The 69,905-nt window shown below is 48.9% G+C and overlaps 18 non-coding genes across 18 annotated transcripts; 11 read left to right on the plus strand and 7 right to left on the minus strand.

Annotated features, from left to right (window-relative positions):
* Positions 1-18,788: 18,788 nt before the first annotated feature.
* On the minus strand, positions 18,789-18,862 carry trnat-agu (transfer RNA threonine (anticodon AGU)). Its single transcript has one exon. It is a non-coding gene; the product is annotated as a tRNA-Thr (tRNA).
* Positions 18,863-20,131: 1,269 nt separating this feature from the next.
* On the plus strand, positions 20,132-20,204 carry trnav-cac (transfer RNA valine (anticodon CAC)). The gene has a single exon. It is a non-coding gene; the product is annotated as a tRNA-Val (tRNA).
* Positions 20,205-24,571: 4,367 nt separating this feature from the next.
* trnak-uuu (transfer RNA lysine (anticodon UUU)) lies at positions 24,572-24,644 on the plus strand. The gene has a single exon. It is a non-coding gene; the product is annotated as a tRNA-Lys (tRNA).
* Positions 24,645-25,563: 919 nt separating this feature from the next.
* On the plus strand, positions 25,564-25,636 carry trnav-cac (transfer RNA valine (anticodon CAC)). Its single transcript has one exon. It is a non-coding gene; the product is annotated as a tRNA-Val (tRNA).
* A 945-nt stretch (positions 25,637-26,581) lies between these two features.
* On the minus strand, positions 26,582-26,655 carry trnat-agu (transfer RNA threonine (anticodon AGU)). Its single transcript has one exon. It is a non-coding gene; the product is annotated as a tRNA-Thr (tRNA).
* A 1,287-nt stretch (positions 26,656-27,942) lies between these two features.
* trnav-cac (transfer RNA valine (anticodon CAC)) lies at positions 27,943-28,015 on the plus strand. Its single transcript has one exon. It is a non-coding gene; the product is annotated as a tRNA-Val (tRNA).
* A 936-nt stretch (positions 28,016-28,951) lies between these two features.
* trnat-agu (transfer RNA threonine (anticodon AGU)) lies at positions 28,952-29,025 on the minus strand. The gene has a single exon. It is a non-coding gene; the product is annotated as a tRNA-Thr (tRNA).
* A 1,286-nt stretch (positions 29,026-30,311) lies between these two features.
* On the plus strand, positions 30,312-30,384 carry trnav-cac (transfer RNA valine (anticodon CAC)). Its single transcript has one exon. It is a non-coding gene; the product is annotated as a tRNA-Val (tRNA).
* A 6,962-nt stretch (positions 30,385-37,346) lies between these two features.
* trnav-cac (transfer RNA valine (anticodon CAC)) lies at positions 37,347-37,419 on the plus strand. Its single transcript has one exon. It is a non-coding gene; the product is annotated as a tRNA-Val (tRNA).
* Positions 37,420-38,364: 945 nt separating this feature from the next.
* trnat-agu (transfer RNA threonine (anticodon AGU)) lies at positions 38,365-38,438 on the minus strand. Its single transcript has one exon. It is a non-coding gene; the product is annotated as a tRNA-Thr (tRNA).
* Positions 38,439-39,724: 1,286 nt separating this feature from the next.
* trnav-cac (transfer RNA valine (anticodon CAC)) lies at positions 39,725-39,797 on the plus strand. Its single transcript has one exon. It is a non-coding gene; the product is annotated as a tRNA-Val (tRNA).
* Positions 39,798-40,742: 945 nt separating this feature from the next.
* trnat-agu (transfer RNA threonine (anticodon AGU)) lies at positions 40,743-40,816 on the minus strand. The gene has a single exon. It is a non-coding gene; the product is annotated as a tRNA-Thr (tRNA).
* Positions 40,817-42,103: 1,287 nt separating this feature from the next.
* trnav-uac (transfer RNA valine (anticodon UAC)) lies at positions 42,104-42,176 on the plus strand. Its single transcript has one exon. It is a non-coding gene; the product is annotated as a tRNA-Val (tRNA).
* A 6,456-nt stretch (positions 42,177-48,632) lies between these two features.
* trnat-cgu (transfer RNA threonine (anticodon CGU)) lies at positions 48,633-48,706 on the minus strand. The gene has a single exon. It is a non-coding gene; the product is annotated as a tRNA-Thr (tRNA).
* A 1,192-nt stretch (positions 48,707-49,898) lies between these two features.
* On the plus strand, positions 49,899-49,971 carry trnav-uac (transfer RNA valine (anticodon UAC)). The gene has a single exon. It is a non-coding gene; the product is annotated as a tRNA-Val (tRNA).
* Positions 49,972-56,261: 6,290 nt separating this feature from the next.
* Positions 56,262-56,334, plus strand: trnav-cac (transfer RNA valine (anticodon CAC)). The gene has a single exon. It is a non-coding gene; the product is annotated as a tRNA-Val (tRNA).
* Positions 56,335-65,855: 9,521 nt separating this feature from the next.
* Positions 65,856-65,929, minus strand: trnat-agu (transfer RNA threonine (anticodon AGU)). The gene has a single exon. It is a non-coding gene; the product is annotated as a tRNA-Thr (tRNA).
* Positions 65,930-67,120: 1,191 nt separating this feature from the next.
* On the plus strand, positions 67,121-67,193 carry trnav-uac (transfer RNA valine (anticodon UAC)). The gene has a single exon. It is a non-coding gene; the product is annotated as a tRNA-Val (tRNA).
* The last annotated feature ends 2,712 nt before the right edge of the window (positions 67,194-69,905 follow it).

The raw sequence follows: 69,905 nt of genomic DNA on the forward strand, positions 1-69,905 counted from the left end.
GGGGTGTAGACCTTCACAAAGCGAAGCGTCACACCCCCCTCCTGAACCGTCAAGTGCAGCAATCGGCCTGGCACAGGCTCCTTAACCCCCAAGATCTCCAGCTGAACATGTGAGGCCAACAAGATGGCCACCCCCCCCCCCCCCGGGAACTAAGCGTTAGGTGGCTCAAATTGCCCACTCCTCCCCCCTCGCTACTCCAGGAGCGATGTGGCTATGTCTCCCAGACCAGTGTGAGTTTCTTGCGGGAGGCACACCGCATACTTCCCATCCTGGAGGGCTGAGAGGTTCTGGAACCTGTGTTGTGCCTCCCTGCCACCGTGGATGTTGCAAATCAGTCAGGGATTTTGTGTGTGAGTGAGGGGGGGATATCAGACAGGGGCTGTGTGAGAGAGAGGGGAATATCAGACAGGGTTTGTGTGAGAGAGAGGGGAATATCAGACAGGGTTTGTGTGAGAGAGAGGGGAATATCAGACAGGGTTTGTGTGTGAGAGGGGAATATCAGACAGGGTTTGATGTGTGAGAGAGGGGAATATCAGACAGGGTTTATGTGTGAGAGAGGGGAATATCAGACAGGGTTTATGTGTGAGAGAGGGGAATATCAGACAGGGTTTGTGTGTGAGAGAGGGGAATATCAGACAGGGTTTATGTGTGAGAGAGGGGAATATCAGACAGGGTTTATGTGTGAGAGAGGGGAATATCAGACAGGGTTTGATGTGTGAGAGAGGGGAATATCAGACAGGGTTTATGTGTGAGAGAGGGGAATATCAGACAGGGTTTATGTGTGAGAGAGGGGAATATCAGACAGGGTTTGTGTGTGAGAGGGGAATATCAGACAGGGTTTGTGTGTGAGAGAGGGGAATATCAGACAGGGTTTGTGTGTGAGAGAGGGGAATATCAGACAGGGTTTATGTGTGAGAGAGGGGAATATCAGACAGGGTTTGTGTGTGAGAGAGGGGAATATCAGACAGGGTTTGTGTGTGAGAGAGGGGAATATCAGACAGGGTTTGTGTGTGAGAGAGGGGAATATCAGACAGGGTTTATGTGTGAGAGAGGGGAATATCAGACAGGGTTTGTGTGTGAGAGAGGGGAATATCAGACAGGGTTTATGTGTGAGAGAGGGGAATATCAGACAGGGTTTGTGTGTGAGAGGGGAATATCAGACAGAGTTTGTGTGAGAGAGGGGAATATCAGACAGAGTTTGTGTGAGAGAGGGGGATATCAGACAGGGTTTGTGTGTGAGAGAGGGGAATATCAGACATGCTGAGGGTACAGGGGGTGAGGACACGGTGAGGAGATAATGCTGCCTGGTGGTCACTGCCAGTAACTACATCTTTAACTGCTCAAATTGGAAACTTCCATTCTCACTCATTATCAAGAGGCAATTCAGGGTAAGCAATGAAATGTCGGCATTTCAAGGGCATCATTAAGTCCCTAGTGTTTAGCACTGCTGCCTCACAGCGCCAGGGATCCGGGTTCAGTTCCGACCATGGGTCACTGTCTGTGCAGAGTTTGCACATTCTCCCTGTGTCTGTGTGGGTTTCCTCCGGGTGCTCCGGTTTCCTCCCACTGTCTAAAGATATTTGGGTTAGGTGGATTGGTCATGCTAAATTATCCCTTCGTGTCAGGGGGATTAGGAGGGTAACTATATGGAATTATGGGACCTGCGTGGGATTGTTGTTGGTGCAAACTCGATGGGCCAAATGGCCTCATTCTGTACTGTAGATTCTATGATTATGAATATATGAATATATATCTAAATAATGTCTGATTTTGTTGTTTATTTTGTTATCTATTGAAAGAGTTGACATTCACAGCATTGGTGATAGTGTTCACTTTAAATTCCCCACACTTTATCCTTGATTTTATTTTTTGCATGGTTCAAATCTCTTCCATTTCCTTCTTTCCCATTATTATCCAGCAGGCATTGTCTGTGTCTGTGCTTCAGTTTCATAATGACTGAATCTTGTAGAGTTTTTGTAATAATTGATCCTAAGTTTCTCTCAGCTCCAGTTTCTCCCGGTTGAATTATACTCAGTGCTGCTTTGCCATATTCCAACATTGCTGCAATGCTGCAGCCTCTCAATCTTTGCCGCTTTCTCCACATTGTCCTTTCAATTTCACACCTCACCTGCTGAACCAGAGGGACAGCGCATGCTCAGTGCGGGACACATGGCGGCACAATGCGCACTGAGTGCACCAGCACAGCCCCATGCGCAGTGCGGAGAGAGAGGGAGAGAGAGAGAGACCACATGTGCAGCGCAGAGAGAGGCCGCATGCGCAATACGGACATAGCAGAGAGGACGGAAACTCTGGAAGAGAGTAAACCCGCCTCTGCTCCAGGGCTCAGTTTCATGATGTGGAGATGCCGGCGTTGGACTGGGGTAAACACAGTAAGAAGTTTAACAACACCAGGTTAAAGTCCAACAGGTTTATTTGGTAGCAAAAGCCACACAAGCTTTCGGAGCTCTGAATTCCCACTCACCTGAAGAAGGGGCTTGGAGCTCCGAAAGCTTGTGTGGCTTTTGCTACCAAATAAACCTGTTGGACTCGAACCTGGTGTTGTTAAAACTCTTACGCTGCACTGTCAGACGGTCAGTACTGAGGGAGTGCTGCACTGTCAGAGGGTCAGTACTGAGGGAGTGCTGCACTGTCAGAGGGTCAGTGCTGAGGGAGTGCTGCACTGTCAGAGGGTCAGTGCTGAGGGAGTGCTGCACTGTCAGAGGGTCAGTACTGAGGGAGTGCTGCACTGTCAGAGGCTCAGTACTGAGGGAGTGCTGCTCTGTCAGAGGGTCAGTGCTGAGGGAGTGCTGCACTGTCAGAGGGTCAGTGCTGAGGGAGTGCTGCACTGTCAGAGGGTCAGTACTGAGGGAGTGCTGCACTGTCAGAGGCTCAGTACTGAGGGAGTGCTGCTCTGTCAGAGGGTCAGTGCTGAGGGAGTGCTGCACTGTCAGAGGGTCAGTGCTGAGGGAGTGCTGCACTGTCAGAGGGTCAGTGCTGAGGGAGTGCTGCACTGTCAGAGGGTCAGTGCAGAGAGAGTGCTGCACTGTCAGAGGTTCAGTGCTGAGGGAGCACTGCACAGTCAGAGGGTCAGTTCTGAGGGAGTGCTGCTCTGTCAGAGGGTCAGTACTGAGGGAGTGCTGCACTGTCAGAGGGTCAGTGCTGAGGGAGTGCTGCTCTGTCAGAGGGTCAGTACTGAGGGAGTGCTGCACTGTCAGAGGGTCAGTGCTGAGGGAGTGCTGCACTGTCAGAGTGTCAGTACTGAGGGAGTGCTGCACTGTCAGAGGGTCAGTGCAGAGAGAGTGCTGCTCTGTCAGAGTGTCAGTGCTGAGGGAGTGCTGCACTGTCAGAGGGTCAGTTCTGAGGGAGTGCTGCACTGTCAGAGTGTCAGTACTGAGGGAGTGCTGAACTGTTGATCGATGAGTCGAGCGCCATATCCTGTTCTTATGAGGGCATCTTTCAGCGTCTGGAGGTGTCTGTTGCGATCCTCCTCATCCGAGCAGATCCTGTGTATTCGGAGGGCTTGTCCGTAGGGGATGGCTTCTTTAACGTGTTTCGGGTGGAAGCTGGAGAAGTGGAGCATCGTGAGGTTATCCGTGGGCTTGCGGTACAGTGAGGTGCTGAGGTGACTGTCCTTAATGGAGATGTGTGTGTCCAAGAATGCAACCGATTCCGGAGAGTTGTCCATGGTGAGTCTGATGGTGGGATGGAACTTGTTGATGTCGTCATATAGTTGTTTCAGTGATTGTTCACCATGTGTCCAAAGGAAGATTGTCCAAAGGATAGCATTGTTCCACTGGAGCAAGCTGAGAGGGAGTGATTGGAGGCAGCAGTGCTGGTGAGAGATTAATTGAATTGTTTATTTATTTAATTAGTCAGCTAGTGTGTGTTTTTTTTTGGTCTTTACTTTTGCAGTAGTATTTTAAGTTTAAAGTGAAAACTGGAAGTGGGCTGCTAACGAGTCTGGGAAGGGTTTTTTAAGCGCGTGAAGTATAAAAGGTAGGCTGCAGTATACAGCGGGCAGCGTCGGGAGCGGGCAGAGGAGTGCATGGGAAGCAGAGTGTGAGCTATAAGGCTTTGGCTCACAGGGCTTAGGCAGAAAGGGCGAGCAGGGGTGAGTTTAATTCATTTTTGCTGTTTCTACCTGGTCCTGGCAAGGTATCTAGAGGGGATGGGTGTGCAGGCAGTGCAATGTTCCTCTTGCACTATGTTTGAGGTGAGGGACGACGACAGTGTCCCTGCTGATTACACCTGTGGGAAGTGCACCCATCTGCAGCTCCTCCAAAACCATGTTAGGGAACTGGAGCTGGAGTTGGATGAACTTAGGATCATTAGGGACGCAGAGGTGGCCATAGACAGAAGCTTTAGGAATACAGTTACCCCGAGGAATGAAAACAGATGGGTGACGGAGAGAGGGGCTGGGAGGAAGCAGTCCGTGCAGGGATCCCCGGTGGTCGTTCCCCTTAGCAACAAGTATTCCGCTTTGGATACAGTTGAGGGGGATGACATACCAGTGGTGAGCCGCAGTGAGAGGATCTCCAGCACTGTGTCCATCTCTGTGGCTCGGGAGGGTAAGGGGCAGAACGGGAGGGCAATAGTTAATGGGGACTCGTTAGTTAGAGGGATAGATAGGAGGTTCTGTGGCAGCAAAAGAGACTCACGGATGGTATGTTGCCTACCGATGCCAAGGTCCGTGACGTCTCAGACCGTGTTTTCCGGATTCTGAAGGGGGAGGGGAAACAGTCACAAGTCGTGGTACACATTGGTACCAATGACATAGGTAAGAGAAAGGACGGAGATTTAAAGCAGGAATTTCTGGAGCTGGGCTGGAAGCTGAGAGCCAAGACAAAACATGTGGTCATCTCTGGTACGTTGCCGGTGCCACGTGATAGCGAGTTGAGGAACAGGGAGAGAGTGCAGTTAAACATGTGGTTGCAGGGATGGTGTTGGAGGGAGGGTTTCAGATACGTGGATAATTGGAACACATTCTGGGGAAGGTGGGACCTGTACAAACAGGACGGGGTGCACCTGAACCAGAGGGGCACCAATATCCTGGGAGGGAAATTTGATACGGCTCTTCAGGGGGGTTTAAACTAATGTGTCAGGGGAGTGGGAAAAGGAGTTGTAGTCCAGAAGTCAGTGAGGGTGATGAAGTATTGGGGAAGGTATCAGGGTCAAGGGTGGGTACCGGTAGACAGGAAGGTGGGTTGAAGTGTGCAAGGAGCATCCGGAACAAGGTAGATGAACTTGGGGCATGGATTGGTACTTTGGACTACGATGTTGTGGCCATTACGGAGACGTGGGTAGAACAAGGACAGGAATGGTTGTTGGACGTTCCGGGGTATAGATGTTTCAGTAAGTGGAGGGAAGCTGGTAAAAGAGGTGGAGGAGTGGCATTGTTAATCAAGGATAGTTTAACGGCTGCGGAAAGGCACTTCGAGGGGGATCTGCACACTGAGGTAATATGGGCTGAGGTTAGAAATAGGAAAGGAGCGGTCACGCTGTTAGGAGTTTACTATAGGCCCCCAAATAGTAATAGAGATGTGGAGGAAGAAATTGCTAAGCAGATTATGGATATGTGTGGGGGTCACAGGGTAGTTGTCATGGGGGACTTTAACCTTCCAAATATTGATTGGAAACTTTATAGGTCAAATAGTTCGGATGAGGCAGTTTTTGTGCAGTGTGTGCAGGAGGGTTTCCTGACACAATATGTGGATTGGCCGACAAGAGGTGAGGCCACATTGGATTTGGTACTGGGAAATGAACCAGGCCAAGTGTTAGATTTGGTTGTGGGAGAGCACTTTGGAGATAGTGACCACAATTCGGTGTCTTTTGTTATTGCAATGGAGAGGGATAGGGCCATACGGCAGGGCAAGGTTTACAATTGGGGGAGAGGTAATTATGATGCGATTAGGCAAGAATTAGGGGGCATATGTTGGGAACAGAAACTGTCAGAGAAAGGAACTAATGAAAAGTGGAAATTTTTCAAGGAACAAATACTAGGTGTCCTTGATAGGTATGTCCCTGTCAGGCAGGAAGGAAATGGCCGAGTGAGGGAACCATGGTTCACGAAAGAGGTGGAATGTCTTGTGAACAGGAAGAGGGAAGCTTATGTAGGGATGAGGAAACAAGGTTCAGATGGCTCGATTGAGGGTTACAAGTTAGCAAGGAATGAGCTGAAAAAGGGGCTTAGGAGAACTAGGAGGGGACACGAGAAGTCCTTGGCGGGTTGGATCAAGGAAATCCCCAAGGCTTTTTACTCTTATGTGAGGAATAAAAGAATGACCAGGGTGAGGTTAGGGCTGGTCAAGGACAGTAGTGGGAACTTGTGTATGGAGTCAGTAGAGATAGGCAAGGTGATGAATGAATACTTTTCTTCAGTGTTCACCAAGGAGAGGGGCCATGTTTTTGAGGAAGAGATGGTGTTACAGGCTAATAGGCTGGAGGAAATAGATGTTCGGAGGGAGGCTGTACTGGCAGTTTTGAATAAACTGAAGGTCGATAAGTCCCCTGGGGCTGTTGAAATATATCCTAGGATTCTTTGGGAGGCAAGGGATGAGATTGTAGAGCCTTTGGCTTTGATCTTTGGGTCCTCGCTGTCCACGGGGATGGTGCCAGAGGACTGGAGAATGGCGAATGTTGTTCCTCTGTTTAAGAAAGGGAATAGAAATGACCCTGGTAATTATAGACCGGTTAGTCTTACTTCGGTGGTTGGTAAATTGATGGAAAAGGTCCTTGGAGATGGGATTTACGGCCATTTAGAAAGATGCGGATTAATCCGGGATAGTCAGCATGGATTTGTGAAGGGCAAGTCGTGCCTCACAAATTTGATAGAATTTTTTGAGGAAGTAACTAAGTGTGTTGATGAAGGTAGGGCAGTTGATGTCATATACATGGATTTTAGTAAGGCGTTTGATAAGGTCCCCCATGGTCGGCTTATGATGAAAGTGAGGAGGTGTGGGATAGAGGGAAAGTTGGCCGATTGGATTGGTAACTGGCTGTCTGATCGAATGATGTGGAGATGCCGGCGTTGGACTGGGGTAAACACAGTAAGAAGTTTAACAACACCAGGTTAAAGTCCAACAGGTTTATTTGGTAGCAAAAGCCACACAAGCTTTCGAGGCTCTGAGCCCCTTCTTCAGGTGAGTGGGAATTCTGTTCACAAACAGAACTTATAAGACACAGACTCAATTTACATGAATAATGGTTGGAATGCGAATACTTACAACTAATCCAGTCTTTAAGAAACAAAACAATGGGAGTGGAGAGAGCATCAAGACAGGCTAAAAAGATGTGTATTGTCTCCAGACAAGACAGCCAGTGAAACTCTGCAGGTCCACGCAACTGTGGGAGTTACAAATAGTGTGACATAAATTCTGATTCTAGGATCGCATGATAAAGACTCAGGAGGAAAAAAGCAGAAATATTTATGTGAAATAGTGTGACATAAACCCAATATCCCGGTTGAGGCCGTCCTTGTGTGTGCGGAACCTGGCTATCAGTTTCTGCTCCGCGACTCTGCGCTGTCGTGTGTCGCGAAGGCCGCCTTGGAGAACGCTTACCCGAATATCAGAGGCCGAATGCCCGTGACCGCTGAAGTGCTCCCCAACAGGAAGAGAACAGTCTTGCCTGGTGATTGTCGAGCGGTGTTCATTCATCCGTTGTCGCAGCGTCTGCATAGTTTCCCCAATGTACCATGCCTCGGGACATCCTTTCTTGCAGCGTATCAGGTAGACAACGCCTGCAGAGTTTCACTGGCTGTCTTGTCTGGAGACAATACACATCTTTTTAGCCTGTCTTGATGCTCTCTCCACTCCCATTGTTTTGTTTCTTAAAGACTGGATTAGTTGTAAGTATTCGCATTCCAACCATTATTCATGTAAATTGAGTCTGTGTCTTATAAGTTCTGTTTGTGAACAGAATTCCCACTCACCTGAAGAAGGGGCTCAGAGCCTCGAAAGCTTGTGTGGCTTTTGCTACCAAATAAACCTGTTGGACTTTAACCTGGTGTTGTTAAACTTCTTACTGTGTCTGATCGAAGACAGAGGGTGGTGGTGGATGGAAAATTTTCGGATTGGAGGCAGGTTGATAGCGGAGTGCCACAGGGATCAGTGCTTGGTCCTCTGCTCTTTGTGATTTTTATTCATGATTTAGAGGAGGGGGCTGAAGGCTGGATCAGTAAATTTGCTGATGACACCAAGATTGGTGGAGTAGTGGATGAGGTGGAGGGCTGTTGTAGGCTGCAAAAAGACATAGATAGGATGCAAAGCTGGGCTGAAAAATGGCAAATGGAGTTTAACCCTGATAAATGTGAGGTGATTCATTTTGGTAGGACTAATTTAAATGTGGATTACGGGGTCAAAGGTAGGGTTCTGAAGACTGTGGAGGAACAGAGAGATCTTGGGGTTCATATCCACAGATCTCTAAAGGTTGCCACTCAAGTGGATAGAGCTGTGAAGAAGGCCTATAGTGTGTTAGCTTTTATTAACAGGGGGTTGGAGTTTAAGAGCCGTGGGGTTATGCTGCAACTGTACAGGACCTTGGTGAGACCACATTTGGAATATTGTGTGCAGTTCTGGTCACCTCACTATAAGAAGGATGTGGAATCGCTGGAAAGAGTGCAGAGGAGATTTACCAGGATGCTGCCTGGTTTGGAGGGTAGGTCTTATGAGGAAAGGTTGAGGGAGCTCGGGCTGTTCTCTCTGGAGCGGAGGAGGCTGAGGGGAGACTTAATAGAGGTTTATAAAATGATGAAGGGGATAGATAGAGTGAACGTTCAAAGACTATTTCCTCGGGTGGATGGAGCTATTACAAGGGGGCATAACTGTAGGGTTCGTGGTGGGAGATACAGGAAGGATATCAGAGGTAGGTTCTTTACGCAGAGAGTGGTTGGGGTGTGGAATGGACTGCCTGCAGTGATAGTGGAGTCAGACACTTTAGGAACATTTAAGCGGTTATTGGATAGGCACATGGAGCACACCAGGATGATAGGGAGTGGGATAGCTTGATCTTGGTTTCAGATAAAGCTCGGCACAACATCGTGGGCTGAAGATCCTGTTCTGTGCTGTACTGTTCTATGTTCTATGAAGAAAATGTCATCGATGTATCGAGTGTATAGCATCGGTTGAAGGTCCCGTGCAGTGAAGACGTCTTGTTCGAACCTGTGCATGAAGATGTTGGCATATTGAGGTGCGAATTTGGTCCCCATGGCTGTTCCGTGGATGAAGAACTGGTTGTTGAAGGTGAAGATATTGTGGTCCAGGTCACCTCAGCACCTCACTGTACCGCAAGCCCACGGATAACCTCACGATGCTCCACTTCTCCGGCTTCCACCCGAAACACGTGAAAGAAGCCAGCACCTACGGACAAGCCCTCCGAATACACAGGATCTGCTCGGATGAGGAGGATCGCAACAGACACCTCCAGACGCTGAAAGATGCCCTCATAAGAACAGGATATAGCGCTCGACTCATTGATCAACAGTTCCAACGTGCCACAGCGAAAAACCGCACCGACCTCCTCAGAAGACAAACACGGGACACGACGGACAAAGTACCCTTCGTCGTCCAGTACTTCCCCGGAGCGGAGAAGCTACGGCATCTCTTCCGGAGCCTTCAACATGTCATTGATGAAGACGAACATCTAGCCAAGGCCATCCCCACACCCCCACTTCTTGCCTTCAAACAATCGCGCAACCTCAAACAGACCATTGTCCGCAGCAAACTACCCAGCCTTCAGGAGAACAGTGACCACGACACCACACAACCCTGCCACAGCAACCTCGGCAAGACGTGCCAGATCATTGACACGGATGTCATCATCTCACGTGAGAACACCATCCACCAGGTACACGGTACCTACTCTTGCAACTCGGCCAACGTTGTCTACCTGATACGCTGCAGGAAAGGATGTCCCGAGGCATGGTACATTGGGGAAACTATGCAGACGCTGCGACAACGGATGAATGAACACCGCTCGACAATCACCAGGCAAGACTGTTCTCTTCCTGTTGGGGAGCACTTCAGCAGTCACGGGCATTCGGCCTCTGATATTCGGGTAAGCGTTCTCCAAGGCGGCCTTCACGACACACGACGGCGCAGAGTCGCTGAGCAGAAACTGATAGCCAAGTTCCGCACACACGAGGACGGCCTCAACCGGGATATTGGGTTCATGTCACACTATTTGTAACCCCACAGCCTGCCTGGACCTGCAGAGTTTCACTGGCTGTCTTGTCTGGAGACAATACACATCTTTTTAGCCTGTCTTGATGCTCTCTCCACTCACATTGTTTGTATCTTAAAGACTTGATTAGTTGTAAGTGTTCGCATTCCAACCATTATTCATGAAAATTGAGTCTGTGTCTTTATATGCCCTGTTTGTGAACAGAATTCCCACTCACCTGAAGAAGGGGCTTGGAGCTCCGAAAGCTTGTGTAGCTTTTGCTACCAAATAAACCTGTTGGACTTTAACCTGGTGTTGTTAAACTTCTTACTGCGTATCATCAGCAGGGAACGGGCTGGGAGACGTCATCAGGAGGCGGGGTCAGATGTCGTCCGAGGCTCGGAGGTGCAATCGATAGCGTCAGATGTCGTCAGATGGACATCGGCTATGTGGGGAATCACACTGCACATCAGCTATGGGGGGAATCACACAGCACATCGGCTAAGGGGGGAATCACACTGCACATCGGCTAAGGGGGGAATCACACTGCACATCGGCTAAGGGGGGAATCACACTGCACATCGGCTATGGGGGGAATCACACAGCACATCGACTATGGGGGAATCACACGGCAGGGGGGAAAGGGCTGGCAGAGCAGGGTTTCCCTGTGGCCATTCCCCTCCACAACAGGTATTCCAATTTGGATACTGTAGTGGGGGATGCCTTTCCTTGGACAAGCTGCGGCAGCCGGATCTCTGGCACTGAGTCTGGTTCTGCAGCGCAGAAGGGAGGGTGGAAGAAGAGGAGAGCGGTAGTGATAGGGGACTCGACAGTCAGAGGTACAGACAGGAGGTTCTGTGGTCGGGACAGAGACTCCCGGATGGTTTGTTGCCTCCCGGGTGCCAGGGTCAGGGATGTCTCTGATCGCGTGCCCAGCATTCTGAAGTGGGAGGGTGATCAGCCAGATGTCGTGGGACACGTCGGTACCAATGACGTAGGAAGGAAGAGTGAGGAGGTCCTAAAGAGTGAGTACAAAGAGCTTGGTAGGAGGTTAAAAAGCAGGACCCCGAGGGTAGTAATCTCAGGATCGCTACCTGTGCCATGTGCCAGTGAGGGCAGGAGTAGGATGCTCGGGCGGATAAACACGTGGCTGAGGAACTGGTGCAGGGGACAGGGTTTCAGATTTCTAGATCATTGGGACCTCTTCTGGGGCAGGTGGAACCTGTACAAGAGAGACGGGTTACACCTGAACTACAAGGGGACCAATATACTTGCAGGGAGGTTTGCTGGTGTTATTGGGGAGGGTTTAAACTAGATTTGCAGGGGGATGGGAACCAGAGTGCCAGAGCAGATAGTGGAGCAGGGGTGAGAATAAATGATGTTAATAGTTCATGCAAAACCACAAATAGAAGGGTTGTGTGTGGTGGTGATAATCTTCTGAGGTGTGTCTATTTCAATGCCAGGAGTATTGAGGGGAAGGCAGACGAGCTGTGGCTGAAGCAACGTTTTATACAGCTCCAACATAACCTCTCTGCTCCGATATCCTACACCTCGGGTAATAAGGATCAGTATCCCATATACCTTCTGAACCATCTGATCTACCTGTCCTGCTGCTTTCAGGGGTCTGTGGACATGAACCCCAAGTCTCTCGGCTCCTCTGCACTTCTTTACATCCAACTGTTCAAATGACAAGTCGCTCTGAAACAGCGGCTTGTTCAAGGCAGGAATAAAGCTCACTCACCGGGGCTCGGATAGTTCAGTCGAGAGAATAACTGGTTTTTAATCTGAGGGTTGTGGGTTCAAGTCCCTCTTTGGGACAAGGTGCAGTCAATATCTTCACCCACTGTTCAAACTGTTAATGTTGACTTTTCTTCCACCCTGAACGCAATTGCTTGAGATGCTCTTCAAGACAGATCAACAGATAGACATCTTTGCCATGACTTTGTAGCTTTAGTAAGAAGTCTGACAACATCAGGTTAAAGTCCAACAGGTTTATTTGGTACCATGAGCTTTTGGAGCGCTGCTCCTTCAGCAGGGGAGTGGGGATGATCACCTGATAAAGGAGCAGCGCTCCGAAAGCTCGTGATACTAAATAAACCTGTTGGACTTTAACCCGGTGTTGTGAGACTTCTTACTGTGCCCACCTTAGTCCAACCTCCAGCATCTCCACTTCGTAGCTTCAATAATCTATATTTCCAAACATTATATTCTCTATTTCCAGACAGCCATCTGTGAAAAATAAATTCATCCTCACTTTGCTCTTCATTGGGCGATATGTTCCCATTGCTCAGGATCGGCTGAAATAGTTTCCCAAGTTGAACAGTTTTAACACTGTCGATATCTCCATCAGTCCACTCTTCACTTCAACACACTGAAGACAATAAAAGCAATCCCTCTCCTAATTAACCAATTAAAGCAGGAAGTTGCTGGTGAATCTGCCCTCCTTGTGCTCCCAGGTCAATATAATGGTGTTTGTTGCTGTGCTGAATGTCTGTCAGTGCATCAGAAACAGGAGCATGAGCAGCATCTACTGAGCTATTAGTAAATACATAGAACTAGAATAGAAAATGCTGCAAAATCTCAGCAGGTCTGACAGCATCTGTGTAGAAAGAATGGAGCCAATGTTTCGAGTCAGGATGACCCTTGGTAAGAAACTAGAATCCAGCCTCCAAACGTTATCTCTGTTCTCTCTCCACAGAGCTGCTGTGATTTTCCACATTTTTGCTTTTGTTTCAGGTTGCAGCATCCACGGTATTTTGCATTTATCATTATGTACAAATTATAATCCTGTTTTCATTGTTGAGTTGGTGCAGTGGCTCAGTTGGCTAAAGCGCCTGCTTCATAAACAGGAGATCCTGAGTTTGAATCTCAGTGATGTCATCGTGTTCAATTTTGAATCAAAATCACTCCTACTCTGAGAAGCTGCAACTTTCCCGTCTCACAGTTCGACAGCAGGAAAAGAAGCTCAGAGGCCCACTTTGTCTGCGCCGGCCAGCAAGCACCAATTAAAATGGACGAATGTTGCTGCTGGCGACTCTTGGAATTGTCAACCGCGTGTGAGGGTGGCACGGTGGGACTGGGTAGCACTGCTGCCTCACAGCACCAGGGACTAGGGTTTGATTCCCGGCTTGGGTCACTGTCTGTGTGGAGTTTGCATGTTCTCCCCATGTCTGCGTGGGTTTCCTCTGGCTGCTCTGGTTTCCTCTCACAGTCCAAAGATGTGCAGGTTAGGTGCATTGGCCATGCTAAATTCCCCCTCAGTGTACCCAAACAAGCACCGGAGTGTGGCGACTAAGGGATTCCGATACTATAGTTATGAAAGGCCACCAACGCCTCTACTTTCTCAGAAGACTAAGGAAATTTGGCATGTCAGCTACGACTCTCACCAACTTCTACAGATGCACCATAGAAAGCATTCTTTCTGGTTGTGTCACAGCTTGGTATGGCTCCTGCTCTGCCCAAGACCGCAAGGAACGACAAAACGTGAATGTAGCCCAATCCATCATTCAAACCAGCCTCCCATCCATTGACTCTGTCTACACTTCCCGCTGCCTCGGCAAAGCAGCCAGCATAATTAAGGACGCCACGCACCCCGGACATTCTCTCTTCCACCTTCTTCCGTCGGGAAAAAGCTCCAAAAGTCTGAGGTCACGTACCAACTGACTCAAGAACAGCTTCTTCCCTGCTGCTGTCAGACTTTTGAATGGACTTACCTTGCATTAAGTTGACCTTTCTCTACACCCTAGCTATGACTGTAACATTACATTTTGCACTCTCTCCTTTCCTTCTCTATGAACGGTATGATTTGTCTGTATCGCACGCAAGAAACAACACTTTTCACTGTCTCCCAATCCATGTGACAATAATAAATCAAATCAGATTTTCATGGTAATTTAATTGCAGTGTGAGTGTGAGCCGACTTGTGACTAAATAAATAAACCTTAAACTTTAGGAATTTGTTAAAGGACATCTGTTAATCTATTTTGAAGCACATCTCAAACAATTGTGTTCAGGGTGGAAGAAAAGCAACACCCAAACAGGGACTTGAACCCTGGACCCTCAGATTAAAAGTCTGATGCTCTCTCGACCGAGCTCACCAAGCTCCACACAGCTGCCTTTTTCCTGTGTTGAACGAGCCGCTCTCTCACTGTGCCTTAGAGCAGATAAGATGGAAGGGGAGTTGATTTTAATGGGGGTGGGGAAGTGTGATATTATCCACTTTGGGGTCAAGATGATTATTTGTTGTAACTTTCTAAATGTCCAAAAGTCAAATCGTGCTGAGCATTTCATCGATTTGGCAGAACAAGAACCTCATGAAATCCTCCATTTTAGATCCTTCCTCTCTCGTTCCTATAATGAGTCTAACAGTCAGTCAGCTGTTTGTGTTGAAGTCATGTTGGAGTTGTATCGAACTGTGGTGAGGCCACAGCTGGAGCACTGTGTGCAGTTCTGGTCACCACATTTTAGGAAGGATGTGATTGCGCTGGAGAGGGTGCAGAGGAGATTCCCCAGGATGCTGCCTGGGACGGAGCATTTAAGTTATGAAGAGAGGTTGCGGAAGCTTGGATTATTTTCGTTGGAGCAGAGAAGACTGAGGGGCGACCTGATTGAGATGTACAAGATTATGAGGGGCAGGGACAGAGTGGATAAGGAGCAGCTATTCCCCAGATTTGAAGGGTCAGTGTTCAATTCTTTGGTCTTCAGACATCTTATACAGCTCCATCATCGCCTCTCTGCTCTGATATTCTGTGCCTCGGCTTTGAAGACAAGTAACCTCCGTCCCAGGCAGCATCCTGGAGAATCTCCTCTGCACCCTCTCCAGTGCAATCACATCCTTCCTAAAATGTGGTGACCAGAACTGCACACAGTGCTCCAGCTGTGGTCTCACCACAGTTCGATACAACTCCAACATGACTTCAACACAAACAGCTGACTTACTGTTGGATTCATTATAGGAACGAGAGAGGAAGGATGTAAAGTGGAGCATTTCATGAGGTCCTTGTTCTGCCAAATCGATGAAATGCTCAGCACGATTTGACATTTAGACATTGAGAAAGTTTCAACAAATAATCATCTTGATCTCAAAGTGGATAATATCACACTTCCCCACCCCCATTAAAAAATGAACTCTCCTTCAAATTTTTCTGCTCGAACTCACTGTGAGAGAGCGGCTTGTTCAACGGGGGGAAAAGACAGCTGTGGTCAAGCCTGAATAGCTCAGTCAGTAAAACGTTGTATTTTTAATCAGAGGGTCCAGGGTTCAAGTCCCTGTTTGGGTGTTGCTTTTCTTCCACCCTGAACACAATTGTTTGAGATGTGCTTCAAAATAGATGAACAGATGTCCTTTAACAAATTCCTCACACGCGATTGACAATTCCAAGAGTCGCCGGCAGCAACATTCATCCATTTTAATAGGTGCTCGATGGCCGGCGCATCACAGAGACGTGGCTGCAAGGGGATCAGGGCTGGGATCGAAATATCCAAGGATATGTGTCCTATGGAAAGGACAGGCAGATGGGCAAAGGGGGCGGGGTTGCATTGTTAGTCAGGAATGAAGTTAAATCGATAGCAGGAAGTGATATAGGATCAGAAGGTACAGAATCTCTGTGGGTCGAGTGGGGGAATCACAAAGGTAAAAAGACCCTGATGGGAGTTATGTACAGGCCCCCTCGCAGTCGTCAGGATGTGGGACAGAAAATAAATCAGGAGATAGAAAAGGCAATGTTACAATAATCATGGGGGATTTCAATATGCAGGTGGAGTGGGAAAATCAGGTAGGTCATGGATCCCAAGAACAGGAATTTGTGCAATGTCTAAGCGATGGTTTTTTGGAGCAGCTTGTGACAGAGTCTCCTCAGGAACAGGCAATTCTGGATTTGGTGATGTGTAATGAGGCAGACTTGATCAGGGAACTGAAGGTGAAGGAACCCTGAGGGAGCAGTGACCACAATATGATAGAATTTACCCTGCAGTTTGAGAGGGAGAAGCTGGAATCAGATGTAACGGTATTACAATTAAATAAAGGTAACTACAAAGACATGAGGGAGGAGCTGGCCAGAGTTGATTGGAAAGGGAGCCTCGCAGGGAAGACAGTGGAACAGCAATGGCAGGAGATTTTGGGGGTTATTCGGGAGGCAGAACAGAAATTCATCCCAAGGAGGAGGAAACATGCTGAGGGGAGGACGAGACATCCATGGCTGACAAGGGAAGTCAAGGACAGCATAAAAGCAAAAGAAAAAGCAGACAAAGTGGCAAGGATTAGTGGGAAGCCAGAGGATTGGGAAGCCTTTAAAAGCGAGCAGAGGACAACTAAAAAAGCAATAAGGGGGGTGAAGATGAAATATGAGTGTAAGCGAGCTAGTAATATAAAAGAAGATAGGAAGAGTTTTTTTCAATATATAAAAGGTAAGAGAGAGGCACAAATAGCCATTGGACCACTGGAAAATGAGGCTGGAGAAGTAATAATAGGAAACTGGGCGACACGGAAGCACAGTGGTTAGCACTGCTGCTTCACAGCTCCAGGGTCCCGGGTTCGATTCCCGGCTCGGGTCACTGTCTGTGTGGAGTTGGCACATTCTCCTCGTGTCTGCGTGGGATTCCTCCGGGTGCTCCGGTTTCCTCCCACAGTCAAAAGATGTGCGGGTTAGGTTGATTGGCCAGGTTAAAAATTGCCCCTTAGAGTCCTGGGATGCGTAGGTGAGAGGGATTAGCGGGTAAATATGTGGAGTGGGGCCTGGGTGGGATTGTGGTCGGTGCAGACTCGATGGGCCGAATGGCCTCCTTCTGCACTGTAGGGTTTCTATGATTCTATGAAACAAAGCAATGGCAGAGGAACTGAATAGTTACTTTGCATCAGTCTTCACGGTGGAAGACACCAGTGGGATGTCAGAGCTCCAGGAGAGTCAGGGGGCACAGGTGAGTGTAGTGGCCATCACTAAGGAGAAGGTTCTGGGGAAACTGAAAGGTCTGAAGGTGGATAAATCACCTGGACCGGATGGACTACACCCCAGGGTTCTAAAAGAGATCGCTGAGGAAATTGTGGAGGCGTTGGTGGTGATCTTTCAGGAATCACTGGAGGCAGGGAGGGTCCCAGAGGACTGGAAAGTACCTTATGTAACATCGCTGTTTAAGAAGGGAGGGAGGCAGCAGACGGGAAATTATAGGCTGGTTAGCCTGACTTCAGTCATTGGCAAGATTTTAGAGTCCATTATTAAAGATGAGATTGCGGAGTACTTGGAAGTGCATGATAAAATAGGACTGAGTCAGCACCGCTTCGTCAAGGGGAGGTCATGTCTGACAAATCTGTTAGAGTTCTTTGAGGAGGTAACAAGGAAGTTAGATAAAGGAGAACCAGTGGATGTGATTTATTTAGATTTCCAGGCCTTTGACAAGGTGCCACATAGGAGACTGTTAAATAAGTTAAGAGCCCATGGTGTTCAGGGTAAGATCCTGGCATGGATAGAGGATTGGCTGACTGGCAGAAGGCAGAGAGTGGGGACAAAGGGGTCTCTCTCAGGATGGCAGCTGGTGACTAGTGGTGTGTCTCAGGGGTCAGTGCTGGGACCACAACTTTTCACAATATACATTAACGATTTGGAGGAAGGAACTGAAGTCACTGTTGCTAAGTTTGCAGATGATACAAAGATATGTAGAGGGACAGGTAGCATTGAGGAAGCAGGGGGGCTGCAGAAGGACTTGGACAGGTTAGCAGAGTGGGCAAAGAAGTGGCAGATGGAATACAATGTGGAAAAGTGTGAGGTTCTGCACTTTGGAAGGAGGAATGGAGGCAGAGACTATTTTCTAAATGGGGAAATGCTGAGGAAATCAGAAACACAGAGGAATTTGGGAGTCCTGGTTCAAAACTCTCTTAAGGTTAACGTGCAGGTTCACTCGGCAGTTAGGAAAGCAAATGCAATGTTAGCATTCATGTCAAGAGGGCTAGAATACAAGAGCAGGGATGTGCTTCTGAGGCTGTAGAAGGCTCTGGTCAGACCCCATTTGGAGTGTTGTGAGCAGTTTTGGGCCCCGTATCTAAGGAAGGATGTGCTGGCCTTGGAAAGGGTCCAGAGGAGGTTCACAAGAATCCCTGGAATGAAGAGCTTGTGAGGAACAGTTGAGGACTCTGGGTCTGTACTCGTTGGAGTTTGGAAGGATGAGGGGGGATCTTATTGAAACTTACAGGATACTGTGAGGCCTGGATAGAGTGGACGTGGAGAGAATGTTTCCATTTGTGGGAAAAACTAGAACCAGAGGGCACAACCTCAGGCTAAAGGGACGATCCTTTAAAACAGAGATGAGGAGGAATTTCTTCAGCCAGAGAGTGGTGAATCTGTGGAACTCTTTGCTGCAGAAGGCTGTGGAGGCCAGGTCATTGAGTGTCTAAGACAGAGATAGATAGGTTCTTGATTAATAAGGGGATCGGGGGTTATGGGGAAAAGGCAGGAGAATGGGGATGAGAAAAATATCAGCCATGATTGAATGGCGGAGCAGACTTGATGGGCCGAGTGGCCTAGTTCTGTTACTGTGTCTTATGGTCATTTAAAATGGGCCTCTGGGCTTCTTTTCCTGTGATCGAACTGTGTGACGGGAAAGTTACGGCTTCTCAGAGTTGCAAAATGCAACATGCACAAAGGCACCGCTGAGATTTGAACTCAGGATCTCCTGTTTACTAGACAGGCACTTAAACCAAATAAGCCACGGCACCTCCAAAAAAGGCGAACCAATGTTATAATTTATTACAAAATTAAAAGCAAAATGCTGCAACCTGAAACCATCTGGTCCTTCGAGCTGCTTCACTATTTACTAAGGCCATGGCTGATCATAAGAGCATAAGAAATAGGAGCAGGAGTCGGCCATCTAGCCCCTCGAGCCTGCCCCGCCATTCAATAAGATCATGGCTGATCTGAAGTGAATCAGTTCCACTTACCCGCCTGATCCCTATAACCCCTAATTCCCCTACCGATCAGGAATCCATCTATCCGTGACTTAAACATATTCAACGAGGTAGCCTCCACCACTTCAGTGGGCAGAGAATTCCAGAGATTCACCACCCTCTGAGAGAAGAAGTTCCTCCTCAACTCTGTCCTAAACTGACCCCCCTTTATTTTGAGGCTGTGCCCCCTAGTTCTGGTTTCCTTTCTAAGTGGAAAGAATCTCTCCACTCCTACCCTATCCAGCCCCTTCATTATCTTATATGCCTCTATAAGATCACCCCTCAGCCTTCTAAACTCCAACGAATACAAACCCAATCTGCTCAATCTCTCCTCATAGTCAACACCCCTCATCTCCGGTATCAACCTGGTGAACCTTCTCTGCACTCCCTCCAAGGCCAATATATCTTTTCGCAAATAAGGGGACCAAAACTGCACACAGTATTCCAGCTGTGGCCTCACCAATGCCTTGTACCGATGCAGCAAGACTTCTCTGCTTTTATATTCTATCCCCCTCGCGGTAAATGCCAACATCCCATTTGCCTTCTTGATCACCTGTTGTATTTGCAGATCCCTTTCTGTTGGCTTCCACATTCTCCATATTCCCCTCCCCCTCCCCGATAATCTTTAATTCTCTCACTCAACAAATATCTAACTCCCTCCGCCAGGAAAATATTCAGTGACCCCGTCCTCCAGCACCTTCTGAGGCAGAGTTTAAAAGTGGCACAAGCCTCTGAGAGAAAACAAATCTAATCATCTCTTGACCTAAAAGGGCGCCCCCTAATGTTCAAACAGCGCCCCCTTGTTTTGGCCTCACCCACAAGAGGAAACATCTTTTCCACCTCCACCTTCCCAAGACCGTTCAGCATCTTAGAAACTTTAATCCAGTCACCCCTTCACTTTCCGAAACTCCAGCTGAAAGAAGCCCAGTCTGTCCAATCCAACCTCATGAGAAAACCCGCTCATTCCAGGGAGCAATCCAGTAACCACCCACCGACCCCCACCCTGAACTGCCTCCAGCTCATTTACATTCACAGTCATGTGGTTCCATAGTGTAGTGGTTATCACGTCCGCCTCACACGCAGAAGGTCCTGGGTTCGAAGCCCAGTGGAGCCAGTGGTATTTTGTTCCTATTCCCAGAGAGCAGTGGAACTGCCTTGAACTCGCCGCTCTTTCACACTGACTTGTCCTTTGAATGGTCGGATGCCAACAAGTGCAGAGGACCCGAGAGACTTGGGGTTCATGTCCACAGATCCCTGAAGGCGCCAGGACAGGTAGATAAGGTGGTCAACTGGGCTAATGTGTTACTTGTCTTTATAGCCGAGGCACAGAATATCAGAGCAGAGAGGCTATGATGGAGCTGTATAAAATGTCTGAAGACCAAAGAATTGAACACTGACCCTTCAAATCTGGGGAACAGCTGCTCCTTATCCACTCTGTCCGTGCCCCTCATAAACTTGTCCACCTCAATCAGGTCGCCCCTCAGTCTTCTCTGCTCCACCGAAAATAATCCAAGCTTCCGCAACCTCTCTTCATAACTTAAATGCTCCGTCCCAGGCAGCATCCTGGGGAATCTCCTCTGCACCCTCTCCAGTGCAATCACATCCTTCCTAAAATGTGGTGACCAGAACTGCACACAGTGCTCCAGCTGTGGCCTCACCACAGTTCGATACAACTCCAACATGACTTCAACACAAACAGCTGACTGACTGTTAGACTCATTATAGGAACGAGAGAGGAAGGATCTAAAATGGAGGATTTCATGAGGTTCTTGTTCTGCCAAATCGATGAAATGCTCAGCACGATTTGGCATTTAGACATTTAGAAAGTTACACCAAATAATCATCTTGACCCCAAAGTGGATAATATCACACTTCCCCACCCCCATTAAACAATGAACTCTCCTTCAAACCTTTCTGCTCTAACTCACTGTGAGAGAGCGGCTTGTTCAACAGAGGGAAAAGACAGCTGTGGTAAAGCCTGAATAGCTCAGTCAGTAAAACATTGTACTTTTAATCTGAGGGTCCAGGGTTCCAGTCCCTGTTTGGGTGTTGCTTTTCTTCCACCCTGAACGCAATTGTTTGAGATGTGCTTCAAAATAGATGAACAGATGTCCTTTAACAAATTCCTCACACGCGATTGACAATTCCAAGAGTCGCCGGCAGCAACATTCATCCATTTTAATAGGTGCTCGATGGCCGGCGCATCACAGAGACGTGGCTGCAAGGGGATCAGGGCTGGGATCGAAATATCCAAGGATATGTGTCCTATGGAAAGGACAGGCAGATGGGCAAAGGGGGCGGGGTTGCGTTGTTAGTCAGGAATGAAGTTAAATCGATAGCAGGAAGTGATATAGGATCAGAAGGTACAGAATCTCTGTGGGTCGAGTGGAGGAATCACAAAGGTAAAAAGCCCCTGATGGGAGTTATGTACAGGCCCCCTCGCAGTCGTCAGGATGTGGGACAGAAAAATAAATCAGGAGATAGAAAAGGCAATGTTACAATAATCATGGGGGATTTCAATATGCAGGTGGAGTGGGAAAATCAGGTAGGTCGTGGATCCCAAGAACAGGAATTTGTGCAATGTCTAAGCGATGGTTTTTTGGAGCAGCTTGTGACAGAGTCTACTGGGGAACAGGCAACCGCATATTGTGTCAGGAAACCCTCCTGCACACACTGCACAAAAACTGCCCCATCCGAACTATTTGACCTACAAAGGTTCCAATCAATATTTGGAAAGTTAAAGTCCCCCATGACAACTACCCTGTGACCCCCACACATATCCATAATCTGCTTAGCAATTTCTTCCTCCACATCTCTATTACTATTTGGGGGCCTATAGTAAACTCCTAACAACGTGACCGCTCCTTTCCTATTTCTAACCTCAGCCCATATTACCGCAGTGTGCAGATCCCCCTCGAAGTGCCTTTCCGCAGCCGTTAAACTACCCTTGATCAACAATGCCACTCCTCCACCTCTTTTACCAGCTTCCCTACCACTTACTGAAACATCTATCCCCTGGAACGTCCAACAACCATTCCCGTCCTTGTTCTACCCACGTCTTCGTAATGGCCACAACATCGTAGTCCCAAGTACCAATCCATGCCCCAAGTTCATCTACCTTGTTCCGGATGCTCCTTGCATTGAAGTAGACACACTTCAACCCACCTTCCTGTCTACCGGTACCCACCCTTGACCCTGATACCTTCCCCAATACCTCACCACCCTCACTGACTTCTGGACTACAACTCCTTTTCCCACTCCCCTGACACATTAGTTTAAACACCCTTGAAGAGCCGGAACAAATTTCCCTCCTAGGATATTGGTGCCCCTCTGGTTCAGGTGCACCCCGTCCTGTGTGTACAGGTCCCACCTTCCCCAGAATGTGTTCCAATTATCCACGTATCTGAAACCCTCCCTCCTACACCATCCCTGCAACCACATGTTTAACTGCACTCTCTCCCTGTTCCTCAACTCGCTATCACGTGGCACCGGCAACGTACCAGAGATGACCACATGTTTTGTCTTGGCATATTAACATACAGTGAAAAGTATTGTTTCCTGCGCGCTATACAGACAAAGCATACTGATCATAGAGAAGGAAAGGAGAGGGTGCAGAATGTAGTGTTTCAGTCATAGCTAGGGTGTAGAGAAAGATCAATAGGTCCATTCAAAAGTCTGACAGCAGCAGAGAAGAAGCTGTTCTTGAGTCGGTTGGCACATGACCTCAGACTTTTATATGTTTTACCCAATGGAAGAAGGTGGAAGAGAGAATGTCCGGGGTGTATGGGGTCCTTAATTATGCTGGCTGCTTTACTAAGGCAGTGGGAAGTGTAGACAGAATCAATGGATGGGAGGCTGGTTTGCGTGATGGTTTGGGTTACATTCACAACCTTTTGTAGTTCCTTGCGGTTTTGGGCAGAGCAGGAGCCATACCAAGCTGTGATACAACCAGAAAGAATGCTTTGTATGGTGCCTCTGTAAAAGTTGGTGAGAGTCGTAGCTGACATGCCAAATTTCCTTAGTCTTCTGAGAAAGTAGAGGCGTTGGTGGGCTTTCTTAACTATAGTGACAGCATGGGGGGACCAGGACAGGTTGTTGGTGATCTGGACACCTAAAAACATGAAGCTCTCGACCCTTTCTACTTCATCCCTGTTGATATAGACAGGGGCATGTTCTCCACTACGCTTCCTGGAGTCGATGACAATCTCCTTCGTTTTGTTGACATTGAGGGAGAGATTATTGTTGCCACACCAGTTCACCAGATTCTCTATCTCATTCCTGTACTCTGTCTCATCATTGTCTGAGATCCGACCCATTACGGTGATGTCGTCAGCAAACTTGAAAATCGAGTTGGAGGGGAATTTGGCCAGACGGTCAGAGGCGTATAAGGAGTATAGTAGGGGGCTGAGAACACAGCCTTGTGGGGCACCGGTGTTTAGGACAATCGTGGAGGAGGTGATGTACTGACAGACACTCAGCACAGCGACAAACACAATGATATTGACCTGGGAGTGGAAAGAGGGCAGATTCACAACAAAATTCTGCCTTTTAATTGGTTAATGAGGAGAGTTATTGCTCCTATTGTCTTCAGTGTGTTGAAGTGAAGAGTGGACTGATGGAGATATCGACAGTGTTAAAACTGTTCAACTTGGGAATCTATTTCAGCCGATCCTGAGCAATGGGAACATATCGGACGACACGGTAGCACAATGGTTAGCACTGTTACTTCACAACTCCAGCGACCTGGGTTCGATTCCTCGCTTGGGTCACTGTCTGTGTGGAGTTTGCACATTCTCCCTGTGTCTGTGTGGGTTTCCTCCGGTTTCCTCCCACAGTCCAAAGATGTGCAGGTTAGGTTGATTGGCCATGCTAAAAATTGCCCTTCGTGTCCTGAGATGTGTGGATCAGTGGGTGGATATGGGGGTAGGGCCTGGGTGGGATTGTGGTCGGTGCAGACTCGATGGGCTGAATGGCCTCTTTCTGCACTGTAGGATTTCTATGATTGCCCAATGAAGAGGTAAGTGATGAAGTAACTTCTTTTTCACGGATGGTTCGCTGGAAAGAGAGAACACAATTTTCAAAAACAAAAGGATTGAAACTACGGCAAAATATTGGTGAAAGATGTCCATATGAACAAAAGTCATCGTTAACAGGTAGCACGGAGATTTGAACTCAGGAATACCAGCCGACTGGACAAGCGCATTAACCAACTGAACCACGGGGGACTGACTGTTAGACTCATTATAGGAACGAGAGAGGAAGGATCTAAAGTGGAGGATTTCATGAGGTCCTTGTTCTGCCAAATCGATTTGACTTTTGGATATTTAGAAATTTACAGCAAATAATCATCTTGACCTCAAAGTGGATAATATCACACTTCCCCTCCCCCATTAAAAAATGAACTCTCCTTCAATCTTATCTGCTCGAACTCACTGTGAGAGAGCGGCTAGTTCATCAGAGGGAAACAGGGGCTGGCTTCAAGCCTGGATACCTCAGTCAGTAGAGCATCAGGCTTTTAATCTGAGGGTCCAGGGTTCAAATCCCTGTTTGGGTTTTGCTTTTCTTCCACCCTGAACACAATTGTTTGAGATGTGTTTCAAAATAGATGAACAGATGTCCTTTAACAAATTCCTCACACGCGATTGACAATTCCAAGAGTCACTGGCAGCAACATTCATCCATTTTAATAGGTGCTCGATGGCCGGCGCAGACAAAATGTGCCTCTGAGCTTCTTTTCCTGCTGTCGAACTGTGTGACGGGAAAGTTGTGGCTTCTCAGAGATAAAAAACACAACATCCACAAAGGCACCACTGAGATTCCAGCTCAGGATCTCCTGTATTCCTAAACAGGCGCTTTAACCAACAAAACCACGGCACCAACAGAAACGTTAAACCAGTGTTATAATTTGTAAATAAAGATAAAAGCAAAATCCTGTGGATGCTGCAGCCTGAAACCATCTGGTCCTTCGAGCTGCTTCACTATTTACTAAGGCCATGGCTGATCCCTTTCTGTTGGCTTCCACATTCTCCATATTCCCCTCCCCCTCCCCGATAATCTTTAATTCTCTCACTCAACAAATATCGAACTCCCTCCGCCAGGAAAATATTCAGTGACCCCGTCCTCCAGCACCTTCTGAGGCAGAGTTTAAAAGTGGCACAAGCCTCTGAGAGAAAACAAATCTAATCATCTCTTGTCCTAAAAGGACGCCCCCTAATGTTCAAACAGCGCCCCCTTGTTTTGGCCTCACCCACAAGAGGAAACATCTTTTCCACCTCCACCTTCCCAAGACCGTTCAGCATCTTAGAAACTTTAATCCAGTCACCCCTTCAATTTCCTAAACTCCAGCTGAAAGAAGCCTAGTCTGTCCAATCCAACCTCATGAGAAAACCCGCTCATTCCAGGGAGCAATCCAGTAACCACCCACCGCCCCCGACCATGAACTGCCTCCAGCTCATTTACATTCACAGTCATGTGGTTCCATAGTGTAGTGGTTATCACGTCTGCCTCACACGCAGAAAGTCCTGGGTTCAAAGCCCAGTGGAGCCAGTGGTATTTTGTTCCTATTCCCAGAGAGCAGTGGAACTGCCTGGAACTCCCCGCTCTTTCACAGTGACTTGTCCTTTGAATGGTCGGATGCCAACAAGTGCAGAGGACCCGAGAGACTTGGGGTTCATGTCCACAGATCCCTGAAGGCAGCAGGACAGGTAGATCAGGTGGTCAACAAGGCATATGGAAACCTTGTCTTTATAGCCGAGGTATAGAATATCAGAGCAGAGAGGCTATGGTGGAGCTGTATAAAATATTAGAAGACCAAAGAATTGAACACTGACCCTTCAAATCTGGGGAACAGCTGCTCCTTTTTCACTCTGTCCGTGCCCCTCATAATCTTGCACAACTCAATCAGATCCCACTTCAGTCTTCTCTGTTCCAGGAAAAACAACTGAAGCTGATTCAACCTCTTTTCATAACTTAAATGCTCCGTCCCAGGCCTCACAGTATCCTGTAAGTTTCAATAAGATCCCCCCTCATCCTTCCAAACTCCAATGAGTACAGACCCAGAGTCCTCAACTGTTCCTCACAAGCTCTTCATTCCAGGGATCATTCTTGTGAACCTCCTCTGGACCCTTTCCAAGGCCAGCACATCCTTCCTTAGATACAGGGCCCAAAACTTCAGCCAGAGAGTGGTGAATCTGTGGAACCCATGGCCGCAGAAGGCTGTGGAGGCCAGGTCATTGAGTGTCTAAGACAGAGATAGATAGGTTCTTGATTAATAAGGGGATCAGGAGTTATGGGGAAAAGGCAGGAGAATGGGGATGAGAAAAATATCAGCCATGATTGAATGGCGGAGCAGACTTGATGGGCCGAGTGGCCTAATTCTGTTACTGTGTCTTATGGTCATTTAAAATGGGCCTCTGGGCTTCTTTTCCTGTGATCGAACTGTGTGACGGGAAAGTTACGGCTTCTCAGAGTTGCAAAATGCAACATGCACAAAGGCACCGCTGAGATTTGAACTCAGGATCTCCTGTTGACTAGACAGGCACTTTAACCAACTAAGCCACAGCACCTCCAAAAAAGTCGAACCAATGTTATAATTTATTACAATATTAAAAGCAAAATCCTGTGGATGCTGCAACCTGAAACCATCTGATCCTTCGAGCTGCTTCACTATTTACTAAGGCCATGGCTGATCATAAGAACATAAGAACATAAGAAATAGGAGCAGGAGTCGGCCATCTAGCCCCTCGAGCCTGCCCCGCCATTCAATAAGATCATGGCTGATCTGAAGTGAATCAGTTCCACTTACCCGCCTGATCCCTATAACCCCTAATTCCCCTACCGATAAGGAATCCATCTATCCGTGACTTAAACATATTCAACGAGGTAGCCTCCACCACTTCAGTGGGCAGAGAATTCCAGAGATTCACCACCCTCTGAGAGAAGAAGTTCCTCCTCAACTCTGTCCTAAACTGACCCCCCTTTATTTTGAGGCTGTGCCCCCTAGTTCTGGTTTCCTTTCTAAGTGGAAAGAATCTCTCCACTCCTACCCTATCCAGCCCCTTCATTATCTTATATGCCTCTATAAGATCACCCCTCAGCCTTCTAAACTCCAACGAATACAAACCCAATCTGCTCAATCTCTCCTCATAGTCAACACCCCTCATCTCCGGTATCAACCTGGTGAACCTTCTCTGCACTCCCTCCAAGGCCAATATATCTTTTCGCAAATAAGGGGACCAAAACTGCACACAGTATTCCAGCTGCGGCCTCACCAATGCCTTGTACAGATACAGCAAGACTTCTCTGCTTTTATATTCTATCTCCCTCGCGATAAATGCCAACATCCCATTTGCCTTCTTGATCACCTGTTGTATTTGCAGATCCCTTTCTGTTGGCTTCCACATTCTCCATATTCCCCTCCCCCTCCCCGATAATCTTTAATTCTCTCACTCAACAAATATCGAACTCCCTCCGCCAGGAAAATATTCAGTGACCCCGTCCTCCAGCACCTTCTGAGGCAGAGTTTAAAAGTGGCACAAGCCCCTGAGAGAAAACAAATCGAATCATCTCTTGTCCTAAAAGGGCGCCCCCTAATGTTCAAACAGCGCCCCCTTGTTTTGGCCTCACCCACAAGAGGAAACATCTTTTCCACCTCCACCTTCCCAAGACCGTTCAGCATCTTAGAAACTTTAATCCAGTCACCCCTTCACTTTCCTAAACTCCAGCTGAAAGAAGCCCAGTCTGTCCAATCCAACCTCATGAGAAAACCCGCTCATTCCAGGGAGCAATCCAGTAACCACCCAACGCCCCCCGACCATGAACTGCCTCCAGCTCAGCTACATCCACAGTCATGTGGTTCCATAGTGTAGTGGTTATCACGTCTGCCTCACACGCAGAAGGTCCTGGGTTCGAAGCCCAGTGGAATTTTGTTCCTATTCCCAGAGAGCAGTGGAACTGCCTTGAACTCGCCGCTCTTTCACAGTGACTTGTCCTTTGAATGGTCGGATGCCAACAAGTGCAGAGGAGCCGAGAGACTTGGGGTTCATGTCCACAGATCCCGGAAGGCAGCAGGACAGGTAGATCAGGTGGTCAACAAGGCATATGGAAACCTTGTCTTTATAGCCGAGGTATAAAATATCAGAGCAGAGAGGCTATGGTGGAGCTGTATAAAATATTAGAAGACCAAAGAATTGAACACTGACCCTTCAAATCTGGGGAACAGCTGCTCCTTTTTCACTCTGTCCGTGCCCCTCATAATATTGCACAACTCAATGAGATCCCACTTCAGTCTTCTCTGTTCCAGGAAAAACAACTGAAGCTGATCCAACCTCTTTTCATAACTTAAATGCTCCGTCCCAGGCCTCACAGTATCCTGTAAGTTTCAATAAGATCCCCCCTCATCCTTCCAAACTCCAACGAGTACAGACCCAGAGTCCTCAACTGTTCCTCACAAGCTCTTCATTCCAGGGATCATTCTTGTGAACCTCCTCTGGACCCTTTCCAAGGCCAGCACATCCTTCCTTAGATACAGGGCCCAAAACCTCAGCCAGTGAGTGGCGAATCTGTGGTACTCTTTGCTGCAGAAGGCTGTGGAGGCCAGGTCATTGAATGTCTAAGACAGAGATAGATAGGTTCTTGATTAATAAGGGGATCAGGAGTTATGGGGAAAAGGCAGGAGAATGGGGATGAGAAAAATATCAGCCATGATTGAATGGCGGAGCAGACTTGATGGGCCGAGTGGCCTAATTCTGTTACTGTGTCTTATGGTCATTTAAAATGGGCCTCTGGGCTTCTTTTCCTGTGATCGAACTGTGTGACGGGAAAGTTACGGCTTCTCAGAGTTGCAAAATGCAACATGCACAAAGGCACCGCTGAGATTTGAACTCAGGATCCCCTGTTTACTAGGCAGGCACTTTAACCAACTAAGCCACAGCACCTCCAAAAAAGTCGAACCAATGTTATAATTCATTACAAAATTAAAAGCAAAATCCTGTGGATGCTGCAACCTGAAACCATCTGATCCTTCGAGCTGCTTCACTATTTACTAAGGCCATGGCTGATCATAAGAACATAAGAACATAAGAAATAGGAGCAGGAGTCGGCCATCTAGCCCCTCGAGCCTGCCCCGCCATTCAATAAGATCATGGCTGATCTGAAGTGAATCAGTTCCACTTACCCGCCTGATCCCTATAACCCCTAATTCCCCTACCGATCAGGAATCCATCTATCCGTGACTTAAACATATTCAACGAGGTAGCCTCCACCACTTCAGTGGGCAGAGAATTCCAGAGATTCACCACCCTCTGAGAGAAGAAGTTCCTCCTCAACTCTGTCCTAAACTGACCCCCCTTTATTTTGAGGCTGTGCCCCCTAGTTCTGGTTTCCTTTCTAAGTGGAAAGAATCTCTCCACTCCTACCCTATCCAGCCCCTTCATTATCTTATATGCCTCTATAAGATCACCCCTCAGCCTTCTAAACTCCAACGAATACAAACCCAATCTGCTCAATCTCTCCTCATAGTCAACACCCCTCATCTCCGGTATCAACCTGGTGAACCTTCTCTGCACTCCCTCCAAGGCCAATATATCTTTTCGCAAATAAGGGGACCAAAACTGCACACAGTATTCCAGCTGTGGCCTCACCAATGCCTTGTACAGATGCAGCAAGACTTCTCTGCTTTTATATTCTATCCCCCTCGCGATAAATGCCAACATCCCATTTGCCTTCTTGATCACCTGTTGTATTTGCAGATCCCTTTCTGTTGGCTTCCACATTCTCCATATTCCCCTCCCTCTCCCCGATAATCTTTAATTCTCTCACTCAACAAATATCGAACTCCCTCCGCCAGGAAAATATTCAGTGACCCCGTCCTCCAGCACCTTCTGAGGCAGAGTTTAAAAGTGGCACAAGCCTCTGAGAGAAAACAAATCGAATCATCTCTTGTCCTAAAAGGGCGCCCCCTAATGTTCAAATAGCGCCCCCTTGTTTTGGCCTCACCCACAAGAGGAAACATCTTTTCCACCTCCACCTTCCCAAGACCGTTCAGCATCTTAGAAACTTTAATCCAGTCACCCCTTCACTTTCCTAAACTCCAGCTGAAAGAAGCCCAGTCTGTCCAATCCAACCTCATGAGAAAACCCGCTCATTCCAGGCAGCAATCCAGTCACCACCCACCGCCCCCGACCATGAACTGCCTCCAGCTCAGTTACATTCACAGTCATGTGGTTCCATAGTGTAGTGGTTATCACATCTGCCTCACACACAGAAGGTCCTGGGTTTGATCCCCAGTGGAGCCAGTGGTATTTTGTTCCTTTTTTCAGAGAGCAGTGGAACTGCCTTGAACTCGCCGCTCTTTCACAGTGACTTGTCCTTTGAATGGTTGGATGCCAACAAGTGCAGAGGACCCGAGAGACTTGGAGTTCATGTCCATATATCCCTGCAAGTGGAAAGACAGATAATAAGGTGGCTAACTAAGCTAATGGGACATTTGCCTTTACAGCCAAGGCACAGAATATCAGTCATGATGTGGAGATGTCGGCGTTGGACTGGGGTGAACACAATAAGAAGTCTCACAACACCAGGTTAAAGTTCAACAGGTTTATTTGTTAGCAAATACCATTAGCTTTCGGAGCGCTGCTCCTTCGTCAGATAGATTGGAAATCTGCTCTCAAACAGGGCACAGAGACACAAAATCAAGTTACAGAATACTGATTAGAATGCGAATCCCTAAAGCCAGCCAGCTCTTAAAGATACAGACAATGTGAGTGGAGGGAGCATTAAGCACAGGTTAAAGAGATGTGTATTGTCTCCAGACAGAACAGCTCGTGAGATTCTGCAAGTCCAGGGGGCAAGCTGTGGGGGTTACTGATCATGTGACATAAATCCAACATCCCGGTTTAGGCCGTCCTTATGTGTGCGGAACTTGGCTATCAGTTTCTGCTCAGCGACTCTGCGCTGTCGTGTGTCGTGAAGGCCGCCTTGGAGAACGCTTACCTGAAGATCCAAGGCTGAATGCCCGTGACTGCTGAAGTGCTCCCCCACAGGAAGAGAACAGTCTTGCCTGGTGATTGTCGAGCAGTGTTCATTCATCCGTTGTCGTAGCGTCTGCATGGTTTCCCCAATGTACCATGCCTCGGGACATCCTTTCCTGCAGCGTATCAGGTAGACAACGTTGGCCGAGTTGCAAGAGTATGTACGGTGTACCTGGTAGATGGTGTTCTCACGTGAGATGATGGCATCCGTGTCGATGATCCGGCACGTCTTGCAGAGGTTGCTGTGGCAGGGTTGTGTGGTGTCGTGGTCACTGTTCTCCTGAAGGCTGGGTAGTTTGCTGCAGACAATGGTCTGTTTGAGGTTGTGCGGTTGTTTGAAGGCAAGAAGTGGGGGTGTGGGGATGGCCTTGGCGAGATGTTCGTCTTCATCAATGACATGTTGAAGGCTCCGGAGGAGATGCCGTAGCTTCTCCGCTCCGGGGAAGTACTGGACGACGAAGGGTACTCTGTCCACCGTGTCCCGCGTTTGTCTTCTGAGGAGGTCGGTGCGGTTTTTCGCTTTGGTGCGTCGGAACCGTCGATCGATGAGTCGAGCGCCATATCCTGTTCTTATGAGGGCATCTTTCAGCGTCTGGAGGTGTCTGTTGCGATCCTCCTCATCCGAGCAGATCCTGTGTATTCGGAGGGCTTGTCCGTAGGGGATGGCTTCTTTAACGTGTTTAGGGTGGAAGCTGGAGAAGTGGAGCATCGTGAGGTTATCCGTGGGCTTGCGGTACAGTGAGGTGCTCAGGTGACCGTCCTTAATGGAGATGCGTGTGTCCAAGAATGCAACCGATTCTGGAGAGTAGTCCATGGTGAGTCTGATGGTGGGATGGAATGTGGATGTCATCATATAGTTGTTCGCGTGATTGCTCACCATGTGTCCAAAGGAAGAAAATGTCATCGATGTATCTAGTGTATAGCATCGGTTGAAGGTCCTGTGCGGTGAAGAAGTCTTGTTCGAACCTGTGCATGAAGATGTTGGCATATTGAGGTGCGAATTTGGTCCCCATGGCTGTTCCAGGTGTCTGAATGAAGAACTGGTTGTTGGAGGTGAAGACATTGTGGTCCAGGATGAAGCGGATGAGTTGTAAAATTACATCCGGAAACTGGCAGTTGGCGGCGTTGAGTACTGAGGCCGTTGCAGCATTGCCATCATCGTGCGGGATGCTGGTGTAGAGTGCCGAGACATCCATTGTGACGAGGAGTGGCTTTAAGACCTGGCTGGCTTTAGGGATTCGCATTCTAATCAGTATTCTGTAACTTGATTTTGTGTCTGTGCCCTGTTTGAGAGCATATTTCCACTCCATCTGACGAAGGAGCAGCGCTCCGCAAGCTTATGGTATTTGCTACCAAATAAACCTGTTGGACTTTAACCTGGTGTTGTGAGACTTCTTACAGAATATCAGAGCAGAGAGGCGATGATGGAGCTGTATAAAACGTCTGAAGACCAAAGAATTGAACACTGACCCTTCAAATCTGGGGAACAGCTGCTCCTTATCCACTCTGTCCGTGCCCCTCATAATCTTGTCCACCTCAATCAGGTCGCCCCTCAGTCTTCTCTGCTCCACCGAAAATAATCCAAGCTTCCACAACCTCTCTTCATAACTTAAATGCTCCGTCCCAGGCAGCATCCTGGGGAATCTCCTCTGCACCCTCTCCAGTGCAATCACATCCTTCCTAAAATGTGGTGACCAGAACTGCACACAGTGCTCCAGCTGTGGCCTCACCACAGTTCGATACAACTCCAACATGACTTCAACACAAACAGAAAATGCTGGAAAATCTCAGCAGGTCTGACAGCATCTCTGGGGAGAGAATCGAGCCAACGTTTGGAGTCTGGATGACCCTTGGTCAGAGCTGAGAGCACAGAGAATCAGCGGAGATTTATACTGTGAGGGTCGGGGGGATGGAATGGGACAACGGGAATTGAAATGAGGAGACAGAAGGCTGAGAAGGTGCTAGAAAGTGTCCATTAATGATCAGAATGTGTGAATGGCAGAACAGAGATGCAGATTGTTAAAGGACTGCCCGAGGAATGTGGCAGTTGCCCTGAAAGGGGGAGGGGGAGGGGGCAAGAAGGAGAGCTGGAATGGAAAGTGGGAAAATGGAGTTGGGAAAGAAGGATGATAAAATGGATGAATCGGATGAAACAAAATGACATAAAATCAATGGAAATGGGGTGAAGGTGGAGGAGAGAGTTCATGCTCTGAAGTTGTTGAACTCAATGTTGAGTCCAGAAGGCTGTAAAGTGTCCAATCGGAAGATGAGGGGCTGTTTCTCCAGTTTGCGTTCACTGGAACATTGCAAAAGGCCAAGGACGGACATGTGGACAGGAGAGCAGGGTGGTGTGTTGAAGCAGCAAGCGACAGGAAGGTTAGGGTCCTGTGTGCGGACGGAGCGAAGGTGCTCAGCAAAGCGATCACCCAGTCTCCGTTTGGTCTCTCCGATGTAGAGTCGAGCGCATTGGGAGCAGCGAATGCAACAGAGCAGATTGAAGGAGGAGCTCTTGCTGAATCTCAAAGTGGATAATATCACACTTCCCCCACCCCCAGTAAAAAATCACCTCCCCTTCAAGCTCATCTGCTCCCAGTCACAGTGAGAGAGCGGCTAGTTCAATGGAGGGAAAAGGGAAGCTGCGGCAATCCAGGGTAGTTGGAACAGCATCAGGCTTTTAATCTGAGGGTCCAGGGTTCAAGTCCCTGTTTGGGTGTTGCTTTCCTTCCACCCTGAACGCAATTGTTTGAGATGTGTTTCAAAATAGATGAACAGATGTCCTTTAACAAATTCCTCACACGCGATTGACAATTCCAAGAGTCGCCGGCAGCAACATTCATCCATTTTAATAGGTGCTCGATGGCCGGTACATCACAGAGACGTGGCTGCAAGGGGATCAGGGCTGGGATCGAAATATCCAAGGATATGTGTCCTATGGAAAGGACAGGCAGATGGGCAAAGGGGGCGGGGTTGCATTGTTCGTCAGGAATGAAGTTAAATCGATAGCAGGAAGTGATATAGGATCAGAAGGTACAGAATCTCTGTGGGTCGAGTGGGGGAATCACAAAGGTAAAAAGACCCTGATGGGAGTTATGTACAGGCCCCCTCGCAGTCGTCAGGATGTGGGACAGAAAATAAATCAGGAGATAGAAAAGGCAATGTTACAATAATCATGGGGGATTTCAATATGCAGGTGGAGTGGGAAAATCAGGTAGGTCGTGGATCCCAAGAACAGGAATTTGTGCAATGTCTAAGCGATGGTTTTTTGGAGCAGCTTGTGACAGAGTCTCCTCAGGAACAGGCAATTCTGGATTTGGTGATGTGTAATGAGGCAGACTTGATCAGGGAACTGAAGGTGAAGGAACCCTGAGGGAGCAGTGACCACAATATGATAGAATTTACCCTGCAGTTTGAGAGGGAGAAGCGGGAATCAGATGTAACGGTATTACAATTAAATAAAGGTAACTACAAAGACATGAGGGAGGAGCTGGCCAGAGTTGATTGGAAAGGGAGCCTCGCGGGGAAGACAGTGGAACAGCAATGGCAGGAGTTTTTGGGGGTAATTCGGGAGGCAGAACAGAAATTCATCCCAAGGAGGAGGAAACATGCTGAGGGGAGGACGAGACATCCATGGCTGACGAGGGAAGTCAAGGACAGCATAAAAGCAAAAGAAAAAGCAGACAAAGTGGCGAGGATTAGTGGGAAGCCGGAGGATTGGGAAGCCTTTAAAAACGAGCAGAGGACAACTAAAAAAAGCAATAACGGGGGAGAAGATGAAATATGAGTGTAAGCGAGCTAGTAATATAAAAGAAGATAGGAAGAGTTTTTTTCAATATATAAAAGGTAAGAGAGAGGCACAAATAGCCATTGGACCACTGGAAAATGAGGCTGGAGAAGTAATAATAGGAAACAAAGCAATGGCAGAGGAACTGAATAGTTACTTTGCATCAGTCTTCACGGTGGAAGACACCAGTGGGATGTCAGAGCTCCAGGAGAGTCAGGGGGCACAGGAGAGTGTAGTGGCCATCACTAAGGTGAAGGTTCTGGGGAAACTGAAAGGTCTGAAGGTGGATAAATCACCTGGACCGGATGGACTACACCCCAGGGGTCTAAAAGAGATCGCTGAGGAAATTGTGGAGGCATTGGTGGTGATCTTTCAGGAATCACTGGAGGCAGGGACGGTCCCAGAGGACTGGAAAGTAGCTGATGTAACACCGCTGTTTAAGAAGGGAGGGAGGCAGCAGACGGGAAATTATAGGCCGGTTAGCCTGACTTCAGTCATTGGCAAGATTTTAGAGTCCATTATTAAAGATGAGATTGCGGAGTACTTGGAAGTGCATGATAAAATAGGACTGAGTCAGCACGGCTTCGTCAAGGGGAGGTCATGTCTGACAAATCTGTTAGAGTTCTTTGAGGAGGTGGACGTGATTTATTTAGATTTCCAGAAGGCCTTTGACAAGGTGCCACATAGGAGACTGTTAAATAAGTTAAGAGCCCATGGTGTTCAGGGTAAGATCCTGGCATGGATAGAGGATTGGCTGACTGGCAGAAGGCAGAGAGTGGGGATAAAGGGGCCTCTCTCAGGATGGCAGCCGGTGACTAGTGGTGTGCCTCAGGGGTCAGTGCTGGGACCACAACTTTTCACAATATACATTAACGATTTGGAGGAAGGAACTGAAGGCACTGTTGCTAAGTTTGCAGATGATACAAAGATATGTAGAGGGACAGGTAGTATTGAGGAAGCAGGGGTGCTGCAGAAGGACTTGGACAGGTTAGCAGAGTGGGCAAAGAAGTGGCAGATGGAATACAATGTGGAAAAGTGTGAGGTTCTGCACTTTGGAAGGAGGAATGGAGGCAGAGACTATTTTCTAAATGGGGAAATGCTGAGGAAATAAGAAACACAGAGGGATTTGGGAGTCCTTGTTCAAGATTCTCTTCAGGTTAACGTGCAGGTTCACTCGGCAGTTCGGAAGGCAAATGCAATGTTAGCATTCATGTCAAGAGGGCTAGAATACAAGAGCAGGGATGTATTGCTGAGGCTGTAGAAGGCTCTGGTCAGACCCCATTTGGAGTGTTGTGAGCAGTTTTGGGCCCTGTATCTAAGGTAGGACCTGCTGGCCTTGGAAAGTGTCCAGAGGAGGTTCACAAGAATGATCCCTGGAATGAAGAGCTTGTCGTATGAGGAACAGTTGAGGACTCTGGGTCTGTACTCATTGAAGTTTAGGAGGATGAGGGGGGATCTTATTGAAACTTACAGGATACTGCGAGGTCTGGATAGAGTGGACGTGGAGAGGATGTTTCCACTCGTCAGAAAAACTAGAACCAGAGGCACAACCTCAGGCTAAAGGGACGATCCTTTAAAACAGAGATGAGGAGGAATTTCTTCAGCCAGAGAGTGGTGAATCTGTGGAACTCTTTGCTGCAGAAGGCTGTGGAGGCCAGGTCATTGAGTGTCTAAGACAGAGATAGATAGGTTCTTGATTAATAACGGGATCAGGGGTTATGGGGAAAAGGCAGGAGAATGGGGATGAGAAAAATATCAGCCATGATTGAATGGTGGAGCAAATCCTGAGATTTGAACTCAGGATCTCCTGTTTACTAGACAGGCGCTTTGACCAACTAAACCACGGCACCTACAGAAAAGTTGAGCCAATGTTATAATTTGTTATAAAATTAAAAGCAAAATCCTGTGGATGCTGCAACATGAAACCATCTGGTCCTTCGAACCTGCTTCACTATTTACTAAGGCCATGGCTGATCCCTTTCTGTTGGCTTCCACATTCTCCATATTCCCCTCCCCATCCCCGATAATCTTTAATTCTCTCACTCAACAAATATCTAATTCCCTCCGCCAGGAAAATATTCAGTGACCCCGTCCTCCAGCACCTTCTGAGGCAGAGTTTAAAAGTGGCACAAGCCTCTGAGAGAAAACAAATCTAATCATCTCTTGTCCTAAAAGGGCGCCCCCTAATGTTCAAACAGCGCCCCCTTGTTTTGGCCTCACCCACAAGAGGAAACATCTTTTCCACCTCCACCTTCCCAAGACCGTTCAGCATCTTAGAAACTTTAATCCAGTCACCCCTTCACTTTCCGAAACTCCAGCTGAAAGAAGCCCAGTCTGTCCAATCCAACCTCATGAGAAAACCTGCTAATTCCAGGGAGCAATCCAGAAACCACCCACCGCCCCCCACCCTGAACTGCCTCCAGCTCAGTTACATTCACAGTCATGTGGTTCCATAGTGTAGTGGTTATCACGTCTGCCTCACACGCAGAAGGTCCTGGGTTCAAAGCCCAGTGGAGCCAGTGGTATTTTGTTCCTATTCCCAGAGAGCAGTGGAACTGCCTTGAACTCGCCGCTCTTTCACAGTGACTTGTCCTTTGAATGGTCGGATGCCAACAAGTGCAGAGGAGCCGAGAGACTTGGGGTTCATGTCCACAGATCCCTGAAGGCAGCAGGACAGGTAGATCAGGTGGTCAACAAGGCATATGGAAACCTTGTCTTTATAGCCGAGGTATAGAATATCAGAGCAGAGAGGCTATGGTGGAGCTGTATAAAATATTAGAAGACCAAAGAATTGAACACTGACCCTTCAAATCTGGGGAACAGCTGCTCCTTTTTCACTCTGTCCGTGCCCCTCATAATCTTGCACAACTCAATGAGATCCCACTTCAGTCTTCTCTGTTCCAGGAAAAACAACTGAAGCTGATTCAACCTCTTTTCATAACTTAAATGCTCCGTCCCAGGCCTCACAGTATCCTGTAAGTTTCAATAAGATCCCCCCTCATCCTTCCAAACTCCAATGAGTACAGACCCAGAGTCCTCAACTGTTCCTCACAAGCTCTTCATTCCAGGGATCATTCTTGTGAACCTCCTCTGGACCCTTTCCAAGGCCAGCACATCCTTCCTTAGATACAGGGCCCAAAACTTCAGCCAGAGAGTGGTGAATCTGTGGAACTCTTTGCTGCAGAAGGCTGTGGAGGCCAGGTCATTGAGTGTCTAAGACAGAGATAGATAGGTTCTTGGTTAATAAGGGGATCAGGAGTTATGGGGAAAAGGCAGGAGAATGGGGATGAGAAAAATATTAGCCATGATTGAATGGCGGAGCAGACTTGATGGGCCGAGTGGCCTAATTCTGTTACTGTGTCTTATGGTCATTTAAAATGGGCCTCTGGGCTTCTTTTCCTGTGATCGAACTGTGTGACGGGAAAGTTACGGCTTCTCAGAGTTGCAAAATGCAACATGCACAAAGGCACCGCTGAGATTTGAACTCAGGATCTCCTGTTGACTAGACAAGCACTTTAACCAACTAAGCCACAGCACCTCCAAAAAAGTCGAACCAATGTTATAATTTATTACAAAATTAAAAGCAAAATCCTGTGGATGCTGCAACCTGAAACCATCTGATCCTCCGAGCTGCTTCACTATTTACTAAGGCCATGGCTGATCATAAGAACATAAGAACATAAGAAATAGGAGCAGGAGTAGGCCATCTAGCTCCTCGAGCCTGCCCCGCCATTCAATAAGATCATGGCTGATCTGAAGTGAATCAGTTCCACTTACCCGCCTGATCCCTATAACCCCTAATTCCCCTACCGATCATGAATCCATCTATCCGTGACTTAAACAGATTCAACGAGGTAGCCTCCACCACTTCAGTGGGCAGAGAATTCCAGAGATTCACCACCCTCTGAGAGAAGAAGTTCCTCCTGAACTCTGTCCTAAACTGACCCCCCTTTATTTTGAGGCTGTGCCCCCTAGTTCTGGTTTCCTTTCTAAGTGGAAAGAATCTCTCCACTCCTACCCTATCCAGCCCCTTCATTATCTTATATGCCTCTATAAGATCACCCCTCAGCCTTCTAAACTCCAACGAATACAAACCCAATCTGCTCAATCTCTCCTCATAGTCAACACCCCTCATCTCCGGTATCAACCTGGTGAACCTTCTCTGCACTCCCTCCAAGGCCAATATATCTTTTCGCAAATAAGGGGACCAAAACTGCACACAGTATTCCAGCTGCGGCCTCACCAATGCCTTGTACAGATGCAGCAAGACTTCTCTGCTTTTATATTCTATCCCCCTCGCGATAAATGCCAACATCCCATTTGCCTTCTTGATCACCTGTTGGATTTGCAGATCCCTTTCTGTTGGCTTCCACATTCTCCATATTCCCCTCCCCCTCCCCGATAATCTTTAATTCTCTCACTCAACAAATATCGAACTCCCTCCGCCAGGAAAATATTCAGTGACCCCGTCCTCCAGCACCTTCTGAGGCAGAGTTTAAAAGTGGCACAAGCCTCTGAGAGAAAACAAATCGAATCATCTCTTGTCCTAAAAGGGCGCCCCCTAATGTTCAAACAGCGCCCCCTTGTTTTGGCCTCACCCACAAGAGGAAACATCTTTTCCACCTCCACCTTCCCAAGACCGTTCAGCATCTTAGAAACTTTAATCCAGTCACCCCTTCACTTTCCGAAACTCCAGCTGAAAGAAGCCCAGTCTGTCCAATCCAACCTCATGAGAAAACCTGCTAATTCCAGGGAGCAATCCAGAAACCACCCACCGCCCCCCACCCTGAACTGCCTCCAGCTCAGTTACATTCACAGTCATGTGGTTCCATAGTGTAGTGGTTATCACGTCTGCCTCACACGCAGAAGGTCCTGGGTTCAAAGCCCAGTGGAGCCAGTGGTATTTTGTTCCTATTCCCAGAGAGCAGTGGAACTGCCTTGAACTCGCCGCTCTTTCACAGTGACTTGTCCTTTGAATGGTCGGATGCCAACAAGTGCAGAGGAGCCGAGAGACTTGGGGTTCATGTCCACAGATCCCTGAAGGCAGCAGGACAGGTAGATCAGGTGGTCAACAAGGCATATGGAAACCTTGTCTTTATAGCCGAGGTATAGAATATCAGAGCAGAGAGGCTATGGTGGAGCTGTATAAAATATTAGAAGACCAAAGAATTGAACACTGACCCTTCAAATCTGGGGAACAGCTGCTCCTTTTTCACTCTGTCCGTGCCCCTCATAATCTTGCACAACTCAATGAGATCCCACTTCAGTCTTCTCTGTTCCAGGAAAAACAACTGAAGCTGATTCAACCTCTTTTCATAACTTAAATGCTCCGTCCCAGGCCTCACAGTATCCTGTAAGTTTCAATAAGATCCCCCCTCATCCTTCCAAACTCCAATGAGTACAGACCCAGAGTCCTCAACTGTTCCTCACAAGCTCTTCATTCCAGGGATCATTCTTGTGAACCTCCTCTGGACCCTTTCCAAGGCCAGCACATCCTTCCTTAGATACAGGGCCCAAAACTTCAGCCAGAGAGTGGTGAATCTTTGGAACTCTTTGCTGCAGAAGGCTGTGGAGGCCAGGTCATTGAGTGTCTAAGACAGAGATAGATAGGTTCTTGGTTAATAAGGGGATCAGGAGTTATGGGGAAAAGGCAGGAGAATGGGGATGAGAAAAATATTAGCCATGATTGAATGGCGGAGCAGACTTGATGGGCCGAGTGGCCTAATTCTGTTACTGTGTCTTATGGTCATTTAAAATGGGCCTCTGGGCTTCTTTTCCTGTGATCGAACTGTGTGACGGGAAAGTTACGGCTTCTCAGAGTTGCAAAATGCAACATGCACAAAGGCACCGCTGAGATTTGAACTCAGGATCTCCTGTTGACTAGACAAGCACTTTAACCAACTAAGCCACAGCACCTCCAAAAAAGTCGAACCAATGTTATAATTTATTACAAAATTAAAAGCAAAATCCTGTGGATGCTGCAACCTGAAACCATCTGATCCTCCGAGCTGCTTCACTATTTACTAAGGCCATGGCTGATCATAAGAACATAAGAACATAAGAAATAGGAGCAGGAGTAGGCCATCTAGCTCCTCGAGCCTGCCCCGCCATTCAATAAGATCATGGCTGATCTGAAGTGAATCAGTTCCACTTACCCGCCTGATCCCTATAACCCCTAATTCCCCTACCGATCATGAATCCATCTATCCGTGACTTAAACAGATTCAACGAGGTAGCCTCCACCACTTCAGTGGGCAGAGAATTCCAGAGATTCACCACCCTCTGAGAGAAGAAGTTCCTCCTGAACTCTGTCCTAAACTGACCCCCCTTTATTTTGAGGCTGTGCCCCCTAGTTCTGGTTTCCTTTCTAAGTGGAAAGAATCTCTCCACTCCTACCCTATCCAGCCCCTTCATTATCTTATATGCCTCTATAAGATCACCCCTCAGCCTTCTAAACTCCAACGAATACAAACCCAATCTGCTCAATCTCTCCTCATAGTCAACACCCCTCATCTCCGGTATCAACCTGGTGAACCTTCTCTGCACTCCCTCCAAGGCCAATATATCTTTTCGCAAATAAGGGGACCAAAACTGCACACAGTATTCCAGCTGCGGCCTCACCAATGCCTTGTACAGATGCAGCAAGACTTCTCTGCTTTTATATTCTATCCCCCTCGCGATAAATGCCAACATCCCATTTGCCTTCTTGATCACCTGTTGGATTTGCAGATCCCTTTCTGTTGGCTTCCACATTCTCCATATTCCCCTCCCCCTCCCCGATAATCTTTAATTCTCTCACTCAACAAATATCGAACTCCCTCCGCCAGGAAAATATTCAGTGACCCCGTCCTCCAGCACCTTCTGAGGCAGAGTTTAAAAGTGGCACAAGCCTCTGAGAGAAAACAAATCGAATCATCTCTTGTCCTAAAAGGGCGCCCCCTAATGTTCAAACAGCGCCCCCTTGTTTTGGCCTCACCCACAAGAGGAAACATCTTTTCCACCTCCACCTTCCCAAGACCGTTCAGCATCTTAGAAACTTTAATCCAGTCACCCCTTCACTTTCCTAAACTCCAGCTGAAAGAAGCCCAGTCTGTCCAATCCAACCTCATGAGAAAACCCGCTCATTCCAGGCAGCAATCCAGTAACCACCCACCGCCCCCCGACCCTGAACTGCCTCCAGCTCAGTTACATTCACAGTCATGTGGTTCCATAGTGTAGTGGTTATCACGTCTGCCTTACACGCAGAAGGTCCTGGGTTCGATCCCCAGTGGAGCCAGTGGTATTTTGTTCCTATTCCCAGAGAGCAGTGGAACTGCCTTGAACTCGCCGCTCTTTCACACTGACTTGTCCTTTGAATGGTCGGATGCCAACAAGTGCAGAGGAGCCGAGAGACTTGGAGTTCATGTCCATATATCCCTGCAAGTGGAAAGACAGATAATAAGGTGGCTAACTAAGCTAATGGGACATTTGCCTTTACAGCCAAGGCACAGAATATCAGTCATGATGTGGAGATGTCGGCGTTGGACTGGGGTGAACACAATAAGAAGTCTCGCAACACCAGGTTAAAGTTCAACAGGTTTATTTGGTAGCAAATACCATTCGCTTTCGGAGCGCTGCTCCTTCGTCAGATAGATTGGAAATCTGCTCTCAAACAGGGCACAGAGACACAAAATCAAGTTACAGAATACTGATTAGAATGCGAATCCCTAAAGCCAGCCAGGTCTTAAAGATACAGACAATGTGAGTGGAGGGAGCATTAAGCACAGGTTAAAGAGATGTGTATTGTCTCCAGACAGAACAGCTCGTGAGATTCTGCAAGTCCAGGGGGCAAGCTGTGGGGGTTACTGATAATGTGACATAAATCCAACATCCCAGTTTAGGCCGTCCTCATGTGTGCGGAACTTGGCTATCAGTTTCTGCTCAGCGACTCTGCGCTGTCGTGTGTCGTGAAGGCCGCCTTGGAGAACGCTTACCTGAAGATCCAAGGCTGAATGCCCGTGACTGCTGAAGTGCTCCCCCACAGGAAGAGAACAGTCTTGCCTGGTGATTGTCGAGCGGTGTTCATTCATCCGTTGTCGCAGCGTCTGCATGGTTTCCCCAATGTACCATGCCTCGGGACATCCTTTCCTGCAGCGTATCAGGTAGACAACGTTGGCCGAGTTGCAAGAGTATGTACGGTGTACCTGGTAGATGGTGTTCTCACGTGAGATGATGGCATCCGTGTCGATGATCCGGCATGTCTTGCAGAGGTTGCTGTGGCAGGGTTGTGTGGTGTTGTGGTCACTGTTCTCCTGAAGGCTGGGTAGTTTGCTGCGGACAATGGTCTGTTTGAGGTTGTGCGGTTGTTTGAAGGCAAGAAGTGGGGGTGTGGGGATGGCCTTGGCGAGATGTTCGTCTTCATCAATGACATGTTGAAGGCTCCGGAGGAGATGCCGTAGCTTCTCCGCTCCGGGGAAGTACTGGACGACGAAGGGTACTCTGTCCACCGTGTCCCGTGTTTGTCTTCTGAGGAGGTCGGTGCGGTTTTTCGCTGTGGCGCGTCGGAACTGTCGATCGATGAGTCGAGCGCCATATCCTGTTCTTATGAGGGCATCTTTCAGCGTCTGGAGGTGTCTGTTGCGATCCTCCTCATCCGAGCAGATCCTGTGTATTCGGAGGGCTTGTCCGTAGGGGATGGCTTCTTTAACGTGTTTAGGGTGGAAGCTGGAGAAGTGGAGCATCGTGAGGTTATCCGTGGGCTTGCGGTACAGTGAGGTGCTGAGGTGACCGTCCTTAATGGAGATGCGTGTGTCCAAGAACGCAACCGATTCCGGAGAGTAGTCCATGGTGAGTCTGATGGTGGGATGGAACTTGTTGATGTCATCATATAGTTGTTTCAGTGATTGCTCACCACAAGTCCAAAGGAAGAAAATGTCATCGATGTATCTAGTGTATAACATCGGTTGAAGGTCCTGTGCAGTGAAGAAGTCTTGTTCGAACCTGTGCATGAAGACGTTGGCATGTTGAGGTGCGAATTTGGTCCCCATGGCTGTTCCGTGTGTCTGGATGAAGAACTGGTTGTTGAAGGTGAAGACATTGTGGTCCAGGATGAAGCGGATGAGTTGTAAAATTGCATCCGGAAACTGGCAGTTGTCGGCGTTGAGTACTGAGGCAGGTGCAGCAGTGCCATCATCGTGGGGGATGCTGGTGTAGAGTGCCGAGACATCCATTGTGACGAGGAGTGGCTTTAAGACCTGGCTGGCTTTCGGGATTCGCATTCGAATCAGTATTCTGTAACTTGATTTTGTGTCTGTGCCCTGTTTGAGAGCACATTTCCACTCCATCTGACGAAGGAGCAGCGCTCCGCAAGCTTATGGTATTTGCTACCAAATAAACCTGTTGGACTTTAACCTGGTGTTGTGAGACTTCTTACAGAATATCAGAGCAGAGAGGCTGTGATGGAGCTGTATAAAACGTCTGAAGTCCAAAGAATTGAACACTGACCCTTCAAATCTGGGGAACAGCTGCTCCTTATCCACTCTGTCCGTGCCCCTCAGAATCTTGTCCACCTCAATCAGGTCGCCCCTCAGTCTTCTCTGCTCCACCGAAAATAATCCAAGCTTCCACAACCTCTCTTCATAACTTAAATGCTCCGTCCCAGGCAGCATCCTGGGGAATCTCCTCTGCACCCTCTCCAGTGCAATCACATCCTTCCTAAAATGTGGTGACCAGAACTGCACACAGTGCTCCAGCTGTGGCCTCACCACAGTTCGATACAACTCCAACATGACTTCAACACAAACAGAAAATGCTGGAAAATCTCAGCAGGTCTGACAGCATCTCTGGGGAGAGAATCGAGCCAACGTTTGGAGTCTGGATGACCCTTGGTCAGAGCTGAGAGCACAGAGAATCAGCGGAGATTTATACTGTGAGGGTCGGGGGGATGGAATGGGACAACGGGAATTGAAATGAGGAGACAGAAGGCTGAGAAGGTGCTAGAAAGAGTCCATTAATGATCAGAATGTGTGAATGGCAGAACAGGGATGCAGATTGTTAAAGGACTGCCCGAGGAATGTGGCAGTTGCCCTGAAAGGGGGAGGGGGAGGGGGCAAGAAGGAGAGCTGGAATGGAAAGTGGGAAAATGGAGTTGGGAAAGAAGGATGATAAAATGGATGAATCGGATGAAACAAAATGAAATAAAATCAATGGAAATGGGGTGAAGGTGGAGGAGAGAGTTCATGCTCTGAAGTTGTTGAACTCAATGTTGAGTCCAGAAGGCTGTAAAGTGCGCAGTCGGGAGATGAGGGGCTGTTTCTCCAGTTTGCGTTCACTGGAACATTGCAAAAGGCCAAGGACGGACATGTGGACAGGAGAGCAGGGTGGTGTGTTGAAGCAGCAAGCGACAGGAAGGTTAGGGTCCTGTGTGCGGACGGAGCGAAGGTGCTCAGCAAAGCGATCACCCAGTCTCCGTTTGGTCTCTCCGATGTAGAGTCGAGCGCATTGGGAGCAGCGAATGCAACAGAGCAGATTGAAGGAGGAGCTCTTGCTGAATCTCAAAGTGGATAATATCACACTCCCCCCCCCCCCCAGTAAAAAATCAACTCCCCTTCAATCCCATCTGCTCCCAGTCACAGTGAGAGAGCGGCTAGTTCAATGGAGGGAAAAGGGAAGCTGCGGCAATCCAGGGTAGTTGGAACAGCATCAGACTTTTAATCTGAGGGTCCAGGGTTCAAGTCCCTGTTTGGGTGTTGCTTTTCTTCCACCCTGAACGCAATTGTTTGAGATGTGTTTCAAAACAGATGAACAGATGTCCTTTAACAAATTCCTCACACGCGATTGACAATTCCAAGAGTCGCCGGCAGCAACATTCATCCATTTTAATAGGTGCTCGATGGCCGGCGCATCACAGAGACGTGGCTGCAAGGGGATCAGGGCTGGGATCGAAATATCCAAGGATATGTGTCCTATGGAAAGGACAGGCAGATGGGCAAAGGGGGCGGGGTTGCATTGTTAGTCAGGAATGAAGTTAAATCGATAGCAGGAAGTGATATAGGATCAGAAGGTACAGAATCTCTGTGGGTCGAGTGGGGGAATCACAAAGGTAAAAAGACCCTGATGGGAGTTATGTACAGGCCCCCTCGCAGTCGTCAGGATGTGGGACAGAAAATAAATCAGGAGATAGAAAAGGCAATGTTACAATAATCATGGGGGATTTCAATATGCAGGTGGAGTGGGAAAATCAGGTCGGGAGTGGATCCCAAGAACAGGAATTTGTGCAATGTCTAAGCGATGGTTTTTTGGAGCAGCTTGTGACAGAGCCTCCTCAGGAACAGGCAATTCTGGATTTGGTGATGTGTAATGAGGCAGACTTGATCAGGGAACTGAAGGTGAAGGAACCCTGAGGGAGCAGTGACCACAATATGATAGAATTTACCCTGCAGTTTGAGAGGGAGAAGCTGGAATCAGATGTAACGGTGTTACAATTAAATAAAGGTAACTACAAAGACATGAGGGAGGAGCTGGCCAGAGTTGATTGGAAAGGGAGCCTCGCGGGGAAGACAGTGGAACAGCAATGGCAGGAGTTTTTGGGGGTTATTCGGGAGGCAGAACAGAAATTCATCCCAAGGAGGAGGAAACATGCTGAGGGGAGGACGAGACATCCATGGCTGACGAGGGAAGTTGAGGACAGCATAAAAGCAAAAGAAAAAGCAGTCAGAATTGCGAGAATTAGTGGGAAGCCGGAGGATTGGGAAGCCTTTAAAAGCGAGCAGAGGACAACTAAAAAAGAAATAAGGGGGGAGAAGATGAAATATGAGTGTAAGTGAGCTAGTAATATAAAAGAAGATAGGAAGAGTTTTTTTCAATATATAAAAGGTAAGAGAGAGGCAAAAATAGCCATTGGACCACTGGAAAATGAGGCTGGAGAAGTAATAATAGGAAACAAAGCAATGGCAGAGGAACTGAATCGTTACTTTGCATCAGTCTTCACGGTGGAAGACACCAGTGGGATGTCAGAACTCCAGGAGAGTCAGGGGGCACAGGTGAGTGTAGTGGCCATCACTAAGGAGAAGGTTCTGGGGAAACTGAAAGGTCTGAAGGTGGATAAATCACCTGGACCGGATGGACTACACCCCAGGGCTCTAAGAGAGATCGCTGAGGAAATTGTGGAGGCGTTGGTGGTGATCTTTCAGGAATCACTGGAGGCGGGGAGGGTCCCAGAGGACTGGAAAGTAGCTGATGTAACACCACTGTTTAAGCAGACGGGAAATTATAGGCCGGTTAGCCTGACTTCAGTCATTGGCAAGATTTTCGAGTCCATTATTAAAGATGAGATTGCGGAGTACTTGGAAGTGCATGATAAAATAGGACTGAGTCAGCACGGCTTCGTCAAGGGGAGGTCATGTCTGACAAATCGGTTAGAGTTCTTTGAGGAGGTAACAAGGAAGTTAGATAAAGGAGAACCAGTGGATGTGATTTATTGAGATTTCCAGAAGGCCTTTGACAAGGTGCCGCATAGGAGACTGTTAAATAAGTTAAGAGCCCATGGTGTTAAGGGTAAGATCCTGGCATGGATAGAGGATTGGCTGACTGGCAGAAGGCAGAGAGTGGGGATAAAGGGGTCTCTCTCAGGATGGCAGCCGGTGACTAGTGGTGTGCCTCAGGGGTCAGTGCTGGGACCACAACTTTTCACAATATACATTAACGATTTGGAGGAAGGAACTGAAGGCACTGTTGCTAAGTTTGCAGATGATACAAAGATATGTAGAGGGACAGGTAGTATTGAGGAAGCAGGGGGGCTGCAGAAGGACTTGGACAGGTTAGCAGAGTGGGCAAAGAAGTGGCAGATGGAATACAATGTGGAAAAGTGTGAGGTTCTGCACTTTGGAACGAGGAATGGAGGCAGAGACTATTTTCGAAATTGGGAAATGCTTCGGAAATCAGAAACACAAAGGGACTTGGGAGTCATTGTTCAAGATTCTCTTAAGGTTAACGTGCAGGTTCAGTCGGCAGTTAGGAAGGCAAATACAATGTTAGCATTCATGTCGAGAGGGCTAGAATACAAGAGCAGGGATGTACTTCTGAGGGAGTAGAAGGCTCTGGTCAGACTCCATTTGGAGTATTGTGAGCAGTTTTGGGCCCTGTATCTAAGGAAGGATGTGCTGGTCTTGGAAAGGGTCCAGAGGAGGTTCACAAGAATGATCCCTGGAATGAAGAGTTTGTCGTATGAGGAACGGTTGAGGACTCTGGGTCTGTACCCGTTGGAGTTTAGAAGGATGAGGGGGGATCTCATTGAAACTTACAGGATACTGTGAGGCCTGGATAGAGTGGATGTGGAGAGGATGTTTCCACTAGTAAGAAAAACTAGAACCAGAGGGCACAACCTCAGGTTAAAGGGATGATCCTTTAAAACAGAGACGAGGAGGAATTTCTTCAGCCAGAGAGTGGTGAATCTGTGGAACTCTTTGCTGCAGAAGGCTGCGGAGGCCGCGTCATTGAGTGTCTTTAACCAGAGTTAGGTAGGTTCTTGATTAATAAGGGGATCGGGGGTTATGGGGAAAAGGCAGGAGAATGGGGATGAGAAAAATATCAGCCATGATTGAATGGCGGAGCAGACTCGATGGGCCGAGTGGCCTAATTCTGTTACTGTGTCTTATGGTCATTTAAAATGGGCCTCTGGGCTTCTTTTCCTGCGATCGAACTGTGTGACGGGAAAGTTATGGCTTCTCAGATTTGCAAAATGCACCATACACAAAGGCACCGCTGAGATTTGAACTCAGGATCTTCTGTTTACGAGACAGGTGCATTAACCAACTAAGCCACGGCACCAATTGAAAAGTTGAACCAATGTTCTAATTTATGATAAAGTTAAAAGCAAAATCCTGTGGATGCTGCAACCTGAAACCATCTGGTCCTTCGAGCTGCTTCACTATTTACTAAGGCCATGGCTGATCCCTTTCTGTTGGCTTCCACATTCTCCATATTCCCCTCCCCCTCCCCGATAATCTTTAATTCTCTCACTCAACAAATATCTAACTCCCTCCGCCAGGAAAATATTCAGTGACCCCGTCCTCCAGCACCTTCTGAGGCAGAGTTTAAAAGTGGCACAAGCCTCTGAGAGAAAACAAATCTAATCATCTCTTGACCTAAATGGGCGACCTCCTAATAAAGAACAAAGAACAAAGAAAATTACAGCACAGGAACAGGCCCTTCGGCCCTCCAAGCCTGCACCGACCATGCTTATCGACTTAACGAAAACCCCCTATCCTTCCGGGGCCCATATCCCTCTATTCCCATCCTATTCATGTACTTGTCAAGACACCTCTTAAAAGTCACTCCCGTATCCACTTCCACTACCTCCCCCGGCAACGCGTTCCGAGCACCCACCACCCTTTGTGTAAAAAATCTGCCTCATACATCTCCTTTAAACCTGGCCCCTCGCACCTCAAACCTGTGCCCATCAGTAATTGACCCATCCACCCTGGGAAAAAGCTTCTGACTATCCAACCTGTCCATGCCTCTCATAATCTTGTCGATTTCTATCAGGTCTCCCCTCAACCTCTGTCGTTCCAGAGAGAACAAACCAAGTTTCTCCAGCCTCTCCTCATAGCTAATGCCCTGTATACCAGGCAACATCCTGGTATGGAGGGCATTACCCCATCAAATGAGGGCAAATGAATGAATGTTGCTGCCGGCGACTCTTGGAATTGTTAATCGCGTGTGAGGAATTTGTTAAAGGACACCTGTTCATCTATTGTGAATGTTCAAACAGCACCCCCTTGTTTTGGCCTCACCCACAAGAGGAAACATCTTTTCCACCTCCACCTTCCCAAGACCGTTCAGCATCTTAGAAACTTTAATCCAGTCACCCCTTCACTTTCCTAAACTCCAGCTGAAAGAAGCCCAGTCTGTCCAATCCAACCTCATGAGAAAACCCGCTCATTCCAGGGAGCAATCCAGTAACCACCCACCGCCCCCCCACCCTGAACTGCCTCCAGCTCATTTACATTCACAGTCATGTGGTTCCATAGTGTAGTGGTTATCACGTCTGCCTTACACGCAGAAGGTCCTGGGTTCGAAGCCCAGTGGAGCCAGTGGTATTTTGTTCCTATTCCCAGAGAGCAGTGGAACTGCCTTGAACTCGCCGCTCTTTCACAGTGACTTGTCCTTTGAATGGTCGGATGCGAACAAGTGCAGAGGAGCCAAGAGACTTGGGGTTCTTGTTCACAGATCTCGGAAGGCAGCAGGACAGGTCGATAAGGTGGTTAACTTGGCGAATGGGTTACTTGTCTATCGCTGAGGCACAGAATATCAGAGCAGAAAGGCTGTGATGTGGAGAAAGATAGAAAAGAAAAGGGTTTCTATCAGATTGGCAGATTCTGCTCGGGTTTTTGTTTCATCAACTTCGATGTAGAATTCACTTTCTCAATGTGGAGTAAGTTTGTTAGTAACTGTAATGAGGTGTTTTAAATACTTTGTAGTTTTAAAGGTACATATAATACCTTTAATTAGTGCATATATATAAATATATCTTCTGTACATTTTTAGAAATTAAACAAAGAAACTTTGATGCACAGTTACAGAGAGCCCTTTGATACTAAACACACGTTCGATACAGTCCTTTAAAGCACCCAACTGTTGGAATCACAGGGCCATGAAGGAGGCTTCAATGCCTCACCCGACACCTTATCAGAAACAACTGATACAGGAGTGAGTTTTAATGAAGCTGCTTCACAGTTTCCAATCAAAACAGAGTCAGAAAGATATTAATGTCTCAGCGAACGGAAGAGTTATGGTCGGGGACTTGGGAACTGACAAGAATTAATGGTGACAATGATGATCCCCCTTGAAACTGTCGGTAATGATAAAAAGCTCAGTCATTGGATTGATAAGCATTACACACCTGTGTTTCATTCTGTCGGCAATAAACAAACTTATCAGGGCTATAATCAGGGAATATCCTGAAGGCAAGCTGGGTTGACCACATCCCTTCGAGATTCAGTCACTTCACTGACAAGCCCATAAAATGTTAATGGCTTTTGTACGCCCCCTTTATCAGTTAAAGGATGCCCATGTGAGACTGTTTCAGTGAAGATGCTTTGTGAGGCTGCGATCAAAATACAGACATGATGTCTGACTAAGGCACTAGAGGACAGGCTTGGGGATGATATATTGGGGTATCCCACCAGGTATCGTGATCTCATCGATCAGGGTGGATCAGTATTGTTTCTATTGGATCAATACGTAAAGGATGTCATTTGTAACACTTTTGATTGGATTGTGTCCAACTGACTGTGAGCTGCAGAGTTGTATAAACCAGGATGATTTTCTTTGTCTGGTGGAATGGTGTCTCTGGCCCATTGTGTCGGGGACTGATTCCCCTTGCTGGCAAGTAAAATAAAGACAATCTGTTGGTTAAGTATCTTGTGTCAATGTGTGTTTGTGTTAGAGTCAAACTCGGAAGTCGAGATTTCGACACAGCCAAGAGATCTCAGACGGACCAAAACCTTCCGATTCCCCCCTTCCTCACACCGGGGCCTCTCAGGGCCAACGAGATGAACAGAGTGGCACCGAAACAGTGCCATCCGCAAGTCAGCCACGTCCTGGCCACCCAGGGGACGTCCGCCAAGGGCATCACAGGCAACGGGGCGTGCATCACAGCTGGACACCTCCACCTCCGATGTGCCTCCTGGGGTAACGCCGAGGAGAAGCAGGAGGCCGCACAAAGTGAGAAGGTTGTAGTTCACTAAGAGTTCACCAGGAGTCAGGGTTTATTCGTCACTAATGTTAACAGCACAATAAACTTTTATTCACACCTCACAGCTGTGACTAATGTGTCTCTGATCCACCCCCCTCCCCCCGCACAGAGCCGAGTGCCCCCCTCCCCCCGCACAGAGCCGAGTGCCCCCCCTCCCCCCGCACAGAGCCGAGTGCCCCCCCTCCCCCCGCACAGAGCCGAGTGCCCCCCCTCCCCCCGCACAGAGCCGAGTGCCCCCCCTCCCCCCGCACAGAGCCGAGTGCCCCCCCTCCCCCCGCACAGAGCCGAGTGCCCCCCCTCCCCCCGCACAGAGCCGAGTGCCCCCCCTCCCCCCGCACAGAGCCGAGTGCCCCCCCTCCCCCCGCACAGAGCCGAGTGCCCCCCCTCCCCCCGCACAGAGCCGAGTGCCCCCCCTCCCCCCGCACAGAGCCGAGTGCCCCCCCTCCCCCCGCACAGAGCCGAGTGCCCCCCCTCCCCCGCACAGAGTCGAGTGCCCCCCGTCCCCCCGCACAGAGCCGAGTGCCCCCCCTCCCCCCGCACAGAGCCGAGTGCCCCCACTCCCCCCGCACAGAGCCGAGTGCCCCCCATTCCCATGCACAGAGGTGCTGTCTGTTGTACCTTGCGAGACTCAGCCACATGTTACAGAGAGCCTGCCCGACCCTCCCCAACGCCCACCAGAACCCCCCACCCCCCCGCCTGCCCGACCCTCCCCAACACCCACCAGAACCCCCCACCCCCCCGCCTGCCCGACCCTCCCCAACGCCCACCAGAACCCCCCACCCCCCCGCCTGCCCGACCCTCCCCAACGCCCACCAGACCCCCCCACCCTCCCGCCTGATTCCCAACAAACAGGTGTCCCCAACCCTTCCAGCCCCGTGTACCAGGGTGGCAGCGTGCATTGGGAGAACAGGGAGGAGTCAGACTTGAGTGGCACCAGGGGCAGGATCCCAGTGAGCACAACAGCCAGTCCTCATCATCCTCCAGCCTCCAACCAAGACTGGCAGCCGTTGCACTGCACCGCAAGCCCACGGATAACCTCACGATGCTCCACTTCTCCAGCTTCCACCCTGAACACGTTAAAGAAGCCATCCCCTACGGACAAGCCCTCCGAATACACAGGATCTGCTCCGATGAGGAGGATCGCAACAGACACCTCCAGACGCTGAAAGATGCCCTCATAATCATAGAAATCATAGAAACCCTACAGTACAGAACGAGGCCATTCAGCCCATCGAGTCTGCACCGACCACAATCCCACCCAGGCCCCACCCCCATATCTGAACAGGATATAGCGCTCGACTCATCGATCGACAGTTCCAACGCGCCACAGCGAAAAACCGCACCGACCTCCTCAGAAGACAAACACGGGACACGGTGGACAGAGTACCCTCCGTTGTCCAGTACTTCCCCGGAGCGGAGAAGCTACGACATCTTCTCCGGAGCCTTCAACATGTCATTGATGAAGACAAACATCTCGCCAAGGCCATCCCCACACCCCCACTTCTTGCCTTCAAACAAGCGCACAACCTCAAACAGACCATTGTCCGCAGCAAACTACCCAGCCTTCAGGAGAACAGTGACCACGACACCACACAACCCTGCCACAGCAACCTCTGCAAGACGTGCCGGATCATCAACACGGATGTCATCATCTCACATGAGAACACCATCCACCAGGTACACGGTACCTACTGTTCCAACTCGGCCAACGTTGTCGACCTGATACGCTGCAGGAAAGGATGTCCCGAGGCATGGTACATTGGGGAAACCATGCAGACACTACGACAACGGATGAATGAACACCGCTCGACAATCACCAGGCAAGACTGTTCTCTTCCTGTTGGGGAGCACTTCAGCGGTCACGGGCATTCGGCCTCTGATCTCCGGGTAAGCGTTCTCCAAGGCGGCCTTCACGACACACGACGGCGCAGAGTCGCTGACAGAAACTGATAGCCAAGTTCCGCACACACGCGGACGGCCTCAACCGGGATATTGGGTTCATGTCACACTATTTGTAACCCCCACAGTTGCCTGGACTGCAGAGTTTCACTAACTGTCCTGTCTGGAGACAATACACATCTCTTTATCCTGTGCTTAACCCTCTCTCCATTCACATTGTCTGTACCTTTAAGACTTGATTAGCTGTAAGTATTCGCATTCCAACCATTATTTTGTAAATTGAGCTTGTGTCTTTATATGCCCTGTTTGTGAACAGAATTCCCACTCACCTGACAAAGGAGCAGCGCTCTGAAAGCTAGTGGCTTTTGCTACTAAATAAACCTGTCGGCCCATCGAGTCTGCACCGACCACAATCCCACCCAGGCCCTACCCCCATATCCCGACATATTTACCCACTAATCCCTCTAACCTACGCATCTCAGGACGCTCAGGGGCAATTTTTAGCATGGCCAATCAACCTAACCCGCACATCTTTGGACTGTGGGAGGAAACCGGAGCACCCGGAGGAAACCCACGCAGACACGAGGAGAATGTGCAAACTCCACACAGACAGTGACCCAAGCTGGGAATCGAACCCAGGTCCCTGGAGCTGTGAAGCAGCAGTGTTAACCACTGTGCCACCGTGCCAACCACTGTGCCACCGTGGCGCCCACCTGGTGTTATGAGACTTCTTACTGTGTTTACCCCAGTCCAACGCCGGTATCTCCACATCATAACCATTGGCAGCCCAGGCCCATGAACAGGTTTGGGTGTTTCTGGGGGATCGGGTGGTGGGATGAGAGAGGCTGGGGAAGGGTGATGTAGTTTGAGGGCCCAGTTGGGTTTGGAGGGGGAATGGGGGCTGCACTTGCCCCTGGGGTGTGGTGGGTGTGTGGGGGTTGCAGCCCCCTCACTGCACAGCACCAGCTCGGTGAAGCGGCTGCCATTAAGGCGTCCCTCGCTGCCCTTCCCTGCCGGACACCTGCCATCGCCGCCCACCCTCTTTCCTCCGGCTCCTCATATGGCTGGAGTTCCACCTACCCCCTCGCCGCCCCCCATCCCCCTCCCTCTCCCACGCCCCCTCCTCCCCTCCCTCCTCCTCTCCCTCCACCTCCTCCCCCTCCCCCTCCCCCTCCACATCCCCCTCCCCCCCTCCCCCTCCCCCTCGCCCCTCCCCCTCCCCTCCCCCACCCCCTCCCCTCCCCCTCCCCTCCCCCCCCACCCCTTCCCCTCCCCCTCCCCCCTCCTCCCCCTCCCCCTCCTCCCCCTCCCCCTCCTCCCCCTCCCCCTCCCCCTCCTCCTCCCCCTCCCCCTCCCCCCCTCCTCCCCCTCCCCCTCCTCCCCCTCCCCCTCCTCCCCCTCCCCCTCCCCCTCCTCCTCCCCCTCCCCCTCCCCCCCTCCTCCCCCTCCCCCTCCTCCCCCTCCCCCTCCTCCCCCTCCCCCTCCCCCTCCTCCTCCCCCTCCCCCTCCCCCTCCTCCTCCCCCTCCCCCTCCCCCTCCTCCTCCCCCTCCCCCTCCCCCCCGCTGCTGGGTGATGTTGTACAGAATGCAGCAACAATTATAATGCGTGGGACGGGCAGAGGATGATACTGGAGGCTCCCCCCAGAGCGCTCCAAGCAGCGGAACCACATTCCCAGCAGGCCGATGCCCCGCTCTCCGATGGACCGGGAGGCTGCACGGGCCTCGTTGTAGCGGCTCTCTGCCTCGGTCTGGGGCCTCCGCACAGGCCTCATCAGCCATGACCTTAGCGGGTAACCTTTGTCACCCAGGAGCCATCCCGGGAGCCTGGGCTGCTCTTCAAAGAGGCCAGGGATGTGCGACTGCCTGAGGACAAAGCTGTCATGGCCACTCCCTGGATGGGGAGCATCGAGCTGCCTGATCCTCATTAGATGGTCACATACGATCTGCACATTGAGGGAGTGGAACCCTTTCCTGTTGACAAATTGCTGTGGTTCTGTATGTGGGGCCCGCGAGGCGATGTGTGTCCCGTCCACTGCTCCCTGGACATTGGCAATTCCAGCAATGGCAGCGAAGCCTCGAGCCCGGGCCTCCTGCTGGGCACGGCCCACATCAAAGTTTATGTCCTGCCCGGCCCGGGCACACAGGGCACCTGTGACCTGCCGCTCACATCTGTGCACGGAGGCCTGGGAGATCCCAACGAGGTGGCCACTGGGTGCCTGAAATGACCCAGATGGGAAAACATTCCGGGCAGCCGTCACCTTCCCGCCCACAGGGAACGGGTGGCCGCTTCTCCCCTGAGGTGCCAGGTGTGCCAGCACCTCACAAAGGTGCCACACTGAGCTCTGGCAGAGCCGCAGCCGGCGACGGCACATCTCCTCCGAGAGGGCCTGTAATGAATCCCGGAGCCTGGACCTACTTGCCCTCGGCACCCTCCTCCTTCTGTGCATCCTTTCGGGAGCTGCTCACCCACCTCCTGGCCCTCAGTGGCAGCCCCCTGCCCTCCTTCCTGCGGCCATCTTTTCCACCTCCACCTTCCCAAGACCGTTCAGCATCTTAGAAACTTTAATCCAGTCACCCCTTCACTTTCCTAAACTCCAGCTGAAAGAAGCCCAGTCTGTCCAATCCAACCTCATGAGAAAACCCGCTCATTCCAGGGAGCAATCCAGTAACCACCCACCGCCCCCTGACCCTGAACTGCCTCCAGCTCAGTTACATTCACAGTCATGTGGTTCCATAGTGTAGTGGTTATCACGTCTGCCTCACACGCAGAAGGTCCTGGGTTCGAAGCCCAGTGGAGCCAGTGGTATTTTGTTCCTATTCCCAGAGAGCAGTGGAACTGCCTTGAACACCCCGCTCTTTCACACTGACTTGTCCTTTGAATGGTCGGATGCCAACAAGTGCAGAGGAGCCGAGAGACTTGGGGTTCATGTCCACAGATCCCTGAAGGCAGCAGGACAGGTAGATAAGTTGGTTGACAGGGCAAATGTGTTAATTGTCTTTATAGCCGAGGCACAGAATATCAGAGCAGAGAGGCTGTGATGGAGCTGTACGAAACGTCTGAAGGCCAAAGAATTGAACACTGACCCTTCAAATCTGGGGAACAGCTGCTCCTTATCCACTCTGTCCGTGCCCCTCATAATCTTGCACACCTCAATCAGGTCGCCCCTCAGTCTTCTCTGCTCCACCGAAAATAATCCAAGCTTCCACAACCTCTCTTCATAACTTAAATGCTCCGTCCCAGGCAGCATCCTGGGGAATCTCCTCTGCACCCTCTCCAGTGCAATCACATCCTTCCTAAAATGTGGTGACCAGAACTGCACACAGTGCTCCAGCTGTGGCCTCACCACAGTTCGATACAACTCCAACATGACTTCAACACAAACAGAAAATGCTGGAAAATCTCAGCAGGTCTGACAGCATCTCTGGGGAGAGAATCGAGCCAACGTTTGGAGTCTGGATGACCCTTGGTCAGAGCTGAGAGCACAGAGAATCAGCGGAGATTTATACTGTGAGGGTCGGGGGGATGGAATGGGACAACGGGAATTGAAATGAGGAGACAGAAGGCTGAGAAGGTGCTAGAAAGTGTCCATTAATGATCAGAATGTGTGAATGGCAGAACAGAGATGCAGATTGTTAAAGGACTGCCCGAGGAATGTGGCAGTTGCCCTGAAAGGGGGAGGGGGAGGGGGCAAGAAGGCGAGCTGGAATGGAAAGTGGGAAAATGGAGGTGAGAAAGAAGGATGATAAAATGGATGAATCGGATGAAATAAAATAAATGGAAATGGGGTGAAGGTTTTGATTTGATTTGATTTATTGTCACATGTACAGTGAAAAGTATTGTTTCTTGCTTTACAGACAAAATATACTGTTCATAGAGAAGGAAACGAGAGAGTGCAGAATGTAGTGTTTCAGTTATAGCTAGGGTGTAGAGAAAGATCAACTTAATGTGAGGTAGGTCCATTCAAAGGTCTGACAGCAGCAGGGAAGAAGCTGTTCTTGGGTCGGACTCAGACTTTTGTATCTTTTTTCCCGAACGAAGAACGTGGAAGAGGGAATGTCTGGGGTGCGTGGGGTCCTTAATTATGCTGGCTGCTTTGCCGAGGCAATGGGAAGTGTAGACAGAGTCAATGGATGGGAGGCTGGTTTGCGTGATGGATTGGGCTACAATCACAACCTTTTGTAGTTCCTTGCGGTCTTGGGCAGAACAGGAGCCATACCAAGCTGTGATACAACCAGAAAGAATGCTTTCTATGGTGCATCTATAAAAGTTATTGAGATTTGTAGCTGACATGTCAAATTTCCTTAGTCTTCTGAGAAAGTAGAGGCGTTGGTGGGCTTTCTTAACTATAGTGTCGGCATGGGGGGATCAGGACAGGTTGTTGGTGATCTGGACACCTAAAAACTTGAAGCTCTCGACCCTTTCTGCTTCATCCCCATTGATCTAGACAGCAGCATGTTCTCCTTTACGCTTCCTGAAGTCGATGACAATCTCCTTCATTTTGTTGACATTGAGGAACAATACTTTTCACTGTATGTTAATATGTGTGACAATAATAAATTAAATCAAATAAAATAAAATGGATGAATCGGATGAAACAAAATGAAATAAAATCAATGGAAATGGGGTGAAGGTGGAGGAGAGAGTTCATGCTCTGAAGTTGTTGAACTCAATGTTGAGTCCAGAAGGCTGTAAAGTGTCCAATCGGAAGATGAGGGGCTGTTTCTCCAGTTTGCGTTCACTGGAACATTGCAAAAGGCCAAGGACGGACATGTGGACAGGAGAGCAGGGTGGTGTGTTGAAGCAGCAAGCGACAGGAAGGTTAGGGTCCTGTGTGCGGACGGAGCGAAGGTGCTCAGCAAAGCGATCACCCAGTCTCCGTTTGGTCTCTCCGATGTAGAGTCGAGCGCATTGGGAGCAGCGAATGCAACAGAGCAGATTGAAGGAGGAGCTCTTGCTGAATCTCAAAGTGGATAATATCACACTTCCCCTCCCCCAGTAAAAAATCAACTCCCCTTCAATCCCATCTGCTCCCAGTCACAGTGAGAGAGCGGCGAGTTCAACGGAGGGAAAAGAGAAGCTGTTGGAATCTTGGAAATCTCAGTCGGTAAAGCATCAGAGTTTTAATCTGAGGGTCGAGGGTTCAAGTCCCTGTTTGGGTGTTGCTTTTCTTCCACCCTGAACACAATTGTTTGAGATGTGCTTCAAAATAGGTGAACAGATGTCCTTTAACAAATTCCTCACACGCGATTGACAATTCCAAGAGTTGCCGGCAGCAACGTTCGTCCATTTTAATAGGTGCTCGATGGCCGGCGCAGACAAAATGGGCCTCTGGGCTTCTTTTCCTGCTGTCGAACTGTGTGACGGGAAAGTTGCAGCTTCTCAGAGCAAGAGTGATTTTGATTCAGAATTGAACAGGATGGCATCGCTGAGATTCAAACTCAGGATCTCCTGTTTATGAAGCAGGCACTTTAACCAACTGAGCCACTGCACCAACTCAACAATGAAAACAGGATTATAATTTGTACATAAAGATAAATGCAAAATACCATGGATGCTGCAACCTGAAACAAAAGCAAAAATGTGGAAAATCACAGCAGGTCTGACAGCCTCTGTGGAGAGAGAACAGAGATAACGTTTGGAGGCTGGATTCTAGTTTCTTACCAAGGGTCATCCTGACTCGAAACGTTGACTCCATTCTCTCGACACAGATGCTGTCAGACCTGCTGAGATTTTGCAGCATTTTCTATTCTAGTTCTATGTATTTACTAATAGCTCAGTAGATGCTGCTCATGCTCCTGTTTCTGATGCACTGACAGACACTCAGCACAGCAACAAACACCATTATATTGACCTGGGAGCACAAGGAGGGCAGATTCACCAGCAACTTTCTGCTTTTAATTGGTTAATTAGGAGAGGGATTGCTTCTATTGTCTTCAGTGTGTTGAAGTGAAGAGTGGACTGATGGAGATATCGACAGTGTTAAAACTGTTCAACTTGGGAAACTATTTCAGCCGATCTTGAGCAATGGGAACATATCGCCCAATGAAGAGCAAAGTGAGGATTAATTTATTTTCCACAGATGGCTGTCTGGAAATGGAGAATATAATGTTTGGAAATATAGATTATTGAAGCTATGAAGTGGAGATGCTGGAGGTTGGACTAAGGTGGGCACAGTAAGAAGTCCAAAGATGTGCGGGTTAGGTTGATTGGCCAGGTTAAAAATTGCCCCTTAGAGTCCTGGGATGCGTAGGTTAGAGGGATTAGCGGGTAAATATGTGGGGGTAGGGCCTGGGTGGGATTGTGGCCGGTGCAGACTCGATGGGCCGAATGGCCTCCTTCTGCACTGTAGGGTTTCTATGAATTCTATGAATTCTCACAACACCAGGTTAAAGTCCAACAGGTTTATTTTGTATCACGAGCTTTCGGAGCGCTGCTCCTTCATCAGGTGATCATCCCCACTCACCTGCTGAATGAGCAATGCTCCAAAAGCTCATGATACCAAATAAACCTGTTGGACTTTAACCTGGTGTTGTCAGACTTCTTACGAAAGCTACAAAGTCATGGCAAAGATGTCCATCTGTTGATCTGTCATGAAGAGCATCTCAAGCAATTGCGTTCAGGGTGGGAGAAAAGTCAACATTAACAGTTTGAACAGTGGGTGAAGATATTGACTGCACCTTGTCCCAAAGAGGGACTTGAACCCACAACCCTCAGATTAAAAGCCAGTTATTCTCTTGACTGAACTATCCGAGCCCCGGTGAGTGAGCTTTATTCCTGCCTTGAACAAGCCGCTGTTTCACAGCGACTTGTCATTTGAATAGTCAAATGTAAAGAAGAGCAGAGGAGCCGAGAGACTTGGGATTCATGTCCACAGATCCCTGAAAGCAGCAGGACAGGTAGATCAGGTGGTTCAGAAGGTATATGGGATACTGATCCTTATTACCCTAGGTGTGGGATATAGGAGCAGAGAGGTTATGTTGGAGCTGCATAAAACGCTGCTTCACCCACAGCTAGAGGAGAATCAAAACATTGTAAAATCATAGAGAGCAGGAGAGGCCCTTCAGCCCATCGAGTCTGCACCGACAGATGGGAAACACCTGACCTCCCACCTAATCCCATTTACCAGCACTTGGCCCACAGCCTTGAATATTGTGACGAGCCAAGTTCTCATCCAGGGATGTTTTAAAGCATGTGAGGCAACCCACCTCCAGCACCCTCCCAGGCAGCGCATTCCAGGCTGGCCCCACACTCTGGGTAGAAATGTTTTTCCTCACATCCCCTAATCCTCCTGTCCCTCACCTTGAGTGTGCAAAATCAGGGGGAAATGGCCGGGGAACGGCACTAACTCTTGGTCACATTCTATATCAATGATCTGCAAGCAGGGACAGAGTGGAACACAACAACATTTGTGGATGATGCTAAAATAGGTGGGAAAGCAGGCAGAGAAGAGGATACAAGGATTCCACAGATGGATATCGATAGGCTGAGAGAATGGGTCACAATCTGGCAGATGGAGTTTAATGTGGATAAGTGTGAAGTTATCCATTTTGGCAGAAAAATTAGAAAGGCAAATTATTCCATGAATAAAAAGCAGATTGAAAATGTGTCTGGGCAGAGGGATCTGGGTGTCACTGTTCATGAACCACAGAAAGTCGGCATGCAGGGGCAGCACCTAATAAAAAAAAGCAAATGGCATGTTGGCATTTATTGCAGAAGGGCTGGAGTATAAAAGTAGATGCGTGTTGTTGCAATTACACAGGGTGTTGGTGAGACCACATCTGGAGTATTGTGTCCAGTTTGGGTCTCCTTATTTGAGGAAGGATGTGGGGCATTGGAGGCAGTTCAGAGGAGGGTCACCAGGTTGATTCCGGGGATGAAAGGGTTGACGTATGAGGAGAGATTGAACAGTTTGGGGCTTGTACTCGCTGGAGTTTAGAAGGGCGAGGGGGGATGTGATCGAGGGATATAAAATTTTAAAAGGGATTGATAGAGTAAATGTGGGACAAATGTTTCCTCTTATGGGGCAATCTGGAACAAGAAGCCGCAGGTATAGGTTGTGAGGGGGTAGATTAGAAACTGAGAAGGGGAAGAATGACTTCTCACAGAGGGTGGTGAATCGCTGCCCCAGAGCGCAGTGGAGTCTGAAACATTGAATGGTTTCCAGAGGGAGATCGGCTGTTTCTAACAAAAGAAAGGGAAAGAGGGATATGGGGGAGATATTTTATCGAGTTATCGAGTCACAGAGTTTTGCAGCACAGAATGAGACCCTTCCCCCATCGCTCCTACATGAGGAACTCCGGCTCAGAGTGGATGAGCTGGATTCTGAGCTCCGGACGCTGTGACACATCAGGGAGGGGGGGAGATACCTGGACACTGTGTTCCAGGAGGCAGTCACGCCCCTTCGATTAAATACCTTGAATTCGGCCAGTGGACAGGGACAGGAGGGTGTGGCTGCGAGTGGGGCAGGGAGAGGGTTCCAGGGGGTCGGGTTGCAGGAGCCTCAGTCCCTGAACTTGTCCAACAGGTTCAGATTCTAGCTCGCTGTGTGGAGGGGAACGGGTGCTGCAGGGAGGATGAGCAAACTGACCACAGTACCGTGATACAGGGAGCTGATCAAGTGGGGGCAGAGAAAATAAATGTAGTCGTAATTGGGGAAAGTATAGTTCGGGGCATTGACACTGTTCTCTGTGACCAGGATCGAGAATCCCAAAGGTTGTGTTGTCTTCCTGGTGCTCGGGTTCAGGATCTCTCATCTGGGCTGCAGAGGAACTTGGAGTGGGAGGGTAAAGACCCAGTTGTCGTGGTCCACGTAGGTACCAATGACATCGGTAGAACAGGAAGAAAGGTTCTGCTAAGGGAGTATGAACAGCTAGGAGCGAAATTAAAAAGCAGAACCAAAAAGGTAATAATCTCTGGATTACCACCTGAGCCACGAGCGAATTGGCGCAGGGTCAATAAGATTAAGGAGGTAAATGCGTGGCTCAAAGATTGGTGTGGGAGGAATGGGTTTGACTTCATGGGACATTGACACCAGTATTGGGGAAGAGGGGACCTGTTCCGATGGGATGGTGTTCATCTGAATCGTGCTGGGACCAGAGTCCTGGTGAATCGTATAACTCGGGCTGTAGATCGGGCTTTAAACTAAATAGTGGGGGGAGGGTTCAGTTTTATGGAGAATCAGAAAATCAAAGTTAAAGGAGAGGGTGGAAGTGCAAGTTCTAATGGAGCTGGGGGCTCAGGAGAGGTTCGTAAAGTTTCCAGACCACGTAATAGAACTGAGAGTATAGAAGGTGGCAGGAATCTAACCTCAGGCAGAGCAGAAAAGGTGACCAGTCTGAGAAGGGAGGTGGTCAGTGTGGGACTGAGGGTGTTGGACCTAAATGTGCGCAGTTTACCGAACAAGGTCAATGAGCTTGTTGCGCACATTGAAATTGGCCGGTACGATGTTGTGGGCGTCACAGAGACGTGGCTGCAAGGGGATCAGGGCTGGGATCGAAATATCCAAGGATATGTGTCCTATGGAAAGGACCGGCAGATGGGCAAAGGGGGCGGGGTTGCATTGTTAGTCAGGAATGAAGTTAAATCGATAGCAGGAAGTGATATAGGATCAGAAGGTACAGCATCTCTGTGGGTCGAGTGGGGGAATCACAAAGGTAAAAAGACCCTGATGGGAGTTATGTACAGGCCCCCTCGCAGTCGTCAGGATGTGGGACAGAAAATAAGTCAGGAGATAGAAAAGGCAATGTTACAATAATCATGGGGAATTTCAATATGCAGGTGGAGTGGGAAAATCAGGTAGGTCGTGGATCCCAAGAACAGGAATTTGTGCAATGTCTAAGCGATGGTTTTTTGGAGCAGCTTGTGACAGAGTCTCCTCAGGAACCGGCAATTCTGGATTTGGTGATGTGTAATGAGGCAGACTTGATCAGGGAACTGAAGGTGAAGGAACCCTGAGGGAGCAGTGACCACAATATGATAGAATTTACCCTGCAGTTTGAGAGGGAGAAGCTGGAATCAGATGTAACGGTGTTACAATTAAATAAAGGTAACTACAAAGACATGAGGGAGGAGCTGGCCAGAGTTGATTGGAAAGGGAGCCTCGGGGGGAAGACAGTGGAACAGCAATGGCAGGAGTTTTTGGGGGTTATTCGGGAGGCAGAACAGAAATTCATCCCAAGGAGGAGGAAACATGCTGAGGGGAGGACGAGACATCCATGGCTGACGAGGGAAGTTGAGGACAGCATAAAAGCAAAAGAAAAAGCAGACAGAATTGCGAGGATTAGTGGGAAGCCGGAGGATTGGGAAGCCTTTAAAAGCGAGCAGAGGACTACTAAAAAAGAAATAAGGGGGGAGAAGATGAAATATGAGTGTAAGTGAGCTAGTAATCTAAAAGAAGATAGGAAGAGTTTTTTTCAATATATAAAAGGTAAGAGAGAGGCAAAAATAGCCATTGGGCCACTGGAACATGAGGCTGGAGAAGTAATAATAGGAAACAAAGCAATGGCAGAGGAACTGAATAGTTACTTTGCATCAGTCTTCACGGTGGAAGACACCAGTGGGATGTCAGAGCTCCAGGAGAGTCAGGGGGCACAGGTGAGTGTAGTGGCCATCACTAAGGAGAAGGTTCTGGGGAAACTGAAAGGTCTGAAGGTGGATAAATCACCTGGACCAGATGGACTACACCCCAGGGGTCTAAGAGAGATCGCTGAGGAAATTGTGGAGGCGTTGGTGGTGATCTTTCAGGAATCACTGGAGGCAGGGAATGTCCCAGAGGACTGGAAAGTAGCTGATGTAACACCGCTGTTTAAGAAGGGAGGGAGGCAGCAGACGGGAAATTATAGGCCGGTTAGCCTGACTTCAGTCATTGGCAAGATTTTCGAGTCCATTATTAAAGATGAGATTGCGGAGTACTTGGAAGTGCATGATAAAATAGGACTGAGTCAGCACGGCTTCGTCAAGGGGAGGTCATGTCTGACAAATCGGTTAGAGTTCTTTGAGGAGGTAACAAGGAAGTTAGATAAAGGAGAACCAGTGGATGTGATTTATTTAGATTTCCAGAAGGCCTTTGACAAGGTGCCGCATAGGAGACTGTTGAATAAGTTAAGAGCCCATGGTGTTAAGGGTAAGATCCTGGCATGGATAGAGGATTGGCTGACTGGCAGAAGGCAGAGAGTGGGGATAAAGGGGTCTCTCTCAGGATGGCAGCCGGTGACTAGTGGTGTGCCTCAGGGGTCAGTGCTGGGACCACAACTTTTCACAATATACATTAACGATTTGGAGGAAGGAACTGAAGGCACTGTTGCTAAGTTTGCAGATGATACAAAGATATGTAGAGGGACAGGTAGTATTGAGGAAGCAGGGGGGCTGCAGAAGGACTTGGACAGGTTAGCAGAGTGGGCAAAGAAGTGGCAGATGGAATACAATGTGGAAAAGTGTGAGGTTCTGCACTTTGGAACGAGGAATGGAGGCAGAGACTATTTTCGAAATTGGGAAATGCTTCGGAAATCAGAAACACAAAGGGACTTGGGAGTCATTGTTCAAGATTCTCTTAAGGTTAACGTGCAGGTTCAGTCGGCAGTTAGGAAGGCAAATACAATGTTAGCATTCATGTCGAGAGGGCTAGAATACAAGAGCAGGGATGTACTTCTGAGGGAGTAGAAGGCTCTGGTCAGACTCCATTTGGAGTATTGTGAGCAGTTTTGGGCCCTGTATCGAAGGAAGGATGTGCTGGTCTTGGAAAGGGTCCAGAGGAGGTTCACAAGAATGATCCCTGGAATGAAGAGTTTGTCGTATGAGGAACGGTTGAGGACTCTGGGTCTGTACCCGTTGGAGTTTAGAAGGATGAGGGGGGATCTCATTGAAACTTACAGGATACTGTGAGGCCTGGATAGAGTGGATGTGGAGAGGATGTTTCCACGAGTAAGAAAAACTAGAACCAGAGGGCACAACCTCAGGTTAAAGGGATGATCCTTTAAAACAGAGACGAGGAGGAATTTCTTCAGCCAGAGAGTGGTGAATCTGTGGAACTCTTTGCTGCAGAAGGCTGTGGAGGCCGAGTCATTGAGTGTCTTTAACCAGAGTTAGGTAGGTTCTTGATTAATAAGGGGATCGGGGGTTATGGGGAAAAGGCAGGAGAATGGGGATGAGAAAAATATCAGCCATGATTGAATGGCGGAGCAGGCCCGATGGGCCGAGTGGCCTAATTCTGTTACTGTGTCTTATGGTCATTTAAAATGGGCCTCTGGGCTTCTTTGCCTGCGATCGAACTGTGTGACGGGAAAGTTATGGCTTCTCAGAGTTGCAAAATGCACCATATACAAAGGCACCGCTGAGATTTGAACTCAGGATCTTCTGTTTACTAGACAGGTGCATTAACCAACTAAGCCACGGCACCAATTGAAAAGTTGAACCAATGTTCTAATTTATGATAAAGTTAAAAGCAAAATCCTGTGGATGCTGCAACCTGAAACCGTCTGGTCCTTCGAGCTGCTTCACTATTTACTAAGGCCATGGCTGATCCCTTTCTGTTGGCTTCCACATTCTCCATATTCCCCTCCCCCTCCCCGATAATCTTTAATTCTCTCACTCAACAAATATCGAACTCCCTCCGCCAGGAAAATATTCAGTGACCCCGTCCTCCAGCACCTTCTGAGGCAGAGTTTAAAAGTGGCACAAGCCTCTGAGAGAAAACAAATCTAATCATCTCTTGACCTAAATGGGCGACCTCCTAATAAAGAACAAAGAACAAAGAAAATTACAGCACAGGAACAGGCCCTTCGGCCCTCCAAGCCTGCACCGACCATGCTTATCGACTTAACGAAAACCCCCTATCCTTCCGGGGCCCATATCCCTCTATTCCCATCCTATTCATGTACTTGTCAAGACACCTCTTAAAAGTCACTCCCGTATCCACTTCCACTACCTCCCCCGGCAACGCGTTCCGAGCACCCACCACCCTTTGTGTAAAAAATCTGCCTCATACATCTCCTTTAAACCTGGCCCCTCGCAACTCAAACCTGTGCCCATCAGTAATTGACCCATCCACCCTGGGAAAAAGCTTCTGACTATCCAACCTGTCCATGCCTCTCATAATCTTGTCGATTTCTATCAGGTCTCCCCTCAACCTCTGTCGTTCCAGAGAGAACAAACCAAGTTTCTCCAGCCTCTCCTCATAGTTAATGCCCTGTATACCAGGCAACATCCTGGTATGGAGGGCATTACCCCATCAAATGAGGGCAAATGAATGAATGTTGCTGCCGGCGACTCTTGGAATTGTTAATCGCGTGTGAGGAATTTGTTAAAGGACACCTGTTCATCTATTGTGAATGTTCAAACAGCACCCCCTTGTTTTGGCCTCACCCACAAGAGGAAACATCTTTTCCACCTCCACCTTCCCAAGACCGTTCAGCATCTTAGAAACTTTAATCCAGTCACCCCTTCACTTTCCTAAACTCCAGCTGAAAGAAGCCCAGTCTGTCCAATCCAACCTCATGAGAAAACCCGCTCATTCCAGGGAGCAATCCAGTAACCACCCACCGCCCCCCACCCTGAACTGCCTCCAGCTCAGTTACATTCACAGTCCTGTGGTTCCATAGTGTAGTGGTTATCACGTCTGCCTTACACGCAGAAGGTCCTGGGTTCGAAGCCCAGTGGAGCCAGTGGTATTTTGTTCCTATTCCCAGAGAGCAGTGGAACTGCCTTGAACTCGCCGCTCTTTCACAGTGACTTGTCCTTTGAATGGTCGGATGCCAACAAGTGCAGAGGACCCGAGAGACTTGGGGTTCATGTTCACAGATCTCGGAAGGCAGCAGGACAGGTCGATAAGGTGGTTAACTTGGCGAATGGGTTACTTGTCTATCGCTGAGGCACAGAATATCAGAGCAGAGAGGCTGTGATGTGGAGAAAGATAGAAAAGAAAAGGGTTTCTATCAGATTGGCAGATTCTGCTCGGGTTTTTGTTTCATCAACTTCGATGTAGAATTCACTTTCTCAATGTGGAGTAAGTTTGTTAGTAATTGTAATGAGGTGTTTTAAATACTTTGTAGTTTTAAAGGTACATATAATACCTTTAATTAGTGCATATATAAATATATCTTCTGTACATTTTTAGAAATTAAACAAAGAAACTTTGATGCACAGTTACAGAGAGCCCTTTGATACTAAACACACGTTCGATACAGTCCTTTAAAGCACCCAACTGTTGGAATCACAGGGCCATAAAGGAGGCTTCAATGCCTCACCCGACACCTTATCAGAAACAACTGATACAGGAGTGAGTTTTAATGAAGCTGCTTCACAGTTTCCAATCAAAACAGAGTCAGAAAGATATTAATGTCTCAGCGAACGGAAGAGTTATGGTCGGGGACTTGGGAACTGACAAGAATTAATGGTGACAATGATGATCCCCCTTGAAACTGTCGGTAATGATAAAAAGCTCAGTTATTGGATTGATAAACCAAATACACCTGTGTTTCATTATGTCGGCAATAAACAAACTTATCAGGGCTATAATCGGGGAATATCCTGAAGGCAAGCTGGGTTGACCACATCCCTTCGAGATTCAGTCACTTCACTGACAAGCCCATAAAATGTTAATGGCTTTTGTACGCCCCCTTTATCAGTTAAAGGATGCCCATGTGAGACTGTTTCAGTGAAGATGCTTTGTGAGGCTGCGATCAAAATACAGACATGATGTCTGACTAAGGCACTAGAGGACAGGCTTGGGGATGATATATTGGGGTATCGCACCAGGTATCGTGATCTCATCGATCAGGGTGGATCAGTATTGTTTCTATTGGATCAATACGTAAAGGATGTCATTTGTAACACTTTTGATTGGATTGTGTCCAACTGACTGTGAGCTGCAGAGTTGTATAAACCAGGATGATTTTCTTTGTCTGGTGGAATGGTGTCTCTGGCCCATTGTGTCGGGGACTGATTCCCCTTGCTGGCAAGTAAAATAAAGACAATCTGTTGGTTAAGTATCTTGTGTCAATGTGTGTTTGTGTTAGAGTCAAACTCGGAAGTCGAGATTTCGACACAGCCAAGAGATCTCAGACGGACCAAAACCTTCCGATTCCCCCCTTCCTCACACCGGGACCTCTCAGGGCCAACGAGATGAACAGAGTGGCACCGAAACAGTGCCATCCGCAAGTCAGCCACGTCCTGGCCACCCAGGGGACGTCCGCCAAGGGCATCACAGGCAACGGGGCGTGCATCACAGCTGGACACCTCCACCTCCGATGTGCCTCCTGGGGTAACGCCGAGGAGAAGCAGGAGGCCGCACAAAGTGAGAAGGTTGTAGTTCACTAAGAGTTCACCAGTCGTCAGGGTTTATTCGTCACTAATGTTAACAGCACAATAAACTTTTATTCACACCTCACAGCTGTGACTAATGTGTCTCTGATCCACCCCCCTCCCCCCGCACAGAGCCGAGTGCCCCCCTCCCCCCGCACAGAGCCGAGTGCCCCCCCTCCCCCCGCACAGAGCCGAGTGCCCCCCCTCCCCCCGCACAGAGCCGAGTGCCCCCCCTCCCCCCGCACAGAGTCGAGTGCCCCCCCTCCCCCCGCACAGAGCCGAGTGCCCCCCTCCCCCCGCACAGAGCCGAGTGCCCCCCCTCCCCCCGCACAGAGCCGAGTGCCCCCCATTCCCATGCACAGAGGTGCTGTCTGTTGTACCTTGCGAGACTCAGCCACATGTTACAGAGAGCCTGCCCGACCCTCCCCAACGCCCACCAGAACCCCCCACCCCCCCGCCTGCCCAACCCTCCCCAACACCCACCAGAACCCCCCACCCCCCCGCCTGCCCGACCCTCCCCAACGCCCACCAGAACCCCCCACCCCCCCGCCTGCCCGACCCTCCCCAACGCCCACCAGACCCCCCCACCCTCCCGCCTGATTCCCAACAAACAGGTGTCCCCAACCCTTCCAGCCCCGTGGGCCAGGGTGGCAGCGTGCATTGGGAGAACAGGGAGGAGTCAGACTTGAGTGGCACCAGGGGCAGGATCCCAGTGAGCACAACAGCCAGTCCTCATCATCCTCCAGCCTCCAACCAAGACTGGCAGCCATTGCACTGCACCGCAAGCCCACGGATAACCTCACGATGCTCCACTTCTCCAGCTTCCACCCTGAACACGTTAAAGAAGCCATCCCCTACGGACAAGCCCTCCGAATACACAGGATCTGCTCCGATGAGGAGGATCGCAACAGACACCTCCAGACGCTGAAAGATGCCCTCATAATCATAGAAATCATAGAAACCCTACAGTACAGAACGAGGCCATTCAGCCCATCGAGTCTGCACCGACAACAATCCCACCCAGGCCCCACTCCCATATCTGAACAGGATATAGCGCTCGACTCATCGATCGA

The sequence above is a fragment of the Mustelus asterias genome, chromosome 16, assembly GCF_964213995.1.
Source record: "Mustelus asterias chromosome 16, sMusAst1.hap1.1, whole genome shotgun sequence".
NCBI classification, from domain to species: domain Eukaryota; kingdom Metazoa; phylum Chordata; class Chondrichthyes; order Carcharhiniformes; family Triakidae; genus Mustelus; species Mustelus asterias.